This window comes from Silene latifolia, chromosome 10 (genome assembly GCF_048544455.1).
Source record: "Silene latifolia isolate original U9 population chromosome 10, ASM4854445v1, whole genome shotgun sequence".
Classification (NCBI taxonomy): Eukaryota; Viridiplantae; Streptophyta; class Magnoliopsida; order Caryophyllales; family Caryophyllaceae; genus Silene; species Silene latifolia.
In genome coordinates this window covers 21,532,677-21,593,624 of record NC_133535.1, presented here as the reverse complement: position 1 = coordinate 21,593,624, position 60,948 = coordinate 21,532,677, and the positions used below count along the sequence as shown (strand labels likewise).

General features: G+C 40.1%; 4 protein-coding genes and 1 long non-coding RNA gene across 5 annotated transcripts; 2 read left to right on the top strand and 3 right to left on the bottom strand.

Annotated features, from left to right (window-relative positions):
- The first annotated feature begins 16,677 nt into the window (after window positions 1-16,677).
- Window positions 16,678-18,229, top strand: LOC141605341 (major pollen allergen Lol p 11-like). The gene is made up of 2 exons (XM_074424058.1): window positions 16,678-16,976; window positions 17,739-18,229. The coding sequence occupies exons 1-2, from the start codon at window positions 16,805-16,807 to the stop codon at window positions 18,068-18,070; spliced, it is 504 nt and encodes a 167-aa protein (XP_074280159.1). The 5' UTR covers window positions 16,678-16,804; the 3' UTR covers window positions 18,071-18,229.
- Window positions 18,230-18,323: 94 nt separating this feature from the next.
- On the bottom strand, window positions 18,324-24,985 carry LOC141605340 (putative beta-D-xylosidase 7). The gene is made up of 7 exons (XM_074424057.1): window positions 24,378-24,985; window positions 23,086-23,391; window positions 21,033-21,202; window positions 20,836-20,933; window positions 20,033-20,444; window positions 19,599-19,951; window positions 18,324-19,132 (listed from the first exon to the last, which is right to left on the bottom strand). Exons 1-7 carry the CDS (start codon window positions 24,816-24,818, stop codon window positions 18,537-18,539), a joined length of 2,376 nt encoding a protein of 791 aa, XP_074280158.1. The 5' UTR covers window positions 24,819-24,985; the 3' UTR covers window positions 18,324-18,536.
- Window positions 24,986-34,510: 9,525 nt separating this feature from the next.
- On the bottom strand, window positions 34,511-38,810 carry LOC141605339 (uncharacterized). Its single transcript, XM_074424056.1, has 6 exons — window positions 37,235-38,810; window positions 35,781-36,936; window positions 35,406-35,673; window positions 35,190-35,283; window positions 34,837-34,926; window positions 34,511-34,707 (listed from the first exon to the last, which is right to left on the bottom strand). The coding sequence occupies exons 3-6, from the start codon at window positions 35,522-35,524 to the stop codon at window positions 34,615-34,617; spliced, it is 396 nt and encodes a 131-aa protein (XP_074280157.1). The 5' UTR covers window positions 35,525-35,673; window positions 35,781-36,936; window positions 37,235-38,810; the 3' UTR covers window positions 34,511-34,614.
- Window positions 38,811-41,219: 2,409 nt separating this feature from the next.
- On the top strand, window positions 41,220-43,355 carry LOC141608656 (uncharacterized). The gene is made up of 3 exons (XR_012527022.1): window positions 41,220-41,305; window positions 41,406-41,512; window positions 43,135-43,355. It is a non-coding gene; the product is annotated as an uncharacterized LOC141608656 (long non-coding RNA).
- Window positions 43,356-55,432: 12,077 nt separating this feature from the next.
- Window positions 55,433-57,230, bottom strand: LOC141605338 (ethylene-responsive transcription factor RAP2-13-like). The gene has a single exon (XM_074424054.1). It carries the CDS (start codon window positions 56,659-56,661, stop codon window positions 55,771-55,773), a length of 891 nt encoding a protein of 296 aa, XP_074280155.1. The 5' UTR covers window positions 56,662-57,230; the 3' UTR covers window positions 55,433-55,770.
- Between the last annotated feature and the right edge of the window lie 3,718 nt (window positions 57,231-60,948).

Here is a 60,948-nt window from a genome sequence, read left to right as displayed (position 1 = left end):
AGTCTGTTCTGCTTGATTGTCTACGTTTTTATATATATATGGATATTTTTTATTCAATTAAATGACTCACATACTCTTATCTACTTTTATATCTTTTGGTGGGTGAGTGCCAAAATTTGAGGGGCTTACATTAGAGTAGTTGTGTAAGTAAACATATTAAAAGTAGAGATACCCCACTTTCTTAGTATTTGTGCAAAAAGCGAATGTAAACAATTCATTGGAAGAGAGAAAATAATAAATAATACAAAATTTATACTCAAATGAAAGCATTTTTCGTTACGAAAAATAATATTTAACTTTCGAAATGTTTTGCATTATACTTTTTGGTTAAATTGATAACCAAGCAATTCTTTTATGTAAAACCACCAAATTGAAAAGCATAATTTGTTTGAGCTTATAACTATTTATCGTTTTATAGAAAAAAATAAATTAAATTTATATCTCTCCGTCTCATTTTATTAATCGTTTTAGGATGCTGCACATAAATTAAAAAAATGTTAGTCTTATCAGGTATATGCAATTATTGATCTTTGAAAATATAAAATAACTATTTTCACCAATCTAATTGTTTAAATTACATATTTTTATTTTATTTTCCTAACACGACTTTTAATATGAAATAGAGGTAGCAATAAAATGTATAAATAAATGTAACGTATTTTTTTTTCTGGGTGCGATTTTGATTAATGGTTAAAATTACGATTTCGTATATTATTTTTTTATATAACACCTGATTTTATTATAATTTATAAATTTTCTATTTTACTGTAAAGATTCTAATTATCTATGACAGATTAATAACCAATTTAGGTAGCACCATTTTATTTTAAATTGTTATTTTGTTTAATAAAGTTATCATACTATCGATTATCCTGAAGAAAACATATTATAATATTACTAATATGTAATCGCATTTATAAATATTTACGTAATTAATATTTGTATGTTAGTTTTATTGTAACTGAGGTGTGCCGTTAATACAAACTCTTATTATAAGAGTTCTTTAAGACAATGCTTGAGACTCTCAAAAGATTTTGAATTGATACCTAAGTTTCAAGAATGTCTCTTATTTATAATCATAGGATCACCCAACCTTATGGTAATTTTCCGATGCACGACAATTCTACTATTTATACTGAGTACTTAGTATATTCACCACACCTATATTATTTTTCAATGTGGAATAAATAACATACTAAGACATATAACATCTAAATAAGAACACAACCACTATATACCGTATTTATTGGCAATATTGCATTTGTATATACACCCACATTATTTATTTATTGGGAATATTGCATTTGTAAATAAACACCCACGTTAATTATTTGTTTTTGTTCTTTATTAATGTTGCCATTGTACTTGTTAATCTAACTATCTAATTTCTAATTAACTCTCTTTGTTTAAATCTCATCCTAATTTTTCCTTACTATCGATTTTTCATAGTTGGAGTTTCGTCCTATATGCTATATATCTACCTTATCAGGTGTTCCGGGTGTAATTTCAGAGCAGTGTTGTTTACCACGCAAGCTTGGTGAATGGATGTCCTTCCTTGCCTTGACTCTTCCTCTCGGTCTCTCCTGAAACGATGAACAAACTGAGGGCTCGGCTTTGCACCGAGCGTACTCACTCCGACGCTCAAGTCAGTGAACTTAAAGGGATTAAGTTGTATGTTACTTGACAAAGTATATTGTAGAGAGATAAGGGGGTTTATACCAGATGAATAGTGGGTTTTAGGTTAGATTGTGTATCCTTTCCTCAATGAGGGTTGAGGAGTATTTATAGACTTTCACCTTTTGTCACGTAGTGGCCAAGTGGCCAAGTGGCTAGCAGGTGGAAAGACTGATCTACCCTCGGCCGAGGGACCCATGGCAGGCCGGCGGGCCCTGTTGACTCCATGCCGAGGGGTCTTGGATATGAGTACGCGGATATGTGCCCCGGCTGGCTAGTTGTCCCAGCCGAGACCCAAGAGACAGCCGACCGGTCGCTGCGTCGGTTAGGGGCTGTCTAAGTCGTTGACTTGCTGTGGATATCTTTGACCTTGCTCAATATGTTGACTCGGTCAGCGGGTGCAGAATATGCCCCATCAATTTGCCCCCAGCGTAGTCTATGCCGTGGTATTGACCTTCGATGAGTGTTGAGCATATTCTGCGCAAGTTGAAATTTTCTTCCCCGGCTTCTTCTACCCTTGGTTCTGCTTAGGCCGTACCGTATCATATCCCCCCTCCACATGGATGTGTAATGGGCATCAGATGTGGAAAAGAAAGTGGCGCTGGCCGAGACCAAGGTTGTGAGTGCCGTGTGCTTTTGATTGCCCCCAGCCGGTGCTGCCAAGCTTGGTTGAATCAGCGGGCCGTTTGGCAAGTAGATACCAAGGGGCGTGTTGAAGAAGTTTTGTAACTGTTTGTCGATTGACATTTCATGGCTGCATGCTTGACACGTGGCTTGGCGTTGATTGGTTGACGCTTCATGGGCTTTGCCCTGATTGGTCCGTCTTTGTGGGCTTTGCTATATAAATAGAGCAGTATGCCCCTTAATTTTCCGCACAAAGTTCATCTTCTCAAAAAATTTTCTTTCTTAGATTTTCAAGGGTTTCTTTCTCTTCTAATCTTCAGAATCGTTACTTCGGCGTAGCACTTTTTCTTCAAGGTAAACAAACAAATTTACCAACTTTTAATTGTTAAGTTTTTGTTGTGAACATGTCTTCTGATGATGCCGGTCCTAGTAACCCTGCGCCGGGAGGTTCCCCGTCGCGTCTTGATGAAGAGGAGGCACTAGCTGCCATCCCGCTAAGGTCCGGGGGTCCTAGGTCTCCTTCTCCTGAGGTTGATCCAAAAGTTTTGGATGGATGGGAGGATGAGGATGATGATGTTGATGATGACGGTGATGACGTTGAAAGGACTCATCCTAATGAGGAGAGGCCGTACATCCTGGATCACGGCGACGCCTGTAAGGTCGTCCCTGACCGTGCTTGGACCCACAAGTTTGCCAGTTGTTCTGGTCCTGACTTCTTCGAACATCACTTCTCCTTTGGCAGGGAGTATAGGATTGTTATTCCTGGGGAAGGTCAGCGGTGGTCTGTTGCCCTCCCAAGGGTCAGATCGGCGTATACATCGACACGGAGTATGGGCTCCGGTTTCCTCTGAATGAATACGTTATGGCCATAATCAAAGCCATGAACGTCGTCGTGGCCCCAACTGCACCCGTTGGCCATTAGGACTATAGTCGGCTTTGTGTGGCTCTGCCTTTTCAAGGGGGAGGTCCCAACGGTTAACTTATTCCGCCGGCTTCTTCATCTTCTACGTCGGCCCCCTGGTCGCGTTGGGTGGTACGGCGTGCGACGACAGAGCCGGGTTACGTCTCCGTTGATAAGCTTTCTTCCTGCAAGGACCGGAAGGCGAGTGGGTGTACGTTGAGGTTCGAAGGATTATCCATCGCCGGTCCTTCCAAAGACCGCGTCAATTTGCGGTGCGAGAGTAAGGGGGAGCATGACAAATGGGTCTCTCGGAGTAAGCTTAAGATGGACGCCAGCAGGGTCCCTCTCAATGCGGATGAGAAGCGGGCGATGAGGCTGAGAAGAATGGGATGCCGAAGGGATGGATGCCCCCGACGCAGATCATTCTTCAGGATGAGCTGCTCTGCCACGTCGGCCTCATACCGGCCCTCGAACGGGGTGAGTGGGGTCGGTATGAGGCCCATCTCTGCTTTTAATGTTTCTGTTTTTTGAACTTTGATTTATTTCTTCTACTTAACCCTTGCTTCGTTTCCTTTGCAGACCATTTTGGCCCGGATCTGTCTGAAGATATCCTTAGGAGAATGGGACTTGATAAGGACAAGCAAGTTGTTGATTTGCATCCTAAGGCCCAGGCCCGTGATCGCAGGCCGGCGCCAAATGATCTCATGGATCAGCAGCTGAAGGGCTTAGATACGACGGCGGCCCAGGCGAAGGTTGCTGGTAACATACCGCGCCGAACGCGAAAAACAAAGTCTTCGGCGGCGACGGCGTCGACATCAGTTCCACCTCCCATCCCTTCGGTCCAAAAGGAGACGCTGGAGATCGTTGATATTACCACTGAGGAGGAGGTCACCGTAGCAGTGGAATCTCCTCTCTTACGCAAGAGAAAAGAGACTGCTGCTACTGCTGCCGCTGCTGCTGCTACTACTGCTACCGAGGCCGCCAAAGAAATGGGTCCTCCGACCAAGAAGGCCAAGCCTGGTACAGATCTATCCTGTGGCTCAGACTTAGCCGGCTCATTAGGCGTTCCTGATGACAGGCTCTCTGGTATGTCCATGAATGTTGACATGGATGCTTTGATTGAATTTTTTGTAGATCAACCGCCGCCGTCTACCGGACACACTGTTGAACGGCGTGCTGACAAGCGAGCTGCGCAGACGGTTGGTAAAGATGCCACCGTCGTCTCCTCCTTCCCGAAGCCTACCCCCGTCCAGATTAGGTCGGAGGGCCTAAGTTTGGCCAGGATGCTGTCGAAGTGGGCTGAGGTGGCCGGTGCTCATATTGTGGAGCAAGAAAAGGTCATGGCTGAAGTTGCCCCACAGCTTGAGCGGCTCTGGCTTGAGCTCGCTGCTGCGAAGAAGGAAGCTGAGAGGGCCAAGGCTGAGGCTGAAAAGGCGGTCCATGCTGAGCAAAAACTTAGGGAGGACGCTGAAAAGGCAGTCCTTGCTGAGAAAGCCAAGGCCGAGGTGCAGGGCCGGGCCGCCGCTAAGTCGCTTTGGAGGAGAGTGACAAGCTTCAGGCCGTCGCCGACTTCAATGCTAAGAAGAGGGAGGAATGGAGGTCCATGTTTAAGGCCTAGGGGAAGGCGCTTCAGAATAAGGTGGCTATCATCGCCCAGAGGGAGTTGGACATTGAGACGCTCCAAAGCAAGATCCTTCCTAACATGTGCGCCCAATACCGGGACCTGGCCGAAGAAGCCGCCAGGGAAGTGATAGGGGAGCTCTTTCTTGATGGCTCCTTTCCGTGGCAAAAATTTGACGAGCTGCTTGATGACAAGCTCGAAGCTAAGGAGAAGGCCGCGGAGGCGAAGGCCGCTAAGGAGGCAAGGGTGAAGAAGGAGGAAGAGGAGGCCGCGGAGAAGGCGGCCCTTGCTGAGAAGGTGAAGGCGGCCAAGGAGGAGGCTGAGAGAATGAGGGCGGTACCGAGGTCGCCGAGGTCAAGCCGCCAAGACAGTTTCGGGTCGCCTACCAAAGATGATGTTCTTGACGTTGCCGATGGCAAGCAAGAAATGAGCATAGGGAGACGGGCGGTCGTCACCAGGTTCACCCTAAGCATCTCGGATAGCTTCAGCTGTTCGGGGGCCAATTATTAAGCCTTTCCTCCCTGCCATATTTTGGCGCTTCAAATGATATGTCTGTAACCTTTCGTTCTTCTTTTCCTTGTTTTTTGTAAAACTTTGGTAGGTTGTGTTTTGGCTTATCCCTATGGGGACGGCCGTCGTCTGTATTCTCCTTACTTGTAATCATTTTCAATAAAGCTTGTTTATTGACCCTCGGCTTGGCCGGGGCTTTGATCACAATCCTTCACTTGTCTTCTTACGTTATTAATTGAGCGCTTTTTCATTTTTACCTTCGGCCTGGCCGAGGCAGTTAGAATGCGTATCTCAACTGTGTTTAACGTTTTTTTTAAACATGTTGGCATGTTGGTCGCTTCCTCTTTCACTCTCGGTCTGGCCGAGGCGTCCGATTTGCGTTTTCCAACCGCCGCTGTGAACATGTTAGCGTATCGACCGTTGTGTCCCCTGCCAGGCCATTGGTTGGCCGAGGCGGCTAGAGGTTACGGCTCGACAGCGTTCGTATCTATAGACATATTGATCGCTTCCTCTGCCAGGCCTTCGGTTGGCCGAGGCGGCTAGAATTGCGTCTCAACTGTACTTATACGTTCCTAAGGCACGTTGGTCGCTTTCGCGAGTATCAACTGCAATGGTAGTGACTGCCGTGGCGTCTACTTCTTGGGGTGACTGCCCGGCTTGGGCCGTGGCGTCTACCTCGATATGACTACGGAGGGGATAAACACTTTGATGGAAAACTTGGATGATTTTTCAATAGATATAAACACGCGTTGGGGTGCCAACAACAGTTTTTGGACACCTCCGCCGCTATACAAAGTATTTCCTGAGGTTATCAGTGTTCCAATGGCTCATCAAAGGCACACCCTCCATATCCGTCAGCCGGTATGTACCCGGCCTCATTTCTTCAACCACTTTGTAAGGACCCTCCCAGTTGGCCGTCAATTTACCATGAATGTTCCCTTTGTTGGTGGCGGCCGACTTTCTTAGGACTAGATCCCCTACTTTTAAGTCCCTTTTGTGGACTCTCCGGTTGTAGGCTCTTCTCATTCGGTTTTGGTATACCGCCAAGTTGAGGCGTCTTTGTATCTCGGCTTTCTTCGACCAGGTCTAGGGAGGTTCTTAGACCTTCCTCATTTTCAACCGGGTTAAAGGTGGCCGTTCTGAATGTCGGCACCGTTGCTTCAATTGGCAGGACTGCTTCGGACCCGTAGACTAAGTGGAATGGACTGTACCCCGTTGCTTCTTTCTCCGTGGTTCGAAGGGACCACAGGACGCCGGGTAGTTCATCGGCCCATCTTCCCTTTAGGTCTTCAACTGTCTTTTTCAAACCGTTGAGGATTGTTTTATTGGTCGCCTCACTTTGTCCGTTGCTCGTGGGTGGCGAGACGGAGGAGTATGCAAATTTGATACCAAGTTCCTCCAACCAGTTCATTATTGTGTCACTCCAAAACTCTCGGCCGTGGTCAAATACCATGACTTGGGGTAACCCAAAACGAGTTATGACATTTTCCCAGATTACCTTTCTTACGGCCGCCGTGGTCTTGGCACGCACCGCTACTGACTTCAACCCATTTGGTGAAGTAGTCAACGGCGACAATCAAGTACTTTCTTCCTCCGGATGCCGTTGTAAATGGCCCTAATAGATCCATCCCCCACTGTGCAAAAGGAAGGGGACTAAGTACCGGCTGCAGGTCTCGGGAAGGTGCATGTATCACCGGAGCATGCATTTGTGAGTTGTTGCACTTTTTGGTTTTGGCTCTGGAATCCTCAAGCATGGTGGGCCACAAGTAGCCGGCTCGGAGAGCTTTGTGGGCTAGTGTTCTTGCCCCCATGTGATGACCCACGATTGCCTTCGTGAATTTCTCACAAGATTAACTCCGCGTCGGCCGGGCCGACACATTTCAAGAGTGGCCTTATCACGGACCTCCTGTATAATTCTCCTTCAAACACCAAGTACCTTCTTTGCGATCCTCTTTATCTTCTCGTGAGAGATCTGCGGTCTTCGGTAATTCGTTCATTAGTTTGTACTTCATTATCGGAGTCATCCACGTTGTCTCGGCCTCTATGTCGCCCACCATGCCGACGGTCTCGGTAATGCTTTTGGCATTCCCGATGTCCACCAAAGACGGTTCGACCGACATTCTTGATGGTTGAACTGGCAAGCTTTGAGAGAGCGTCGGCTCGGTTGTTCTCGACACTGGGAATGCATTGTATCTGGAAAGATTTCAATTTTGAAGTGTCAGCTTTTACCCTTTCCAGGTATCTTACCATCCCGTCGTCTCGAGTCTCGTACTCTCCTCTGATTTGATTAGCCACTAAAAGTGAATCTGTTTTCAAAATGATGTGTTCCGCCCCGGCAGCTCTAGCTAGCTCGACTCCGGTTATCACCGCCTCGTATTCGGATTCGTTGTTTGAGGCCGAGAAGGTAAATTTCAAGGCGTACTCAAACTCGTCCCGTTTGGGTGATGATAAGTATGCCGACTCGAGTGTTCGCCGTGGAGGACCCGTCGGTGTATACTTCCCATACTCCGGGGTTTTGCTCTTCTTGATATGTGCACTCGGCCAGGAAATCTGCAAGTGCCTGTCCCTTTATCGAGGGCCTCGGCTTGTATTGAATGCCGAAGCCGGATAGCTCTACTGCCCATTTGATGAGCCTGCCGGATTGCTCAAATTTTTCCAATGCTTTCTCCAATGGTTGGTCGGTTAAGACCGTCACGGGATGTGCGTCGAAGTAAGGCTTGATTTCCTTTGCAACGACGACAAAGAAAGGCGCTTTTTCAATCAGTGGGTAATTTCTTTCGGCGGGCAACAATGTATGGCTAACAAAGTAGATTGGGTGTTCTTTGTTTGTCTTCTTCTCTCGACGATCACGGCAGATCGACCGTGGCCGAGGTAATCGCTATGTATAGATATAGCGTCTCCCCAAAGATCGGCTGGACGGGGTTGGGAGAGTTTCAAGATGAGCTTTCGATTGCCTCGAAAGTCGTGCTCTGTTCCTCCCCCCAGCTGAAGTCCTTGTTTCCCTTCAACACTTTGAAGAATGGGGTGCTCTTGTCGGCTGACCGAGAGATAAAACGGGCTAGAGCCGCCATCCTCCCGGTCAACATCATAACCTCTTTTCGATTCCTAGGCTTCGGCAGGTCCAGAATTGCTTGGACTTTCTCTGGATTGACATCAATTCCCCTGGCGCTGACAAGCACGCCGAGGAAATTACCTGACCGGACACCGAAGTTGCATTTCATTGGGTTAAGTTTCATCTTGTATTTTCTCAGTGAACAAAATGTCTTGTGTAAATCGGCTAAGTGTTCGCTGTCAGACTTGCTTTTTACAATAGCATCGTCGACGTAAGCCTCAATGTTTCGCCCTTTTTGATTTTGGAACACTTTGTCCACCAGTGATGAATGCGCATTTAGGCATGTCTTCTTCGGCCATGAATACCTGATGATACCCTGAGAAGGCGTCCAGCAGGCTCAGCATAGTGTAGCCTGCCGTGGCGTCGATTAAACTATCTATTCGAGGCAAGGGATAACAATCTTTGGGGCACGCTTTATTAAGATTGGTAAAATCTACACACATCCTCCACGCCCCCGATGATTTCTTCACCATTACAACATTAGCTAACCACTCAGGATAAGTACAAGGCATGATAAAGCCCGCCGCTAGTAATTTATCTACCTCGGCTTTGATGGCCTCATCTTTTCTACCGAGGAGTTCCTCATCTTCGCTTGACAGGGGCGAGCGGAGGAGAGTACGTTCGGCTTGTGAACAATTACCTCCCGGCTCACGCCTGGCATCTCGTGGCCGAGTAAGCGAAGACGTCTTTGTTCTTTCTCAGCAGGTCTAGGAGATCGGCCCTGAATTTTTGCTCCAGGTTGACACCGACAGTTACGGTGCGCCCTGGGTCAATTTCCACTTCTTCGGTCTCCGCTCCTTCGACCATGCCGACAGTGGCATCCATAAGGTCGCCCTCCTGTTGTAAGGATGGGCTTTTCCCCTTCTCTGACTTCTTCGCCACTTTGAGGGATTGCATGTTGCACCCTTTGGCAGATATCTGGACGTTGACTACTTCATCTTTTTCGTCCTTTGAGACGAGTTTATGCACTTCCCCCCGGTCCGAGACATACATCAGTGTCGGGCCGGATGGACATTCGCATCGGCCTCGCTCGAGTGACTCGGCCTATGAGAACTTTGTAGGCGGACGAGCCGTCAATGACCACGAACTCAGATAGGACATTCTTAGCCGCATTCCCCTCGCCGAACATCACCGTAGTCCCGATTGACCCAGGGGTACCAGGCCTACCCGGAAAAAAATCGTACAACGGATTGGTGCGGGGGCTCAAGTCCTCAATCTTGACCGAGATTGAGAAAGCACTCCCGAACATAATGTTCGTGTAGGCGCCCGTGTCAATCAGGCACCTCTTGACCAGGTGGTTGGATATGTCCAAGTGGACTACAAGTGGGTGTTGTGCGGGGCGATGACTCCCTCGTAGTCCTTCTTCCCAATAGTTATGTCGGGGATGTTGGAAGCGGGGATCGCTGTTTTGGGCACAAAGTTGATGGCCTGATATAGCTCGTTCAGGTGCCGTTTGTGCCCATGAGCGGACCCACCGTTCTCGTTGCCCCCGATGACAACATGGATTACTCATATCCGTTCAAAGACGGATTTTTTATTTGAGCCGCCGGTATTAGTCTTTTGGCCTCCGGCAACATATTTGCTGATGCTCCCCTTCCGGATCAGCTCTTCAATGGCATTCTTGATGCCGTAGATTTGTCGATTAAGTGACCGGTGTGGCCTTGGTACTCACAGTACTGGCTCGTGTCACCGTCCCCCCTCACCTTGGGAGGCCTTTCCCACTTCTGACCCTCGTTCTTGCTCAGGGAGAAGACCTCGGCAGCAGACACGACCAGGGGGGTGTGATCATTGTACCGCTTTTGGTAGTACGGTCCCGAACTCCCCCCGGCGCCCGCCGATTTCTGTTTCCTGGCGGACTTGTCAGACCGTGACCTATTATTGTCACGACGTCCTTCGTCCGGGTTGTCCTCCCGGCGGCTCTTTCTCTCTGAGTGCCCGGCCTCGCTGGGGCCCACCCAGGTTTTGTGATAGTTCTCCACCTTTATGGCTTGGTCGGCCATCTTCCTGGCGGAGTCTAGGTTCAGGCCTCCGCACTTGATGAGCTCGTTCTTTAAGTCCCCTCTTGGGAGGCCTTTCATCAGTGCGAAGGCCGCCAGCTCGCTGTTCAGCTCACGAATCTGCTGAACCTTGGCATCGAACCTCTTTACATAACTTCAGAGAGACTCGCCCCCCTCCTGTCTGATAGTCAGGAGATCCGATGTCTCGACGGCCCTCCTCTTATTGCAAGAATACTGGGCCAAAAATGTGTCCCTTAGGTCGGCATAACAGTATACCGACCCATCGGGTAGCCCCTTGTATTAACTTTGTGCCATCCCATGCAGAGTCGTTGGGAAGACTCGGCACCAAACCTCATCAGGTTGCTCCCATACCGACATGTAAGACTCGAAAGCCTCGGCGTGGTCGGTTGGGTCGCCTTCTCCTTTGTATGATATAGGTGGCAACTTCAGCTTAGTCGGCACCGGGACCTCTAGGACATAGGCGTCGAGGGGCTGTCTGACCACGTGTCGAATGAAAAGCGGCGATCGGCTCCTCGCATCCTTAATCCGGCTCCTCTCCCCGTGGCGGGAAGGGCTTCTTCTCCGACTCTGGTGAGTCGGACTTCTTCTCCGACTCTGGTGAGTCGGACTTTTTTCACTCCTGCGGGGCAGGCCTCGTCGGTCTTTGCGGGCGACACCGTCCTCCCGCGAGTGCGGGAAGGACTCGTGTCTACCGGCGGCACTGGGCTCCCCGGCGTCTTGACATGGTCGCTTCTTCCAATGCTCCGTTCAAGTTTCTCGGAGTCACTTTTTGGGCCTTGGTCTCTTTGTGGGGTGCCGCCGCTCTTGTCGTTGTGACGAGTGTGAGTCGGCGTGTCTTGCCCATTAGTTCCAGGAGTAGCCGGTTTAGCCGCATCAACCACATGTCCCATGATAGTGACTTGGTCGGCGGGCAGCGGTGTGTCTTGTTCCTTTGGCATCCCGTTCGTCGTATCGGTGATACGGCCGGTGGGGGACTGCCCGATTTCAGAGTTGTGGAATGTGTCATCTTGGTAGAATTCAGTTTCCACAAGCACCATCTCTGATTGTTTTGACATCTTCTTAGCTCGTTGGGTGGGTTTTGTGTTTTTTTTTGTAAGGGATTTGACTAGCTTCTAGTATCTTTCCCCACAGACGGCGCCAATTGTTCCGGGTGTAATTCCAGAGCAGTGTTGTTTACCACGCAAGCTTGGTGAATGGATGTCCTTCCTTGCCTTGACTTTTCCTCTCGGTCTCTCCTGAAACGATGAACAAACTGAGGGCTCGGCTTTGCACCGAGCGTACTCACTCCGACGCTCAAGTCAGTGAACTTAAAGGGATTAAGTTGTATGTTACTTGACAAAGTATATTGTAGAGAGATAAGGGAGTTTATATCAGATGAATAGTGGGTTTTAGGTTAGATTGTGTATCCTTTCCTCAATGAGGGTTGAGGAGTATTTATAGACTTTCACCTTTTGTCACGTAGTGGCCAAGTGGCTAGCAGGTGGAAAGACTGATCTACCCTCGGTCGAGGGACCCATGGCAAGCCGGCGGACCCTGTTGACTCCATGCCGAGGGGTCTTGGATATGAGTACGCGGATATGTGCCCCTACATTTAGCTAGTTGTCCCCCCGAGACCCAAGAGACAGCCGACCGGGGCCGCGTTTGCGTCGGTTAATTTGTCTAAGTCGTTGACTTGCTGTGGATATCTTTGATCTTGCTCAATATGTTGACTCGGTCAGTGGGTGCAGAATATGCCCCATCATCAGGCATCATGATTCATGTATATAATAGTCCGGTGTGTGCATGATAGATCACTTATAAAAAATATACGACATTCATAATTTTTGGTGCTAAGTATAGTCTTAAAAGCTGCAAAAATTCTATTCCTATAACTCGCCGTTAAAGTTTGCTTGATGAGTAGATTATGGCATATTATTATTATTATAGTGAGGGACATAGTAATTATTTGATATTAGTACGTTTTCATTTTGTATCATAATTAAAATATGTGCAAATGATATAAAATCTATACTTTGATGATATCATTTATTTTACCACGAATCTAATTATATTATTTTCATAATTTTTGTAACGACATTTTTTGCCAAATGAAATGTAAAAGTTCTTGTATAAAGTTTAGAAACATCACTTGAATATAAAATAGGAAATATTTATTATAGTGATAATTAAAAGATTCTCCACTTTATTTTTTATATGTAAAATATTATCTATGAAACTTTCCTTAACTAATTTTTGATGATGTGGACGCTCTAGAATCGCTCGAAAAAACTCTCTTTTATATAGATATATAGATTCATACAATTCTCCTTATTACCATATCACCAATACAATAACTTACCAAAATACAGTATTCCCTGTCAGGGACCAACCCGGTATCCCAGAAACATTATATGACTACCATACCAACAGGATATTTATTCATATAACACTAATACCGGTATACCATTACTGAAAAGAGAAACATTATGGACATCCGCACTCACCCAGGTCTAAGAGACTAAGACCCACCTCCATCTACACAGGAACAGAATAATTTCACTCAAGCCAACGCCCCTTAGTTTTCATGGGTCAACGCCCCTTTAGTTTATATATATTTGGAGTACTCCCGGAGCCAACGCCCCCTTCTGTGTACACAGGTTACGACATAATGTCACCTCAAACCAATAATCGTATCCCGAATGCTACAATTGGCCAATTATGCAATATAACTACGGTACCAACATGGCAATCACTATGGTATATAAAACATAAATATAACATGAGATGGTATAACAATCATAAGATGAAATTAACAATAAAACTAATATAAACCGATTATTTCTAATCTCTTATTTCAAAGTAAATGATAGATTGAACCATCTCAACCAAAACCTTAAGGTTCTGGTTGAGATGGTTCAATCTATCATGCTATAAGGTTTTGGTTGAGATGGTTCAATCTATCATGGTATCAGAGCCAGTGTGACCGTAGGTCACGGGTTCGAATCCTGGCAACCTCAAAACCCCTGAAAAACTCGAAGTGGAAACCCAGCACACGATACGGGGGAGCCGGTGCACAACTAACCACTCTTCAAGCCCAATGGGCATTTGAGTGAGGGAGCGTAATAAGAATAATTATAATAGTTGGGCCTCAACCATAAGCTTAAACTTTTGGTTGAGATGGTTTCTTGACATGGTATCAGAGCTCATGGCTAAAGACCTGAGTTTCATGGGCCAAAGTTTGCAGTCGGACGAGCAAAATTGCTCAGTTGAATTTGTCCGGTCTGAGTTAATACTGGGCCATGTTTGCAGCTGGACGAGCAAAGTTGCTCAGTTGAATGAATTTGTCCAGTCTGTGTGAAAAGTGGGCCTCACATGTGCGGGGGAGTGTGAAGAAACCCAAAGTTCCCACATGTGAGGGTTGTTCCACATTGATAAAAGAGGAGAAGAATTATCACCTTATAAGGCAAGGGGCTACTCCCTCTATCGCCAGTTGGTTTTAGAGTGGAACCCTCTTGGACCTGCGTTGTGTGGACTCTTTCTCCTCCGTTTGGGTGCGGCCCAGGCCCGTTGTTGAATTTAACAGTAAACAATTACTTATATCGACGAAGGGTCCTGAAATCATACCTCGTGCGGATATAAAAGATCTTGTTTTCTCTCTTGATATTACCCTGTTATACATCATTCACCATATGACAATCTTACGTTTTTTTTCCTATTCTTTCTATTTTTGTGCGTCCTTTGCAAACCCAATTCCCCTTGTAGTCTTAAATCAATGGGTAAGGATGATTAGTTTATGTGAGTCATAAGGTTTGTTTACGTGTTTTTGTGTAAATTTTTCCTTTTTTTTCTTTTTCTTTTTCATAATTATCTAATAAGAAGTAAAACCGAATGTCGTAACGAGTCCCGACAAATATACTCTTAGACAAAAATACTAAAATAGAGCCATCTTCATGTATACAGAAAAATATACGAGCTTAGTTTATAAAATCTCTAATGGTCCTATTATTATACATATCCAATTCGATTGACCTATTTACCACCTCTAAGATGGTCTTGTACAATAATCTTGTGATAGGCGAGAAATGTACTGATGGAATGATGGTACATCCGTGCATACCAGTTACCACATACTGCCGAGTGCCGAGTAGGTGTGGCCGTGTAGTGTGTATTATATTGGGCTGGGTTATGAATATAATAGTGAAGAGAATGAGCAATGGAAATGGCCCCGAGATTAATCTACACGCCTAGAGTCTAGACTGATAAGTAGTGGGCCGGTTTCCAGTGAGATTTAATCGAACTTATTCCCCGTTCTTTTCAACTGAACTGCACTAAAGTAAAAGGAGTTGGGTTGAATTGAATGGAATTGAAGTAAGAGTTTAATTTGTGAAAGATGAACTGAACTCAACTGAATGAAGTTTAACTGAACTGAATCTTAAATAGAGTTGAATAATTGAGAATTGAGTCATTAAAACTTGGAAAATATAGAATTTAATCGAAATTACTTATAAATAAATTAGGAGTTAAATTACATAGTACTCCGTATTATAGTTCTTGGACTAATGAGTGCTATAGTTAGGGGTGTGCGGTGGGCCAGGCTGGTGCGGCTGGGTCGGGCTGGGGAAGTGGAGCTCGGCACGACACTAAATCCAAATCGAGTTGGGTCGGGCCAGTGTTGGGTTGGGTTGGTACGGCAGTAGCCCGACTCACTTAGTAGTGGGGCAGGGTCGGGCCTATGTATTTTTAAAAAAAAATTAGTGTTTGGTCAGGCCGGGCCAAAGAAGTTGCGGCACTTGCCCCGCCCGAGGATCACATAGTGCCCGGACTGGGTTGTGTCACGGGTTGACCGGGCAACTGGAACACAACCCACGAGACCGAGCCTAGTAGGCCCGCTACGATGCACAGCTCTACCTATAATAGGGTTCAACTCCCCAAAGTAATTGTAATATTGATTTTGTGGATCAATCGATTTTATAAAATATTTCATAGTATAGTATGGTGAGAATTACTAATCATGAGAAAACAAATGTTCGCATGATTTCCGCATGACTATAATTCGCAAAATAAAAGTATTGAAAGAGTACAAATGATTGATTTTTGTATTGGTTCTTTCATAAGTTGTAATAGATCACGTCGAAGTAATTTCATAGGACACGACTAAAGAAGAAGCTTATATTGACATTGACGATTATGGTTGAACTTAGATGATGTTCTTAATTTCTGCGTTTTGAGAGTAAGTAAAAGCACATTAAACATCTTAAAGTCATTTATATTATTCAAACAACACAATAGTTATTATCGTGCATATGTATACTAGTTTAATTGATAAAGTCATAAGAAATAATACTCATTATATATGAATTCTAATCGTATTAATGTCGTCAGCATCAAAATCATCCTTTTAAGTGACTTTACACTAAAAATTACTGTAACAAATTATCGTAAAACTATCTTAAACGAGAAACTTTTGTTCCATGAGTCGGAGTAGAATAAAAGTGAAAAGCGGAAAACCGCGTGAAGCAAGATGAAGGGCGGGCCCGTACTAGTGTGGGCCATAAGCGACATCATTCACGGACCAAAGTGGCAAAACTCTTTAAATGGCTGCATCAGTAACGCCGTTAGTTAAATGCAATAATGTTACTGCCCAACTCTCAACGTTCCCGTCTAAAACAGTCCATGTGATCCACCCTTACCGTAGTCACCGACAAAGACAAATTTGCCAGACCACCCTCCCTCATACTTGAAAAATTAACCCTCTTTTTTTTTTTTTTTTCCAAAATTAAAATAAATTGAAAATGCACCTGGTATCCTTAAGATCTGATTTTTGTCTAAAATACTTAATTTATATGAGTTCAGAAATTATATTTTTTTTTTAAATGATCATCTTTTTTAAAACTACAATTTTAAAAAAATATTGTTGTATTTGGATTCCGTGACTAGTAGTTTTTGTATGTCAATTTTTTTTTTTTACCGAACAAACTTTAAGTGATCATATCTTTTGGTCACGAATTCCAATCTTGACAATTTTTCTTTTCAAGTCATTGTTCTCGGAAAGATAATTTAATTTGAAAAAAAAATTGTCACTTTCTGAGCTTGTAAACACGAATTATGGTTTTTTAAAACTTTACGGATTAAAAAATTGAGTATTTTGGACAAAATGTCAAACTTTAAGGATACCGTAAAATTTTGGGTGCGTACGTGACGGAGGGCGTTAATGACAAACTAGATTCCCACGACACTTGACTCGTTTTCCAGCTCTCACACACTCACTCTTCCTATTTAATCATTTCCACCCCTACCTTCCCTGTCTTCTTTATTCTCCCTAAATCTCCGCAAACAAACCTTAAGATTGAAGCAACTAACCAAAAATGGCGAAAATAGCAGCAATTACATTGTTGGTACTATGTCTACTACCAGTAATAACAATGGCAAGCAGGCCAGCTGAGAAGAAAAGGAGACAACCCTACTGTGTTCGCGGTCGTGTTTACTGTGATCCATGCCGAGCCGGGTTCGAAACCTCTGCCTCCACTTTTATCCAAGGTCTTCTTCCTTAAATCTTTTTCTTTTTAGATCAAAATGGATGGCGCCATCTCATTTTCCTATTTTATACGAACTATTATGCTAAATTATTTGAATTCTTGTTTAAGACCGTCTTATTTAAGATGTGTGTCACCCCGATTAAAATAAAGGTGAAAATTAAAGGAGATTGTGAGAAGTCTTAATTAAGACGGTCTCAAGCAAGATTAACTGTATTTTATAATGATGATGTTTTTTGTCTGGGTTTGTGGGAAGACTTAAATCTTTGTGTTTTGACTGATGTTGACTAAACTAGTCATAATCAATTATTAAATAATGAATTTGTTATTTTGAAACTGGATCTTGATACTTGGTTTATTGATTAAGATTATTTTAATGTTCAATCGGCTTGATATTCGATTGCATCGACATTCGACAATAGGATAATTCTCCGAAAATACATCAACTAGATTATTCCTAAATGTCAATGTGGGTATTTCACAAATTTACTCGCTCCGTCTAATCATTTGTTTATCGTTTATTATTCTTTGTGAGGGATGATGATTGGGACGGAGGGAGTAACATTTTTGTGAGAGAGTGGATTTTCTAAGTATCAGATAATAGTGACCAAACCTCTAAAAACGGATTTGGTTATGATGCAGTTATTAGACAGCTAATAATTTGATTTACCGCCGCCAAAAAAAAAAAAAAGTAATTTGATTTACCCAGAAATTTTATTCTTGAATGATGAAAGGAATCTAACACAGTTTCTTGAAACCAAAATAGGTGCTAAGGTGAAGGTGCAATGCCGTCACCGATCAACGCAGGAAGTCCTATACGAGGCCGAGGCTCTAACCGATGACACCGGGTCATACAAGATCTACGTGGAGAAAGACCAGAAGAACAATGTGTGTGACGCCATGCTCGTAAGCAGCCCTCACAGGAAGTGCAAGTTGGCCGACCCTGGACGTGACCGTTCCCGCGTAGTCCTCACCAGCAACAATGGCATTGTCTCCAACGACCGTTATGCCAACAACATGGGTTTCTTGATGGACCAGCCCATGAACTTCTGCGCTCAACTCATGCAACAATATGTGATCAACGAGGACGAGGTTTAAATTTAGTTGTTTATGAGCCGGTGTGGCCTTAGCAGAACCTAAGTGGTTTATATATCGACTAATACTTTGATTATTAAGTGTTACTATTATCGCCTGTAATATGCGTATTTGTTGTCATTAGTAAGTTATCTTACTATCATTAAGAGTATTATTTCCAAACTACTGCTCTTCTCTGTGGTAAACTTGTTAGGAGGCGGAGCGCGGCTTATATACAGCTCACAACAGAAATCAGCATGTACTCGAATCACCATAGTTAAACTTTGAAGCTCAGTTGAAAGTATAGCCAATGTGCAGACACTATAAATTTCTTTTTCCCCTGACAAAATTTCGGAAAATCATTTTTTTCCGTTTTTACATTAAGATCCAAAGTACAAAAGCTAATGTAAAGTAAAACATATCGAATGCCCAATTTCCATAAATTGAACTAAGATTCGATTCAATACATCGCGATGAATGGTGTTATTGGTTAGGCAACATGAACATTGATGGGAAACTGCTGATCACCCACAACTAAGTAATGAGTACCTTCTTCAACAATCATAAGCCCATCTTGGTCTGCCCTGCTAAGGTGCTCACAAGGGCTCAATTCAAACATAATTTCGGCTTTATTTCCCGCTTCCAATCTTACAGTCTCGAACCCAACTAACTTTTTTATCGGGCTTTCAGAACTCGCTTTTTCCTGCTTTATGAATAGCAGGACTGGGTGCTTTCCTGCCAATTCACCGTCATTTTGAACTCCCACTATAGCTGAGAATTTCATGGCTTTGCAAGATTCTGATTCCATATCAGAAACTACAGCATATCGAGTGGAGTAGTTGGGGTCCTCGACCGTCTTGACTGTACCTACTGATGTCATGTTGAGAGATGTCTGCGGAACTGAAACAAACTTGTAAGAGTAGGATGTATAGCTCATTCCATGGCCAAACTCGAAGACTTTCTTCCCTAGGTAGAACTTGTAAGTGCGCCCTGGATATCCTGTCAAACGGTTTGCTCTCATCCTCATGTCTGTCATAGGCACTCTGACAAATTGTTTTGGATACCAAGTCATAGGTAATTTTCCACCTGCATGTTCACAATATGTGCACTTTTCAGAATCAAGTGAAAAAACTTTAACCAACTCAAAATTTCAATATCTTACCAACAAATCCAATCTGAAAAATATAATTTTCAGTCTAGATTAGTCATATGGAGGCTAGATTCAGGCAACCGGTCGCTTGGGCAGATTTAGGTCCAATCCTCACAAGTTCAGGTCATTTTGGGTGTGCAGGCATATAGAGTCATTCTGATACAGGTTAGTTTGGGCACAGTTTACTTTAGGTTACAAAGTTACAAACTTCGGGAGTCGGGACTGGCTGATATGTTCATTTTAGGGCATGGCTATAAAAGCTTTGATTCAAATTACTCATTTTTGGTCAATTGGGATCATTTTGGGTTGGGTCAGGTGACTTAGGTCACTTGAAGTCAGATCTACTTTGGGTCTGTTCAATTTATTTAAACTTAATTGATTGGATTTAGAGAATCCCTATACCTGGATTGTGATCTCCAAAAATGACTTGGGCGAGGGCAACACCACCGGCTTGACCAGGGTAACCAGCCCATATAATGCTGCCTATACGAGGATCAACTTTCGCAAAGGTAACATCAACAGGACCCCCACAAAGAAGCACCAGCACCACCGGCCTTTTTGCAGCTCTAGCCACCTTTCTAATGAGAATTTGTTGCTGCCCTGGAAGAATCAAGTCTGTGCGGTCATAGTCTTCCCTTTCCTGTGTTTGGTCAAGGCCCATTATCAAGACCACGTAGTCTGCTCCCTTAGCAACCCCCACTGCATCTTGGATAGAAGCTGTTGAACATTCCACATTATAACAACCCGGGTGGTATCTGCACAAATGTTGCATGAATTAATTCTTGTATCCTTGACATAGTTTTGTAAAATGTGAACAGTTGGAACACAAGTAGTACCTTGTATCCTTGACATAGTTTTGCAAGGCACGAAGTGGGGAAATGGATGAGCATGGAGGACCATGGTAGTTGCCTAGAAGCGTTGAAGCGTTATTGGCATTAGGGCCTATGACAGCGAGTGATATGGGTTTCCCTTTAGAGAGAGGGAGTAGCTTGGCATTATTCTTCAGGAGAACGATCCCCGATTGAGCAGCTTCAAGAGCTAACGCCTGGTTCTCTCGTGTGCACACTTGGTTAGGCCCAATATTCCCGTATAGTAGCCTTTTTGGGTTACCATTAAACAAACCCAATCTCATTCTTACTGCAAACAAGTTTATGAGGGCCCTGTCTACCTCTGCTTGTGCTACTTTTCTTTCTAAAACTGCTGATTTTGTATAGTTTTTCAGGTAGGAACCGCAGTTAACATCCATTCCTGTAAATTTGGTAGTAAATTAACCCATTTTTGTTAGTCAGTGTCTGACAGTGACGTATTGTTGCATCAGTATACAGTAATTCAGTAAATACACGTTAACACTACTAAATCTGTGGGATCTCTTAATCATTATAGCTCAGCAATTATCATTTTTTCATTGTAAAATACAGAGTTCAAAAACCCGAATAATAGTACTTAATTTAAGAACTATTCATTGAGTTTAAGAGTACGTTACCTTAACCTATTAGGTGACTAATTGGTATAATCTAGTAAAAACTTAATATCAGACAGGTTTCTACAAGAATTTGAGTATTTTCTATCACCTATGAGAATTTAGAACTATTAGAATAGCGAACGGAAATACAGACAGAGACTGTAATTCTGCAAATACCTGCTTTGAGGACATCAGCAATTGCATCTTCCGGTGCTTTTGCATAACCTTGATCATCATGAATGATAGATACTGCATCACAGTCCGAGGTAATGTACCTGAAGCATTGCTATGACTGTCAATTTCAGGTCATTTTCCTGCCATATTTGTTCTACCAACAAAACATTGATGATTAAGATGATGGGTGTGGAATGTACCCATCAAAAGCCCATTCTCCTCGCGCTATTTTGGTTAATAGATTGTAATCGGCACAATTAGGAACCCCATTGACGCGGTTGTAGGCACACATAATACCACTAGCTCTCCCTTTGTGTATGCAGCTCTCAAATGGAGGCTGATATGTATCTGCCAGATCTTGTGCAGTCACCTACAGTTAATAATCCCGTCAAAGTACAAGGTTAAAGACTTAAAGTTATTTTTTTCTGGTGCAAAGAGAGTCATGATAGTTATATTTTTTTTGCTAACAAGTTTCGAGCTGAGTCCAGATTATCATTCATCACAGGCTCACAGCTAAGCTAGAAACAAGCGCGGAAAGGTTAAGTCCTCCTTCTAAAACATACTCAGCTAGAATGGACCAACCCTATTAAGTTAAGATACTGTTTAACCATAGGTTATAGAGTCGCAACTCGTAAATATGATAATTTGCTAATCTTGTGCACTTGCTTTAGTTATATGTAAATGTTATGATTTGTGAAACTCTTAAAACTTTATGTACTAAACAATGTTTTTCCATTTCAGTGCAACATATTGTTTTGCATAGATTCGGGATGGCAACGGGTCAGGTCTGGTCGGGACCAGAACCAGACCCGACCTGAACGGCTGAACCCGTGAGCGCACAAACCCAGACCCGACCAGACCGGGTTGGGTTTGGCTCTACCCGTGCACCTGAATTTCGACAAGCTAATAATTTTTTTTTTTGTGATCCACTGATTCAGCATGAAAAAGCCCACTTCAAAGAGTTGATATAGCCGTTGCTGCCTTTGATTCCATCTTTACTTTTTATGGCAAGGGTGGGTTCATGTGTTTGGCCAGTAAGGTGTTTTCTATAGACGACGAGTTCCCATCTGTTCACTTCCTCAGGATCAGAGTGCAGCGTATGGATCAATTTGAGTTAAAACTCACCGCCTTGGATTACCAGTCATACACTATTCCATCCACCTCCCACATTTACGATTTCCTAATGTTAAATGTCTTATTTCGATCGTTGAAGCTCAAGTTATTAACTAGGTGATGTTCGTGTTTGGTTTCCTATTAAGGACGTTCACTGTTACTGGTAGTCACATGCTGATCAGGTCACTTCTCGCAGTCGCCATCATTGTCCGTCTAGTTTGCTGCTAATCTATGTGGGGTGGGGGTAAGAGGGAGTACTTGGCTGCTAGTCTTTGTGAATACTAAATACCATGTCTTGGTCTATTGTGATTTGTGAATGTCTGTGATGTGCACTAGTGCGCATGTTTTACAAAGTTCCGACAATTTTTTAGCTTTTTTTTATTAAATAACGGTTTGGGTCTCGTAACCTAGACCCAGCCCCATACCAGACTTATTATTGGAGGACCAGATCCGGCCCATACCCATTGGATCCGAGAAAGTGAGACCCAGACTTGCCCCATTTGGGTCTGACCTGATGAGTCTGGATCGAGTCGGGTTGGGTCTTGGACCCACTACCATCCGGTCTAATGTTTAAGCCTCTACTAATAACAATTAATCTATGTTTTCAATACAAAAACAGATACTGAGATACACTGATAATTTGGTGTTATAGAATAGAGTGCCAAATTTCATGGGACAATGTTTTGAGTCAAGAAAGAATCTTTGAACTAAGTCCCAATTTTCATGCTCCCTTTTCCCAAAATCATGACAGTTTAGTCCCACTACTCAACTGGTCACAAAGTAACAAGATATATGGATTAAAGGGTGGGTAGTCTTTATCAGTACAATGGTCCACTCCTACGTTATCAGCACTCTACATTCAAGACTATTGAGACAATAACATGTTATCAGTTATTACCACATTATTACACGGAATTATTAATCCGATCTCAAAGATTTTGAAAAGTCGAACTCATGTTAAGTCCATTCCAATATCGACCCACACCATTATTATCAAAATCTCGGAATCAGTCATTACAGTCTAATGTGTCACTACCCGAATGCAGTCCAAACAATATTCAGCTCTATATGCACAAGGCATGATTCATTCAGAAAGAGGGATGTGGGAACTGTGGATAAATTATAGGATCAAGGACTTACTTGGGCATTAAAGGCATAACGAGTGACATTGTGCCAGCGGTCCAAGTCGTAGGCAGTAAAGTGTTTACAGCACGCGGAAGCTTGAAGGTGACCACCCGGAATCAACTGGCCGCCTTGAAAGCTATCCCCTTGAATTCCTCTAACATAGGAGATTGCATATTTGCCAGTTACCAAAGGGTCTTCTCCTGGAGTTTCTTGTCCTCTGCCCCATCTCGGATCCCTGAAAATGTTTATGTTTGGTGCCCAAAATGTCATTCCTTTTGCTTGTCCTTCATTGTATACTGCTCTTGCTTCCTTTCCTATCACCTTTTCCATTCAAACATAAACGTGTCATCATTTTTAACTTTCAGTAAATAAATTAAATTGTGGGAGGATGACGTTGCATTAGTAAACTAGCGTATATTTTCATATTCCGTATCCCTTATGTTGAACGCATAATTGTAATAAGATGATCTTGCACAGCAATTTAGTAACTGCAAAGATACAATACTACTGACATGACCGAAAACAATGACCCAAAAAATCATTGCTTCTACCGCCCTGTCCTCGTCAATTGTTTACTTTCATTTTTTTAAGAGAACCACAGGAGTATTTTTTAAGAAAAAAAAACAAATGATTAAGATGGAAACCCACATCAATTATTATCAATAAATACAAAGAATTACTGTCACTAAAATACACCATAGGGTATCATATCTCTCCACCCTCTTTGATTTATAATTAATTAATAATAATAATCCAGATTTGTGTTGACTATAAACGTCATCTAATACTCTCTACACTGTACCTTAAAATAAGGCAAGTTGTTTTCTACCAGTCACCTTCGTTCTTCCATTACTTTTACAAGTTTTTAACTCTTAATTGACACTTATAACTTAATCTACATTTGTTACTCCCTCCATCTCAAACAATTCTTTAGGTTTTTTATTCATTTGTGATGAGTATTTTAACCAAATGTATTTTGAATCGGTTGAGGCCGAAGAAATACAAAATAGATCATCCAAACCAGCGATCTAATTGGCAATATTTGGTATTTTTATACTCACAAAATTGAATATATTACATGTTCAGTATCTAATTGGCAGTACTAATTTATCGGATAATGACAGATTCTTAATACTTTCTCGTCTCAATCGTTTGTTTACTTTTGATTAAAATATCACTCATAAAGAATAAAAAAAATAAACAAATGAATGAGACGGAAGGAGTAGTTAATACTATTACTGAACTAGTTACGTCTCAGTTATTTGTTTACCTTGAACTGGACGATGATTAAAAGAGTAAAAAAATACCTGAGCAATGCGATACCAAAGCCTGGCATCAAAAGAAGCAGCAGTAAGAATAACTTGAGGAAAACTAGTAGCAGCGTGTATAGTCCCTTGAAAAGTAACACCAGGACCAGCATTAGCAACACCGTGCAACGCTTCAGACCACCATTCGTAAGCCGGTATACCGAGACGGGGAATAGCAGGTGCAGTATTAACTAATTGCAACACTTTTTCATCCAATGTGAGTCTTGCAACTAAGTCACGTGCCCGTTGCCTCACCGGCAGGTCTGCTCGGCAGAATGTGTATGTTTTTGTGTGTGGGTTCGATGGTTCGCAAGCGTATGGCGGTACCGCTGCGGAGGCTGCTGTTACGAGAGCGAGAAGAAGAAGAGATAGTGTGGTGGTCGGGGTGGCTGGTGTGGCTCCCGGAGATTTGTGGTTACGGTTACGGTTGTAGGAACGCATTTTGGTTTCGAGTGTTTGTTAGTGTTGTGTGAATGTGTTAGGAGTTTTATGTATTTGGTCACGAGTTTTATACCAAGTTGTGATAGTGGTGTGTCGACAAGCCGTTCGGGAGAATTAATTGTTTCTTGATGAGTAGTGATTGGTGAGTGAAGACTGAGTCATATTGTAGTGTGACTAGAGTCATATAGGACTATTTGTACCAGAAAAGTAATGGCCAATCACAACTTTAGTCATACATTTTAAGACGGGTCAAATAGATATCAAATACGAGTATCATGATAAGTTGTGTAGTAAATGTCAAAAGTTTTGTCCTTATTAACATCATATGATAATATTTAAATCAGTTTTATTGATAAATGTTAAGATTCACAAGGAGGTAGAAGAACATAAACGATAGTTGTACTATTGATTTGTGATGACTGATCAGAATACAAGGAGGATATATATAATAACGGATTTTCTAACATGTGCCCCTTAGGGCACATGATAATAAGCTAAGTAGGAAAATATTGTTGAGAATATTTAATGATAAATTAGAGTTGAAACTCATATTTACCATAATTAGTGTATTAATCTTGAAAATCGGCACATGTTACAAAAACCCATATAATAAATCACAATATCCTAAAACCTATACGATAGCCGCCATATCTTGTAACCTAACCCTAATGGGCCTAGCGGAATATCCTAATAATAAAACAAAGGGTTATTTAATGACAATAATCCAACCTAAGTCTCCCCTTCCCCATTTAATCCAACCTATTGATTATCCCATATTAATCCGATCTTTCCCATCATTTAACTTATTTTGATACTTTGAATGGGCAACCTGTTAAAGAGGTTATCCTTTGTATTAAACACCTTTTACTATCTTTTTCCTTAGACCTTCCATTCTCACTAACCAACCATATCACAAAGAGTCAGACACCATCCAACTGCTGTCAACACCACATCCACCTGCCGCCACAACCACCACATCCACCTATTGCCGCCAACATCCACCTCACCAACTGACGCCATCACTGCTTACAGTGCTACCGCCAGTTTTACCCTCTCCCTTTGTCTGCCTTCTCCCATGTCCACTACATCCCAGATCCGCTCTCTTCTTTCATCCCCATACCTACCACTACATTTGTCGTTGACGCAAAGCCGTAAATCGGCCATTAAAATCTACCACGGCTTGCTTGAAGCCAACTTGAAGAATCTAATCAAATGCTCCTTTGATCTGGGTATCACTATTTTCATAAAAATTACTTGTTAATTCATTAATTGTGATGTTAACTCATTAATGGTGATGCGGCTGGTGTCGGATATGGTGGTAATGCTTGATGGTGTTGATTTTTGATGGTTGAATTGTGGGGATTTTCTACATTTTTAATTTTCCTTTTAATTTTTTGGGTTGTTGTAAGTTTGGGGCTCAGGTGTCGAATTTGTGTGGTGATGTCCAATTTGTATTGTTTTGGGTGATTGAAGGATGGGCTTTATGAAGAACGAAGAGGAAGGTTTGAGGAATGACAATGGAGAAATGAAGAAGTAAACAAAAAAAAATAGAAAAGAATTGCGCCTACATCATGACCTGTTGGGCAACCGGTTTTAGCAGGTCAAATATGGGACGAGATCAATACAGGTTAAATGATAGGAAAGATCAGATTAATATGGGATAATCAATAGGTTGGATTAAATGGGGAATGGGGGACTTAGGTTGGATTATTGTCATTAAATAACCCTAAAACAAATATGATTCTGTTTTAAGCAAAACCTATTGATGGCGAATAACTCATTCCGTCTTGTAGGCAATTTAAATTCAGTTGCTTTTTCTTAAGTTATAAATTTTTCGCAAAATTGAAATAAGTCACATGCTACTATATCATTTAGATAGGTGAGATAAATGTTTTTAAATCTTTAGAGATTTTGTTTAGGCTATGCACTTTAGTCTTTCAGTTAATCATGTACGGAGTACAACATCACCCATTTTATCCTTCTCGTTGTAAGCATCCATGCATTCTTTTTTCCATTACTTTTCCTTAACTATTTATAACACCCTTTCTCACCGCTAGCCACCCTTCTGCCTGCCTTCTTATCGCTTACCCTCCCCCATTGCTGACTACATCCACCACCCCTGCCCACCTTATAAACAAACGTCTCCCTTCTCCCACTGCCTGCCTACCTTCCCAACAAACAACCACCTTTGTCCACCACAACTTGCCACCTCCTATAATTTACAACCTTTAGGGTAGAGCATGGATAAGATATTCGATCTAAAATAAATTCCCGAAACCGAATTTCCAATTTTTTAATATTGATATCTAGTCTGAAAATTAATATCCGAAATCTGATATTTGTTATCTGATCCAATATTAGAAGCTACAAGTTCAGGAGCATGTGAAGGCACTCACTTGACCAGGCGGTGACATGTAGTATAAGACATGGCTCGTGGTAACATGGTATGTCGGCTAAGGGGAGGTTATCAAGACGTGTGATGTTTCGGATATCTAGAAGTTGGGTTGTAGGTTGTGGGAGTAGCCTAACTATGACACCCCCATACTCCAAGTGCCTTACCAGGACCACTCATGGTATGAGAACGTCACCATCTCGGTTACCCGAGGCAATGATAATCAAATGACAATGAAGAAACATATTTAAATAACAATATAGTTTAAAGTGATTACATGTCCAAAAGCCAAAACTGATAAAAGTGAAATACAATGTTCCCAAAACCAAATGTACTAAACAACTAGTCCAAAACAGCGGAAGACTCTAACACTGCTTCGTGTGTCTCATCCCAGCTGACCCAAGCGTATCTCCTCATACCTGCTCAACAACTGCTCACCACCCCCGAATGGATCACCACAGTTTTTAAAACAATTAACGGGGTTAGTACTAATTACACGAAAACAACGCCACAATGAAACAAATACACAAACAGCTCAAACAACTCAACACAACCCCAGTCTCCATCTCCAATCTCCACATAACTGACTACACACTAAAGTGTGTAGCCCTGCCAGAGTACCCATCGCAACAGGTACTCCTCGCCGCCAGTGGGGGACCGCAGCCGTTCCCACTTAACCCCCGCTCATCTCCATCGAGCGATAAACCCATGTTCATTAATGTGCACATCCCTTCTGTGGCGGGTTCCACAGAAGGCGAATCAAGGGCGTGAAGCCACTCCCGCAAGTGACTCCACTCAGCCAGGGACGCACCCCGAAGATCACAGACAGTTATACAGTAATCACAATACTTCTACCACCAACCATCAAATCAGAATCCAATACGATAATTACTCAACAACAACAATACTAACAACATCAATATCAACCATGCCGTGTAATTAATACCGAGTAGGGAAACCCTACCTGAAATGCAAACACCGATAAAAGATGATCAAGCAGCTAACTCAGAATCTCTCCTCAACGAATCCTCCTCCTATACATACATACATGCATACAATCACATAAATCGCAAAAACCCCCAAATCACCCAATTGGGGTTTAACCAACTTACACAAAACGATATAAAAATTATATGTAAAGTTTACCCTCGACGCAAGGATCACAAAGATGTAAAGAACGACGATAACCGACACTCCTAGCTCCGGGATTTGCTAATAATGCGATGAGGATGAAGCAACGTAACTTGAATCTTCTCTTTTATGATTTTAGGTTATAAAAAGTGTTTAAGGAAAAAGGTGACGGAATATTATATATCAATCCGCATTATTAACAAACCCGTCGCAAACCACCCGTTAACCGACTTACTCGATCGAGTAAGTCACTTACTCGATCGAGTGACCCTGACTCGATCGAGTGTCAAGCTTACTCGATCGAGTGCCCATCAGACAGACTACTGTTTTGCGTAAAACCATACTTACTCGACAGAGTAAGCCCTACTCGGTAGAGTACCCTAAGACCCATAAAACCGTAGTATTACACTAACACGAGATATTCACGCTTCCGCACAACAAGTGGTATCAGAGCCCATGGCTACAGACCTGGGTTTAATAGGCCAAGTTTGCAGTCGGACGAGCAAAGTTGCTCAGTTGAATATTGTCCGGTCTGAGTTCATATTGGGCCATGTTTACAGATGGGCGTGCAAAGTTGCTCAGTTGAAGTTGAATTTGTCCAGTCTGCTTGTGAAAAGTGGGGAGTGTGAAGAAACTTAAAGTTTAACATGTGAGGGTTGTCCCACATTGATAAAAGAGAGGGAAGAATTACCACTTGCAAGGGGCTACTCCCTTTTTTGTCAATTGATTTTAGAGTGAAGCTCTCTTGGGCTTGTATTGTTGACTCTTTCTCCTCCGTTTGAGTACGACCTATACCATTGTCGAATTTAACAGAACAATATTCATTTCTTACGTATTAATTTAGATATTTGGTTTAACATTTTATAGTTACATAGACTGCAAACCAACTGAACACAAGCGATTTGGATCAATTCAAGTATAATATTGTTCAACTTAAATTTCGTTTTCCATCAGAAACCACCTGCTTATGCACAACCATCTGATAATGGCTAATAAGATGGCGAAAATAGATTAAATTTATGCTAGTGATCAGCAAAAATAAAATGCTAGCGATTAGCAAAAAGGATGTCTCAATTAAACAATCATAAATTAAAATTAGAGTAAATTATAAATAACTCTCTTTTACAATCGACTTTTTTGAAGTAACTCTATTTTATAAATTTTTATTTAAAAAACTCCTTTTTAAAACATATTTTTATACAAATCAATACGTCTTCATTGAAACTAAATTTATTTATAGAATAAATTATAAATATCTCCCTTATATAATCGACTTTTTTGAAATAACTCCCTTATATAATTTTTTATTCAAATAACTCCCTTTTAAAACAGGTTTTTATACAAATCAATGCCTCTTCACCGCAATGAAACTTATTTTTTAATTTTTCGGCTAAAAAATAGGTTTTCCTTCATTTTTCACTTATATAAGATGTTAAATTACTATTCTGCCCGTTTACTCACTATGTTGTTCTTTAAAATAAGACAAAACGACGAATTTATGCTTGATTCTTCTTCGTTCAGAGTAGCGATGTAGGGATTACGCTATAAGAAGGGTAAATCGACCAAATTATAAAAAATAAATCTAGTTTCGTTGAAGAGGCATTGATTTGTTGAAAAAGAAGTTTTATAAGGGAGTTATTTGGATAAAGAATTATAAAAGGGAGTTATTTAAAAAAAGATGATTATATAAGGGAGTTATAATTTACTCTTATTTTATAATTTGAACGATTCACCCTTACTTATAACATAATCCCTATATTGCTACTTATTTTTCATAACTCTTGATCAATTCCAAACCTCTTTCAAAACTGATAAACAAAGTTTATTGTTAATTCACTCAAATCATGCATTATATACGAAGAACCGGGTATAAATTCGTCATTTTAATGGACAACCTAGTGAGTAAATGGGTAGAATAGTAATTTAAGATCTTATAAAAATAGAAAATGAAGGGGAAAATGTCTTTTAGGCCGGAAAATTAAAAAATAAGGCCTAGTTTTAGTGTATATGTTTTAAAAAGGAGTTATTGTGATAAAAATTTTATAAAGAGAGTTATTTCAAAAAAGTCAATTATATAAGGGAGTTATTTGTAATCAATCAATACTATATATTAAATCCAGAAACCAAGGGATTTCAATGTAATTAAAGAAATTTATACAAATTAATTATACTATATAGTTTTAAATTAATAGCACCGTGTGATGGCCCGATTAAGGGATCTCATGCAAATATTATATAGTTTGGATTAAAATTAAATTATGTAGAAGCTTGGTAATTTTCCTAAACATTTGTAATAGACTAAAACATGGTCAATTTCCTTAAAATAAAATAATTAATTAAGATGGACAATTTCAAGGAGACTAAAAGAAAGAAGATGCTTAGTAATTTTCCTAAATATTTATAAAAGACTAAAATATGGTCAATTTTTTTAAAATATAATAATTATTTAGTATAAACATGCACACTTATGGTATTAATTATATCATCATAAAATTATATATTAAATTTAAAATTTATGCAATTTTATTAAACTTTATAGTTTATTAGATGTATAGAGATGTTAATTATTTAATATACAAAAATATAATTAAGTAGGTTATAAATAATTCAAGTTAGATTCCATAATATATAATATTGCATAATTCTTTCGATTTGATTTAATGCATATATGTAACATATTTATATAAATATATAATTCTCTTAAAATTGCATGCCTAAGTAGTAAAAATAATTTTGTCAGTAAAGAAAAGAATTGTAGTAATCACTTATTTGAATAGCAAAAGTAACAATATTATCAGCGAGATTAGTGAAAGTGGTAGAAACAATAACGGGAGTGGTGAAATAATCAATATTAATGCGGCAATAGTGAAAGTAATAATAATTACGGTGGGAGTAGTGAAATTATCAATATTAATGCGGCAGTAGTTACAGTAACAATAATTACGACGGGAGTAGTGAAAGTAACAATGATTACGGGCAATTAGTGAAATATTATTACTATTGTTTCATTAATAAGAGTAAAATATTAATAGCGGGAGTAGTGAATATGTCTCAGAATTATTTCATCGTAATTTTAGGATATGCATAGAAAATATATTAATGATAAATTTATGGGTTATGCAACTTTTAAGTAATTTTATTTCATGAAAAAAAATTAATGGTAAGTAGAGGTAGCCCGGACAAAGCCGGGCACCAATACTAGTTTACACTTAAAAGTTATAACCTATCAATCCAGGCCATTGAACAAGTTGGGCCTAACAAGAAGCATAAATGGGCCATCGTCACACTACACACAACCCATACACTAAAACTAGGCCTTTTCGAAAGTCCCTAAGCAACTGCGAAAGTGCGAATTCGTCCAGGAATCAAAAGAGAGCCCAGATTTCTCCCATCTAATTACGAGGCGGATTCTCTACTCTGTTTTCTGTCTCATTTTGTGTTTTGTTATACTTTCTTTGTGACACATCATTAACTTAAGCTTGCTATCAATTTTATTATGTGAATGATGATGCGTGGCAAGATATAAATAATGGGACGAGAGATAAGACAAAAATAGGACAGATGATCTCAACTCCTAAATACGGCCCCTCCACCTGCTATTGGCTGCGGTGTATCATGATTCATGTCATGTGTTCGCGTCAACGGAATATTGATAATCTTTTAACGCTAATTCAACTCATTAAATTTAACTCTTTTACTTAGATTTGGTTATACACTCCGCATGATAAGATAAAAATAATGGGACAGATGATATCAACTCCTAAATTACAGCTCCTCCACTTACTCGAAACAAGTTTTAATGGATTGGTTATACACTTATACACTCCGTATTTGCACCACAATGGTCTCCAATTAGTAATATACTAGTGACTAGTGCAGCAAATCTCTACATTGAATTGATTTGTAACTTCTTCATCGTCTTTTTCAACAATTTAATTGCCTACTCAACTCCAATTTCCATCTCATCTCTTTCTCCTTATACATATTATTATAGAGTACTGACTAGATTCATTTAGCAACTAAAGCCATTGAAAATCCAAATTATTTCATGCGTTCCTTCTTAGCCGTCGACCTCCATGAAAATGACTTCGAATACGACCTCAAACGCATTTACGGATTACTTATTTATCTTATTAATTGATTAAGCTTTTTATTGAATTTTGAACGGCCATCAATATGGTAAATGTTACAAATTCTAATAGTCATATAACCTCTGTTGTTATGACTGAGATTATGACTGAAACTTTTGAGAAAATTGAATATGTTTCAATACTCATAAATCTCCATAAATCTCCTGGTTGTAAGTTGTAACTCACATATTGTGTGAGTATAAATAGTGTATTGATCTAAGCATAATCCATCCAACAAGAACACAATAATCTAACACATAATCACAACAAAGCCACCATCATTCGAGCTTTTGGAACTTGGGGTGTGGACTACCTCCGGTGACTCTAGTAGCCATCGATATCGGGTTTTCGTGCAGAAATCGGCACGTCGATCATCGTATCATTCCGCTATTAAGGTACGCATATTCTAACAGTGGTATCAGAGCCAATCGTGTTACGGCTTCTGTCCCGACTCTAAATAACATGATTAAAATCAAAATTCGTTTTTTATTTATCATGTTATCCGCAGCCCCTGATAAATTTTTGTAAACTGATGATTTCATTGATAATGTTTACATATCAATTGTTCATATGTTGAATTTACACAATAATATACAACTCGTCTGTTTGTTGTCTAAAATTGGATTCTTAAACTTGGGTTTGATGTACTGTAAATATGGAGATGGAGTTCTTTTCCTTTTGTTTCTGATAAATCAATAGAATGATGTGATGGTCTTTTTTTTTTTTTTATTTTTTTTTATTTTAAAGGAAAAATTGACAAGAATAATCTGACCTTTTAGCTCTCTTCCGAAAACAGTCTCACCTTTCATTAATCCCATAATAATCCCACCTTTATATAATATCTTCTTTAAATAAGCCTTGTGACTGGTTACTTGGTTAACCCGTTAATTTTTATATTTTTTACATTTTTCTCTAATTCAATCATGCTCCATCACCTTCAGTTCTTCACCCTCATCATTTTTCTTCTTCTTCTTCTTCTTCTGATTTCAACTCCCCCATCACCATTACCACTATCCCATTGTAGTCCCTCCAGCATCCCCAATTCACCACTGTCATTTATCCGTCTTTTAACTCTTATTCTCGATCTCTCTCCCTCTCATCTTTCTTCCATGCAAAATATTAAAAAAGTAATTATTTTTCACAATTTTTAATTAAAAGAGGATATTTACAATTAGAAGAAAAGATGACTAAATTGAAGAGCGAGTAATAAAGAAGGGCTATTATCAATTCATTTTCGAAATAGAGATTATTGGTGGCTTTGAAGGAAAAATTATTCAACAAGCGATTATTTACATAGGGATTGAATCGATATTATAGTCAAGAATAACTTAGAATGTTTCTTGCTTCTAGTTAAGGTTTGTGGTATTAGAAAAACTAAAATAGAGATTATGCACTTATATTATGTTATTGCTGGTGATTGTATTGGTGCTACTACAAACGATTTCTATGTTGTTGGTGATAGTAGTATTAGTATAATACATTAATACTAGAGAAACTAAGTTGGAGATTATTTTTTTTGTCTTCCGGAGTTCGATTCTACGACGGCCTTGACCGGATCTGGGCATAGAGATTTGATGGTGATGATGGAGGTGTGAAAATGGTGGATTAGTTGAAGTGGAGGGTGATTACACAGGGTAAAGGGAGTGACTAATGTGTACTTGACTTGGTATTGTAAGTAACATTTTCATATGGCTCGTTTTAAGAAGATAAGATATAAAGGTTGGACTATTTTGAGATTAATGATAGGTGGGATTATTCCCGTCAATTCTTCCAATTTTAAATGAATTATTAAAATAACACACCAGTACTTCCTCTGATGTTGTGCACATTGGATTTGATATTTTTTTTTGAGGCCAAATTAGTACTTGTATATACTTCGTATATAATAACCTTATATACATGAACTAGCTTCAAAGACTATGTTTTTTATTGGTACAAACATGTTTCGTATAATATTCATGAAATTACAAATATGTTTTGTACAGTTCTATTATTATAATTTTGAAAATTAAGTTTTTACTAAATTTTCTAATAGAACGTGTAAATTCGTTTTATACAAAGATCTGTTGATACAATTCAACAAAAGCCAGATTCACAATCAAGAGGGTATATGTGAAATAATTACCTACTACATATTAATTCATCAACTGACCACATCAATATTTTTTAGACGAGCTCCATTCATGTGCTTTGTGTACGATTCAAGATTCACGTTTTCATCATTTAAAGCTCTAATCTGCAGCAAAACCAAAACATTGCTTAATATTGGTTAGCTTCAAAACCAATTTTTGTCTTATGCAACTTTTTTTGAAGCTAAAGGAAAACAAGGACATACTAGATAAATCATGTAGTTTTAAAAACTTACTGCAATGATTGGATCCAACATAAAGCTCTTTCCCTCGCCATAGAAATTTTTCCACACTCTAGAGTAGAGGTAGGCCGCTACACGGACATACTAGATAAAGCAAATAAGATATTATCAGTGAAGGATAAAGTGTAAAAGACTGAAATTAGCCATAGCAATAGTAGAGGTGTCCAAAAACGGTTTGATGCACGGAACCGAAATTTCAACGGTGACCCTTTTCATCGGTTTGGGTGAAGGGCGGAGCGAAACCGTACCGTTTACAAAACGGTTGTTTTTGGTTCGTTGACCCATCCATTTAGTTCGGGTTTGCGGTTAACCACGAACCGTTTCACTTAGTCTAAGAGAATACTTACGTTCTGGGAAACATGACCGTCTATAATTATTAGCTCGCAATCCAAAATTGAAGTGTAATTCTCTTCACATTTGAGAAATTCTGCATCTTTTCCCCTGTTCCATTAGTAATAAGGCTAAAGTTTTCAGGCAAATAGAGTGCATTTTCAGGCAAACAATGTATTTAGAATAAGAACTTGTACGAAAGAGAAGAGGAAGAGGGAAATAGGCATTCTTACTCGGCAATATAAGATCTCACTAACTTCAAGAGTAGGTTTCTTAGCTTCTTAGTCTTTCTGTTATTTTTCCAAAGCTGAAAACCAATATAACTGCCCTTTACATAGCTGTAAGTGTTCATATACTTGGGTGGAAGAGCAAGGGCCCTCTTAGCCCTAACGACTTTTACTGGTGAGCTGCTAGTTTTAGCAGAATTTTGATGCCCGCAGCTAGTCCCAGCTCCAGATTCGACATTGTCAGTGTTGTCCTCAAAGTCATTGTTGCTCGGAGCTGTAGAACAAAAAAATCGCTTATTCAAATGCATAAGAGGTGAAGTAACTTACTCAGGAGAGTTTACTTGCTGCTTGAAAAAATCCAACTCAAAACCAAAACCTCACCTTTTTTGCTTGTGCTTCTGGGTGGCTCAAATACATCATTTTCATACGGGTCATCCCTTGAATCCTTACCCCTTCTTGCTCAAAATTGAAATCAAAATCAAAACAGAAACTGCATTCAACGAAAAAAAAAAAAAAAAAAACTTCAAACAGAAAAACGAAGAGATCGTAATGTTTTGCTAGTACCAATGTCAGCCCTTAAATCAGAAGCGATGTTCCTTGAACTACTTGAACCAGGTACTGAATCACTTGAATCCTGACCATGTGATGACTCTTGAAAGGCTAACATTTGGAAAAACAATTTAAAAAGTGTATCAGAGGTCACGTCTAATCTAAAAAAACTTCAAACTAAAAAATCAAAAAAGACATCTTAAGATTTTTTGAACGAATCCTTACCCCTTCCTGCTCAAAATTGAAATCAAAATCAAAACAGAAACTGCATTCAACGGAGAAAAAAAAAACTTCAAACAAAAAAACGAAGAGATCGTAATGTTTTGCTAGTACCAATGGCATCCCTTAAATCAGAAGCGTTGTCCCTTGAACTACTTGAACCAGGTAATGAATCACTTGAATCCTGAACATGTGATGACTCTTGAAATGCTAACATTTGGAAAAACAATTTAAAAAGTGTATCAGAGGTCGACGTCTAATCTAAAAAAAACTTCAAACTAAAAAATCAAAAATAAAAAAAGACATCTTAAGCTTTTTTGAACGAATCCATGCAAAATTGTGCTGAATTGTTTTTGCATGTAAATTTATTAAACATGTTTAATAAGATCTTAGATATAAGTGAAGTATACCTATTAATCTATGATGCAGACTTAGAGAGCACAAGTGAAATTATACGAATTAGGATGTAAACCGATTGAACAATAATGTACTTATTTAGATAGGGAAACATCACCTCTTCTCGCTCTTCTCGCTTTGGCTGCTTTCAGGTGATCATTTGGACAACTACTGCTTGTTCTTTTGCGTCTTTTACGGCCCAACAAACCCTAGGAACGAAATGTATGCGTTAGAGAGAGTCGTACTCATGTAGATGAAAAAAAAATTAAGATACCTGTAGGTCAGCAAAATCTGATATATTTGAAACTTGCACCGATGGCAAAACATCATCCGCCTCTAAAGAATGTTTCAATCCATATGAAACTTTTAGCATCTGCATGGAAAAATCACTATGGGTGATTAACACTACAACACTATGTTACTTCGACACTTCACTAAGCCATCATGTTGCATGTCCGACACGCAGGGCCGTCTTAGACATTTATGGGCCCTCTGCAAAATTTGGAAATAGGCCCCTAATAATATATTTAACACAACAAGTTAGATATGTCGAGTAACTTTGCATCGTAATTTCGAAAAATCGAAAAAAGAGATCAAAGATGAGAACTTTTGCAGCGAGAAGAGTTGTTTGTCAAAACTTTAGGAACGAAATTATACAACAAAATTCCTACCCATGTCTTGCCAAAATCACCCGTCTCACATTTGTCCTCTTGTTTCGCTTTGAGAACATCTTCATTCGTTCAGGCTTTAATTCTTGGAAAACAATCCCAATTGAGAGGTTGTCTATACAGCCGATCTAAATAAAATATCTGCATGCACCACCATCATCTACCTTTTAATATTCAATATTTAATAATCTAAACAAAAAATGGTGTAAAATATAAAATACGAGAGAGTCCACCACAAGAATATATAAGCAGCCTCCAGCTTCATTCACAACTCCATCTTTCTTAAATTTGGAGGATTTTTGCACATTGGTTTTTAGTACTTCATAGACTAATGTGGACCAATCATAGCTTGCGGCCGTCTCTGCAAGAGACACCAGTGGCAATAAATTGCTCCGCACCCTGTCACAAGTCGTTGGGAATAGTACCATACTCAACGAATACATCAGAAAAGCCTTCTTAAAATCGGATTCAGATAAATCAGCATCTAACACTACTTCCTCTAATGTACCGGAATAGACTTCGTTGGTCTTTTCACCCCTGACAGTGCTGTAATTTTCATAAAACTTTGTCACCTCCTCACTGTCGACTTTATTTAATTCGAGTAGGTCAATTTTCGACCCACCTATCGGAATTCCCAACACCCAGTGGACATGGCGGTTGGTAATTGGGAGTTCTAAATCATTAGTGCCATGAAGGATCATCCTAATGCCATCCATCTTACACAATAGCCAATATAAGAGTTCTCTTGGCAAGGTTTTGTTTGCCAAATAGAATAGGGATTCAAATCCCATGCCTTTCACCCATTTGATCTTTAACTCCGACTCCAATAAGGAGCAAATGACAGACCCATATGTTTGGACCTTGCAATTTAAGTTGGGTGATTTTGCCTTTTTAACATCGTGAGTCTCGCGGGCTCTTAAGTAGTTCTCTTTATACGCTTTTACTACTCCTACACGATTCTTTCCTTTCTTATCTATATTCCCACCTTGCATAATACCATACCTGAAAAACAAGCACTCATATAAATACAACTACGTTAATTGTGTGGTACGTAGGGGACTGGAAGTACGCAAGCACTCATATAAATACAACTACGTCAATTGTGTGCACTTTGTTAAGATTAAGAGATTGTTTTTCGAATTTACATAAATACGGGTATACAAGTATATAAAGCATACAGAAATGAGTCAAATTATAGTGAAGATGGTAGAACCATAGAAGCGCCTACAGGGTTTTTTAAACTCAGGCAACCCAATCATTCACCGCAATCATTCAGTTGAACCACCAAAAATAAACTTTAATAAGAGAATTAGAACACGATTATAATCTATAATCATTGCCTTCATACAACAAGATTAAATCGTTCCTAGAGTAGACAATACCTAAATTCTATGTAAGGAATCGTTCCCAGAATATGGTGACATTATTCACCTTTTCATTTCAATTTTATGTGATCAAATGCAAACTTAATCGGATAATCTATTAACTTACACTTAATTGAGAAGAGGAAATTAGGATTTGACGGTGGCAGGGGGCAGGTGGCGGTGTCCGGTGATACAGGATGCAAGTGGCGATGATGGTGAGGAGACATGCAGCGTGGCTCACCATCATCGCCACCTGCCTCACCATAATCGCCACTTGCATCCTGTCTCACCAGACACCGCCACCTGCCTCACCATAATCGCTTAACTTTGGAGTTCTTTCGCATGGATGACCATAAAAGAAGGTGCACTTTGTTGATATGAGTAGTACTTCTAATCCCTTTAAGCACTAGTCAGTTAAGCCTATCACTGGATCTCTTCAATTACCGTGGGGTGTTACATCACTGATAATATCTTATTTGCTTTATCTAGTATGTCCGTGTAGCGGTCTACCTCTACTCTAGAGTGTGGAAGAATTTCTATGGCGAGGGAAAGAGCTTTATGTTGGATCCAATCATTGCAGTAAGTTTTTAAAACTACATGATTTATCTAGTATGTCCTTGTTTTCCTTTAGCTTCAAAAAAAGTTGCATAAGACAAAAACTTGGTTTCGAAGCTAACCAATATTAAGCAATGTTTTGGTTTTGCTGCAGATTAGAGCTTTAAATGATGAAAACGCGAATCTTGAATCGTACACAAAGCACATGAATTGAGCTCGTCTAAAAAATATTGATGTGGTCAGTTGATGAATTAATATGTAGTAGGTAATTATTTCACATATACCCTCTTGATTGTGAATCTGGCTTTTGTTGAATTGTATCAACAGATCTTTGTCCCTGTTCTTTTTGAAGAGCATTGGTGGTGTGCTGCCTTCCGTCCGAGTACCGAGAAGATCCTTCTCATTGATTCCCTCGCAACGACAAATGCCGCTTCTATGCACTCTGCCAATTTGACAAAGCTGGTACATATTTTTAATTTTGATGCAATTTGTTTTTTACTATAAGGAATGAGCTGTAACATAGTAGTCAACTATGTTTTTTTATTTTATCAGTGTTGCATCATGGACCTTGTTCTCCAGCAAATTGACAACAAGTGTGACATAAGGACCGAAGACTGGGAACGCAGGTCTCTAGAAATTGAGCGACAAATAGATGGGTAAGTTAAATACCGAGTGTCTGTTTTGCTCCTTGCTGCAACCCCTGCTTTCACCATATCACCTCATGTGTCTTACCAAGTTAAATACTCTCTAGAAGCATCTCTCCTATAAGCATCTTGATTACATACGCTGTCAATTTTCTGCTATCTACTGTTTGATAAATGTGTTTCGCTTATTACAGGTGTAGCTGTGGCGTGTACATGCTAGCAGCAATCAAGCTTTGTCCCTATCAAATTCAGAACCCTCTGATTGTGGTATGACAATGTTTAGGATTCAAATAAATTGTTCGCTATTTCAATTAATCAACTAATTTGATATACGGTGGCATGGTCCAAGTGGAGAAGCACGGGAGTTCTTGTTTGTTGAAGACGTCATGTCCGAATGCAATGATGCAAAAGCTGGAGTGATGAAGATATTAGGAAACCGCAAAACAAAAGGTGTGAAATGACAAGACTCAAGTTGCGTGAATGACTTACAAACATTGGTTCTACTTATCTTCGCTCAATATGTTACTAAGAACAAACATTGGTTCTACTTATCTTCGCTCAATATGTTACTAAGAACAAATATTGTGAATGACGAGACTCGAGTTGCGTCTGATGTGGGCTTCTTCGTTTTCGAATTCGTTTGCAAATAGGGGTGAGTAAATTTAGGTCTGGAACGAAAAATGTACCGGACCGCACCATTTGGTTCGGAGTAAACCCGGACCGAATTATTTTGGTTCGGTCCACGCTCCTTACTTTTTCAACTTTCGATCTTCGGTCGGGTCTGGCCCAACACCGGTTAATTTAGGTCCGGACCGAATGGACCAAGTTTCATTTTTTTAAAGCCTAATCGCTCAAATATTAAGAACTCTCCATAAAGGATTGATGGGGAAAAACTTCCCATGTAACACCCCGTAATTTCGGACCGTTATTATTTTGCGAAAGTAATTTATTAATCAAGTTGAATTTAATATTAATGTATTTGAAGTAAAAATAATTCAAAGAAATATAATTCTATTATATTTTGAAGTAAAGTATTTATTTTGATAGTTTCGAAATGTTTAAAAATAGTTTAAACCGTGTAAAAAGTTTTTATTTCGAAATAAGGGCATATCGGGAAAAAAATGACAACTCTTTTGAAAATTGGGCAAACGATTTTGGAAATGGGTCATATGAGTACTCAATCTTCTTGTAATCTCGTGTTTAAGAACTTTGGTCTTGTCGGAATTTGCATTTGACAAACGGTTCTAATTCTTGTCGAAGCGAGTCAAAACCGACTCATGAAATTCCGCCACATCCCGCTCCTTTCCTCTCCTTTCCACGACACCCTCCTCTTCCACCTTCCCATTTCTTCCTAAAACTTCTTTTGTTCTTCTTTTGGTGCTCTTGACCGAATTCCTCAAAAAAAAAAATAATAATCTTACAATCGTAATTTCATCATAATTTCTTCGTTTCTAATCCGATTTTCGCAAAATTTATATTTTCGGAATCCTCTCTTCAAGATCTACAACCTAGTATGTTTTAATTTTAGTTTTCATTATGTTGATTTAAGATGATTTTGGGGCATAATTTCGGTTTTAGTGATTATTGTTGTGTTTTTGTTGTTTTTAATAGGTGAAGATTATGAGGATGATATAGGGGACTCCTATATAGTAGAGGATGATGGGTAGCTACCGTTTTTAGGGTTTTCTCAAGGGTTAATTGCCTTTTTCTAGCTTAAGGTAACATATTTCGAGTTACTCGACGAATTAATGTCACATTCTTTGCTTTTTGTGTGATTTTGTGCATGTTATTTGAGTGGTTTACTTCATATGATAAAATGGGTTAAATTCATGTCTAATTCATGTCTTTTGTATGTTTAAGTTCACATATTAGTATGGGAATGAATTGGGAATGACTAATTGATGCTTCAGACGATGTTAAACTGAACAAAAATGGAGAAATGGAGGGTTTGGGGTGGCGGCCCACTAGGCCCAGCAGGCCCGGCAGGCCCAGGCAGGCCCACGGCTGCCTTGGGGTTGGCCCGTTGCTTGTTTCGCGGTTTTTCATGCATTATTTGTCGTTTCGGGTGTATTAATGTTATATTTAGTATAAGTAACAAATGGGTAATCTTTTGAAATGAATCATATTAGTAGTAAATATAATGTTGATGGTAAAATTTTGTTTATATTGGTAATTGCACATGTTAGGATAGGTTATGATATGAAATTGTAAAGAATAGGATTAAAATGAATTTTATAGCGATAATTGCAATGTTTTGGATGATTATGCCGAAAACTGAGCCTTGGTCCCTTTGACTGAATCGATGTCAGTCAGTTGTGTGATTGGTCAGTCGCGATTGAACCCGCACTGCCGCAGTAGGTGGGGTTGCGGGTAAAAATTCGGTTGGATGAAATTATTGTGTTAATTGGATAATTGGCCTTATTCTTGTTTAGGCCATTTATTATGTTTTTATTTCACATATGTTGTTGGTTGATTTGAATGGTTTCTTATGTTGTAGAAACGGCCCTAGATTCCCTGGAAACTTTAATATTGTCAAGTTTGGACTCTTTGCCTCTCTTTTGGTTAATTGGGTGTCCTACTTGTTTTGTGTGGTGCGGGCTAAAGTATTCAAGCTGGGACCTAGATTGGTTTTATTTAGGTCTTAGGTGAGTGTTTCGGCCTTCATCACAGATAGGCCATTATAGTCTTTGACGAGTATATGTTCACTGCTTGATAGCCTCTGTGTTCCTGACTTGGTGGGATTATATCCAAGTTGGGGCATGACCTAGTTACTTATTTTGATAGTAAGTGGTCAGCTTAAGTACTAGCCAACCCTTTGGTGGACTCCTTAGGGTACTCACTTTGTTTTAGAAAAATTGTGGGTCTTGGGTGCGGTGGTGTGTATCCGCATGTCTAGGTCTCCTGATTTTAGGCTAGGGTTGTGTTGTGTCTTGGCCATGTTTTGATAGAACCTCTGAGCCAAGATACCGGTTCGATTACCTTCTCTACCTCGTGGTATAGACTCGAGTTACAGAGTGACTATTGACCGTACTAAGAACTTATGCCTGTCTTTGATATATTGTCCTTTCTTGTATGGTGATTTTATGAATTGTAATAGGTGAGATGCAAGCCGGTTACAATTGATAAAGTTTGATTATGCTTGTTATATGTTTCACATGATAGTTTAATTTGGTCAGTTTAGAGTTCACTTGTTAGAATATTTGATATCTAGATTATTTGTGATGTGGTTTACATGTTATGTTACATGTTACATTAAATATGACATTTCGTGGCTGGGAGGACTCGAAGTTACTCCCCACTGAATTGTGGCTTTCGTGTTTGTATAAAATGCGATTGACAGGTTGATGATGATTAGATGGGGTCACAGACGAGCTAGTGAGCAAAAGAACCTTGGACTTAGTTTGGTTATTTTGTAGTAAACCTTTAAACATTTGGTTGTGTTTATATTTTGAAGGGACATATGTCTCCCTCTCTTACTTTGGTTTGTATCACTTTATTCTCGCGACTTTAGCATGTTATGTAAATTAGGGTGTTAGTATTTGCAGGTTTTGACACTCTTCATTTGGAAGTGTTTGTGGTTGGTTTAGAAAAGTTTTTAAAATTACAGGTTTTATCTGGTTGAACCAATTACAAACATATCCTGTCAGTTTTTCTGTAGAATTTTACGTGTTTATTTTACGCTAAAAATGAGGGTGTCACATCCCATCTTAGAAATTAAAAAATAAACAAAAAAACAATGATGATTATATTTTTTTTTAAGGACCGTTTTTGGTTGACATAAGAGCTCTTCTTCTACATATCATAAGAAAAATAGGTGATACTATCTACCAAGTTGAGGATACTTTGATGCTATGATACTATGCTAACTATACAGATAGTATCCTCAGCTCGACAGTAGTCTCCCAGTAGATAGATATGATATATCAATGCTCTAATGATAAACTTTAGTACCTTGATGCTATTAATTCTACTACAACAATACCAATCCAATAGGATAGTATCAACAGAGCTATGATAGGATTGAATTCTACCATTAAAACAAACAATGTAACTAAAACCCATTAACTAGGAAAGAAAGTGCACTTTGTTGAGATGAATGGTGCTCTCAATCCCTTTAAGCACTAGTAAGATTTTAAGCCTATCAATGGACCTTCGGAGTAATTAGTTGTCACACTAAAATAACCATGATCGGTAATAGAGTTTAGACATCAAATGATATAAAACTAATTGGGCAATCATTTCTATGTATCATAAATTCATAATACATAGGCCTCATAGCCTAAGAAATATCCTCACAAGCTATATGTTAGCCAATGGGGATATCTCTTAGGCTATGGACTAGGGATATTTATATAGTCCATAGCCCAAGAGATATCCCCATAGGCTAACATATAGTCTATGTGGATATTTCTTGGGATATTTATCCCCATATATATCATTTGTTTACCTTTTTTAGATAGATCCGTTTTAAAAAAGAATAATGACTAAAAATAACCGCGATAACAAATAACTGATCTTCTCTAACTGGCCTGACCCGCACCTAATCTGGATCGATTCACGGGAAAAAATGACAAAAGTAACTTGTCAAAATAGAGAAAGAAGGGTCTTTCTCAATCTTCTGGCTACACGGCTACACCGCACACCACTAGTCGGGTTGTTCACTGAGATATCCACATAGGCTAACATATAGCCTATGAGAATATTTCTAGGCTATACACTCCAGATGAGGTCTCATAGCCTAAGAGGAGACGCGTAGAATAAACGAAAGCGAAACTAACCAACCTATAGATTCTAACAAGATGCATGTAGAAAAGCATGTGGACGAAATTGTATTTGTTGGAGTTTAACTATAATCCCAAAGATTCAACAGTTACTATAAAATTTCTTTAATGAAAAAAAGCTTTACTAGGCTATATGTTAGCTTAATTAGAACAGTCACTGGTCGGCCAGACTCCCTAAACACTGTTGTTTCTCTCCTACCATAACAAAATAAACACTAGCTGCTACTACACATCTTTGCCAGCTTTTTCGCCAATGCCTTGATGAAATGTGCGACATTTGCAAATGAGAGTAAACAAAATGAATAGTTTGTTACCATGCACAATATGTCACAAATGGACCATATCTAGAACTGAAGTCCATAAACAAAAGTCGCAAATGGTCCGGATCTAAAAATAGGTCGAAGATGTGATGCACATAGCATTGTCTTAACAAATCTGCTTAGTTACTCTGCCATCACCAAATCTCCAACACCGACCCACCGACGAAACCGTTACAAATTACGCGTGTTGAAAGGCACGTAAGAAAATCTGCTTCAATCCCCATCTCACAGTAAGATCAATTGATAAAATGGAAATCAATTAGCACAACAGTAGGAAACAGCCTCGAAATCTAAGCTCGTTTGGGTGAGCTTATCGCTTACGATCGTAGACTACCAAATTTAAACTAAGGTTTAGGAATCAACCTCAACATCAGAGATCGTAGGTATGTTCTTGTGCTGACGATTGTAGATGCACTGACTTTACATTGGGTTATCATTAGAAGCCTAAATTAACACAACCAAAACACAAATTCCCCATCACATCTCAGCAACAATTGTGCAACACAAGGCAAAAATTTTCTTATTTCAGTGACATTCAACACACGCCAATTGAGTTTCCCCTATCAAATCAAACCAAAATAAAACAATTCTCGATCCCATAACCCTAGTTTTGACATTCTAGGGTTTCCGACCATCAATTGCGAAAAGTTGGTGAATATTTTATTAGAAAGTTGGTGAGATGGGAACACGTGGTTCCATAGGGAGCAAGGGGAAGAGCAATTCAACACTATTCCTAAGAAAAAGTTGTTAGCTTTCATTCTTTTTAAAGGGTATAACAGAAATAACAGAAATTGGACAAGAACAGAAAGATCAGACAAACCTTGCTTAATTAGTCAGCCCGCAATTTCAGAATCTCATAGGCTGTCCTGTTCCGAAAATATGGCATGTCTTTCTGCAAGGACAAGAACTTAAGAAGACAGATGATTCATAAGGAAGTTGTAGACTAAGAATATTATCTTGAAGTTACCTGGCAGAACAAGAGAAGCAAGCCCCTGCTTATAAAGTCGGCACACTTTATCATAAACAATCCACAATCATAGCTGGTAAATCACGAGAAATATTTCATTGTTAGACTTTTCCTTGATAATTAAGTTCACAAATTCTTTTTTTGTGGCAGTAACTTTCAACAGGACATAGTATTAAAAAAAAATGCTTACTAGTTCTCCTGCTTAGGATTGTCCTTAACTTCTACAAATTCCCACTTATAATCTATGTCTTTCCCAGTCTCGTGCTTCACTTGATTCTTGTAGTATTCAACCTGTTAAGCATAAAAAATCAACATCAATGACTTTTTACGACGACACACAGACAAAAGGGCCACAAACATATCAAAAGCCGTTTTAAACAAGGTTGCATACCAATAGTGTCATTATGTCTAAACCACCATTACTTCCCTCGAGCGAGTCGATATACATGAGCTTCTGCTCCACTTTATCAATCACAGCCATGGACCAGTGAATTACCAACTGGATGGGGACAAATATCTGCAAGTACCTCTTAAGAGATGAGTTAACCTTCATTGAAATTGAGTGTACGAGCGAGGAAAAGTAAGGGTCTAGAATAAAAGTACTTACTTTATCATAGTTACTGATGTTGCAATCTTTAGTCCATGATTTCACAGATTCATGACCACGGTCAACTAACTGCATCACAATTGAATAGGTGGATGAATTAAACAAAATATACTTTTAAAAACTAAATAATAAAGAGTTTCAGACATAGCGCAAATAACCAACCTTCGGGGAGAAAAAAGTATTCAAAAATAAACATTTCAGGAAATTATCCGGATCTCTGTTTTCCCTCTCCATTAAGAGCTTAAAGTAGGTATTTATGATCTACAAAACAAGATTAGTAAGACACCAAAGTCCTTGTAAATTTTGTTAAATTCATAATCATGTAAGTGCTAAAATTGTAACTTAAATAATAACCTCATCATTCAACTTCGCAGATGGTTTTAGGCACCTATCGTCTTCCATAGTAATTTGTATATTTGTGCCCGTATGGGTTACAACCAAGATCAGCTTTACAATATATGATGCCACGTAGACCAATTAATACAGGACAATGGAAGGGGAGATGGTGTGTTTTCTCATACAGGAAAAATTACTGTGGAAGACTATACGTTGGAAATCAATCGAATTCACAACGAAAATATGTCAAAGTTGACGAATTGCGAAAAATTATAAATGTATTTGTCAAAGAAGTTTAAAAAACTTTATTGCATTTAAAAAAATAAACCTGTAATTTTAGCCTAATTAGTAAGATAAAATAAGTTATATTTTAACATAGCGCTTTCTACCTATTATTCATATCGTCTCTAATTAACTAAAGACAATATGTAAAATTCATAGATAAATTAATTACATGTTTACATTAATTTTTTTTTTTTTTTGAAAGTAACCCCAGAGGGGAAACTATATTGATTCTAAATCCCGATCCGCCAAACAGACAACATCCAACGGAATCGTTTCTGACCACGCACGTCGGCCCTCAGTCCACGGTCCGAAGTGAGCAAGTTTATGAGCTACCCTATTGTTTTTCCTACGCGTAAAAGAAAAGCACACACTATGAAAAGAATTACATAATAAGTAAATGTCATCATAAACCAGCTGCAAGTCACTTCTATCCCTTGTTTTCCGCTGCAAAGCTTCAACCACCACCTTACAGTCGCTTTCAACTTCGATGTTCAGCTGCTCGTTCCGTAGTGCCTCTCGCATTCCATGCCATATGCCCATTGCTTCCGCCATAGCCACACTCAGCTCATCTCGTTGTTGCTTGACTGCACACCACCTTACTTTCCCATTGTCATCTCTACCAACACATCCCCATCCCACTCCAACACCGTCCAGCACCGCCGCATCCACATTTACTTTCACACTCCCCTGCTTCGGTTTAGACCAGACGCCCTCTTCCCCCCTCTCCTTCTTCTGTCCTCCCCTGTCTACACCCTCAGCAGCAGACATTTGCATTTCCCAGAGCAGCTCCCTCACTCTTCGTACCACCCGGGCAGTGCCTCCCCCTTCCCCTTCGAACACCAGTTTGTTTCTATCCTCCCAGATTGCCCAGCAGCTCGTCATAAACTCCGTACACTCCCTCATTCCCATCCCCCTTAACATCTCCTCTGCCCAATCCCGTATTGTCCCAAACCCGACACCCTCCATTCTCTCCACACCCAAGTCATCCCATATATCCCCCACCCCACCACAATCTCGCATAGCATGGAGACAAGTCTCCACACCAAAACGACATCGTGGGCAAGTCTCATCCGTCAATTCCATTCGGGCCGAAATATTTCCTCTCGTGGCAATAGCATCATTACATAATTGCCAAAAGAAGACCTTTATTCGGGGCAAAACCGGAGTGCTCCAGATTTTGTTCCAAACCCACCGTGCTCTGCTTGCCTCAGACTGTCCTTCCTCGACATTGCCATCTCCAATAAGCCGTCTATAAGCCGACCTAACAGTGTAATGGCCATCTTTCTCTAGCTCCCAACACCATTCATCACTAGGTTTCGATTCACTGATTCGAATTTGTCGAATTCGATCACATTCAAACGGTATGAAAATGGATAGCAGCTTCTCCTCGTCCCACCTCAGCCCATCCTCGTGTAACAGCTCCTCGACCTTCATATCCATGTCATGGTTTCCTCGGGGAGTTAGGACCCGTCTGGTTTGGGTGTTGGGTATCCATGGGTCAGACCAGACTCGGGTTGACCTACCATCTCCTATCCTTTTCCTCGCCCCTAGCAGTACCACCCTTCTAGCTGCCCACACCCCTCTCCATGAGTAGCTAGGTGTATTACCCAGATCCGCATTCATGAAGTCCGTATTCGGGAAGTATTTGCCTTTGAGTACCCTAGCCATTAGACATTCGGGTTGTGTGATTATCCTCCACGCTTGTTTCCCCAGAAGGGCATCATTGAACTTCTCGAAATCACGGAAACCGAGCCCTCCTTCTCCTTTAGGGCGGCACATCTTCCTCCAAGCAACCCAAGGTATCTTTCGTTTCCCTCTTTCTGAACCCCACCAGAAACCCGAGACAAGGGACCTAAGCTCGTTGCAGAAGTTTGACGGTAGTTTGAAAACACTCATGGTATAGGAAGGAATTGCTTGGCCAACCGCCTTTATCAATGTCTCCTTCCCCGCCTTGCTGAGCATTAGACCCCGCCACCCTTGAAGCTTCTTACTTATTCTGTCTCTAATGATACTTGTGAGATTTTTCTTTGACCTCCCCACCACAGTTGGAAGTCCGAGATAACGATCTTGTTCCTCCACAATTCGGACCCGTAGCACCTCATTAACCCGCTGCTTCCTAGCCCAATTCGTACCCTTGCTAAACGAGAGCGTGGTTTTGTCGAGATTAATAAGCTGTCCCGACCCCTGTTCATATTGACGGAGAATGTCCCGCACTTTGGCCGCTTCACGTTCATTTGCTTTTGCATAAATAAGACTATCATCGGCAAAGAACAGATGCGAGATCATTGGTGCCGTGGGAGCTATTCTAACCCCGTGAATAGCTCCTTGTTCCACTGCTCTTCGAAGAAGGCTAGAGAGTACCTCCGCACAAAGGATAAAAAGATAGGGCGATAGGGGGTCGCCTTGCCTTAGACCCCTCTCAGGCTTGATAAATCTCGACTGCTCCCCATTTACTCCTATCGTATACGAGACCGTCGTCACACAAAGCATCACCCTATTTACCCATCCGTGGTCGAAACCCATTCGCACAAGCACTTCCTCAAGGAACACCCATTCTACTCTGTCGTACGCTTTCGTCATGTCGAGTTTAAGGGCCATGTGTCCCCCTCCGCTCCTATTGTTCTTCATGTGATGAAAGACCTCAAAGGCAACGAGCACATTATCGGTTATCAGACGGCCTGGTGTGAATGCACTCTGGTTCTCCGATACTATTCTGTCCAAGAAAATTTTCAATCTATTTGCTAGGACTTTCGATATAATTTTATACAATACGTTGCACAAGCTAATTGGCCGAAATTCCGACAATTTATCCGGCGCCTTTTTCTTGGGAATAAGGACGATCTTTGTATGATTTAAACCATCCGGAAAATCAGCCCCATTAAGTATATTAAGTGCCATTCTCACCACTGAAGGGCCGACAATGTGCCAATACGTTTGATAAAACAGAGCATTCATCCCATCTAACCCCGGTGCTTTTAACGGGTGCATCTGTTGCAAGGCTTCCAGCACTTCCTCACTTCGGTATTCCTCGGTCAATATCAAATTCATATCAGCTGTAACACGGCCTTCAATTCCTTCCAATAACCCCTCAAAGTTCCTCGGCCTGGATGACTTGAACAAATTCGAGAAAAAAACCGCAGCATGTTCAGCAATGTCATGCGTTTTTTCGTACGACCTCCCCTGATCATCCACAATTTTTGATATAAAATTCCTTTCTTTCCTTTGGGTTGCTTTTCGATGGAAAAAAGAGGTATTTTTATCTCCGTCTCGTAACCAAAGCGCTCTCGAACGTTGCCGCCAAAAGACTTCCTCCTGTCGAATTAAATCTGCAATTTCCTTGAGAATTTTCTTGCGTTCATTTACATCCCTAACCCTTCGACTGCCCTCGTTAAGCGTTTTCAGCCTACCCCTCTTCTTCTTTAGGTCACGTACTATTTTCCCAATACTCACTCCTTTCCACTCCTGCAGCTCCATAGCACAACGACGAATCGTTGCCATCATATCCTCACTCCCCTCCATCCACGCTCGCTGAACCGCATCCTCACACCCCTCCTCTCCTACCCAAACTTGTTCAAACCGGAATTGCTTCTTCTGCTTCACATTTTCCTCCCTCGTTCTTGCTAAGTGCACACAAATGGGGCTATGGTCTGACCACTCCCTATCCAAATGTATCAATTTCGAATAGGGGAATAAGTCCAGCCAGAGACCCGTAACCAACGCTCTGTCCAGCCTGCATTGTCTATTATCGTCCCCTACCTGTCCGTTATCAAAGGTATACTCGTATCCCTCGAAAGGAATATCTCTCAGCCCACATTCATCGACTGCATCTCGGAAGTTATTCATTTGCCTTTGCTGTCTTTCACCTCCTAGCATCTCATTTGCATACAAAATTTCGTTAAAATCGCCAATACATATCCACGGGTCCGGTCCCTCCTCTCCCAACAATCTAAGCTGCTGCCACGACAACCATCGATCTTGTATGGCCGGCCATCCATAGAAACCCGTCAACCTCCACTGCAAATTCTCGTGGCTCACCGAAACATCAATGTAGTGATTTGTGGCTGACCTAAGAACACAACTAACACCCACCTTCCATAACAAAGCAAGACCTCCTGATCGACCAACACTATCTACCTCAACGCCTTCGTAACCATCCAGACGACTTCTCATTTTCCTCATTTCCTCTCCACTCAGTTTTGTCTCACATAGGAAAATAAAAGTCGGGGCCTCCCTCCGGACAAGGTGTTTAAGACCGCCTACCGCAGCGGGGTTGCCCAGCCCCCTGCAGTTAAGGCTCAAGAGTTTCATTGGGCCCGGCGGGGTTGAGCTGTCTCAACCGCCGCCTCAGGTGAACATACACCCATGTAACAAAGTCTTTTAGCATTTCCACCCTCACTTTCCCCCTCCCCGTCATCCTCAAAACCACGTTTTGCGTGAACCAGCACCAAACTATCTCTAGTCTCATTTGCCCCCTCCCCTCTTGCCAGTCGTGTCCATCGTCCACTACTTCCTTTATAGACCGTCCCATCTTCCCACTCCCCATCTTCTCTCAGCCTATCATCCCCCATTTGAACTTCAACATCCACCATCTGACTCTCCTCCCCCTGGTCATGAACCACTAATCCCTTGTCAGTCCCTTCATCCCCATAACTTTTTCAACATTCATCTCCTTGCTCTGTCCATTGTTCTCCCTAGCACTCATTTCTGTGTTCAAAACCTCCACCTCTCCTGTACCCACTTTCTCCTTTGGTCGGATAACCACCTTCTGCAAGCGTGCAATCATCTGCTCCACCTCTTCATCCGCTTTTTTCCTGCTTTCCTCGTCAAACACTTTACTCAGAGCTTTTGCCGCCATCGATGGTGTAGCTGGTTCAGTTTTCGTAACTTTCCAAGGCGAAGCACGCATCCATTCCCCATATTGTAATTCCCCCTCATCATAAGGCCCCTCCTCACAGTCCTTTTCGCCATGCCCCACTATTCCACACCCATAACAAAAGGTCGGCATCCTCTCGTACTTGACACTAAACTGTGTAGCTACTCCATTGGGCATACGTATAGTAATGGCCCTTTTCAGCGGAACCCTAACATCATGAATGAAACGGATCCTCACAGCCCTCTCAATCTCCGGAACTGAAACCTCATCTACACATATGTAGCTACCCAACTGCGCACCCATTCTCCTAAGATTTTGCACATTCGTTCTCCCCTTAATAGGGAGATCATAGATTCTGGCCCAGATAGGTACTAGATGAAGTGGCGTATCAGTTAATTTACCACTGTCATTCGGTTCGTTCAAGCTCCATATGAATTTATCAAAGTGCCATGGTTGCCCCGTCAACACCCTCTCCTTATCCTTCATATTTGAGAATTTAAAGATGAAAATCTTCTCTTTTGCATCAATCACATTCCCTACTATGGACCCTTTAGGGTTCCAAAACTTTGTCATAGAATCAATGGCCGCCTTCGTGTTTATAGCTTTGGACGCCCACAATTTACCAACCAGAATAAACTCAGCAACATTTGAACCCGACGGTTCACCCCCCACATCCCATACAAACCCCTCCCCATCATCATCATCTGTGCAAACCACTTTTTTCCCCTTATCTTTGTTCATGTCAAGTTTATCGAAGAGAGAGAAAAAACCTAAGAACTAAGAAAGATAAGGAAGCAAACGAACCTCGTGATAAAAAGAAGCGAAAACTAGCAGAAAAAACCGAACTCCTCGAGGTGGGAGGATGAGAACAGGGAAGCCCTAGGAGATCTCTACCAGGAAACCCTAGAGAGCACTTCATGTTTACATTAATTTATTACTCTTATCACTGGAATATGTTAAGTAATAAGGAATAGAATTCGATGTCCATCTTTTCGTTCTTTACCGGATAAAAATAGGGCCAAGGTTTTTAGAACACACCAAAATGACAATAAAAGTAATAAATCTTATTCTAAAAAATCAAAATTATCCACTGTCCCGTGCATTATTGCACGGGCACAAAAACTAGTTTGTACTTTATATGTCAAAAATAAACCAATTATTAACATTTTTAAATCACAAGCATCGTGTAGTTTGTAGTTTGTACATACGAATTCTCATGAGAAGTGAAGGACGTAAATTATTACTCGATAATAGAAAGATATCCCGTCATTTGCTCCGACCCGTCTTCAACAAGACTAACTACCCACTATAATATGTTTTGCCTCTTGAGTGTAAATGAATGTGATAATTTTATCAAACTTCTCTAAAATAGTTTTTTTGTTAGGTGAGACAGACGTGTGATTGTAGATAACATGTGATTGTACGAAAACTTGGAATTATGCATCAGAAAGCATCATTTATGGATCTTCGTCAATAGTTGTGGTTTGTTTGTACATTCTACATTCACTTAGGTGTGTAGCCAAATTACATACAAACCGCATCACTCAAATTCAATAAATCAATAATTTTTACCTTACAAGTTACATACGAACCGCATCACTCAAATTCAATAGGTCTTGTACTCTTGTGTAGTTGTGTAGCACAATTATACCTACGGCTTAGGTGTGTAGCCAAACCGAGCTCTAACTCACCTATGATTGCGCTCGGCTCATATTTTAAAAATCGAGTTTGAGCTGAAACCCGAGCTCATGAAATCAAGGCTCGGGATCGACATGTATGATATTTGTTGAGTTAGAACTTGAACTTAAGCTTTATTTGAGTAACGTTTTTTCGAGCATTTTTTTCAATTTTAACGTATTTTTAAGTTAAAGTTCGGATTCAAACTTGTATTATTATTATCGTTTATCAACTTTCACACACCGGAATTGTTTGGTTGCAGCTTTTGGAATTGATTGTCATTCCAATGTTTGGTTGGACAGTTTCGGAATGTTGTTAGATACCTGATGGATTCCAACCCCTTGGAATCTCATATCGATCTTTCCCCAAGTTTCTAATATCATTCCACCCAATACATTATTTTTTTTCTCCATTCCTTCATTGAACCAAACAACTATAAATATGTATGAGGTCTAACCCCATACTTCCATGGAATTAGATTCCATCCATTCTATTCCTAATGTTTAAACGAAACGACTCCAAAAAAATGTTACTGGTATTTCCTTTTCTAAAATAATAATATTTTAATTAATTTATCAAAAAAATGATATACTCCCTCCAATCCTCTATTTTCTTCCTCTTTACTTTGGGCACAAGAATTAAGAAATGGAGTATTATATTGATAAAAAGTTGGGTAGGGTTTGGTGATAGGAGAGAGGGATGAATAATTAAGAGTTAAATAATGAATTGTGGGCCACAAATATTAAAGTAAGGAATAAAATAGGATTAAAAGAGTTGGGTGGGTGGGGTAATAGGAGAGATGTATGAATAAAATAAGAGTAAAAAGTTACCAAAAATAGAAAGGGGAAGAAAACCTGAATAACCGTTTTAGGAAATAGGGAAGAATATGGTGAATTGGAGGGAGTAATTTAGAAGTAAATATTATTGATAAAATTTAATTAATTTAGAAAATAGCGAGCTTCTGAGCTGAGCCTTAGTGTGCAGTGCGTAGGGGTGCTAACGAGTCGAGTCGAGCTCGAGCTTGACCTTGCTTGGCTTGTGCTCAAGAACTAAAACTCGATCTCGAGCTTACCCGAACTTGTAAAAAATGTGCTCGCTATCAAGCTTGCGAGCTTTAACGCTAGCTCGAGCCAAATTGAGCTTAAATCGAGCCTATATATAATGGTTAATTTTTTGATTTTTTTTTCTTCCGATATTTTCAATAGCAATGCTGGAAGGTTAAATGTAGAATATTAGACAAATGAGTGAGCCCGGAAGGTTTAATATACGTGATACAAAGATATAATTATGATAAAATATTTTTATAAAATATGAGAAATATCTTATATAATCACACAAGTTCGAGCCAAGTTTGCTCGGCTTGACTCGTTAAGCTCTCGAATCGAGCCCGAGCTTGAGCCGATCTCGCACGAGCCGAGCTTTGGCGGAGCCGATCTCGAGTTTCTCACGAGCTGTCTCGTCTCATCGTCTCATTGACACTCCTAGACTAGTGCGCACGAGTTCAACTCGGTTTGGGGTTCATTTTGGCTGGAGCCTGAACTCGAGTTCCGTTTGACCGATTTCTAACCAAGCTTTAACAGAGGCCATCCAGGGACGAGGGCTTGTTGAGCGCAGCTCATTCACATTTTACAACCCTAATATACCTTTAGACTTACTTGTATTTGTGCATCAATCGACTGATAGATCGTTCAGAGAAAATGAACCTAGACGGAGTTGAGGATTTGGATAGGATCCAAATTGGTTCTATATAAATGAGTTGCCTAGGATTTGTATCAGTGAAAAGGCGAAAGGATACATAAATAGAAATAAGGATCAAACATTTAAATGAAATAAACCTTGATCACTAACAAGTTACAACCCTACATTCATCTACTATGAACAAAATAAAAAGGTAAACTAACCCTCCAATAATCCAAGGCAAGACCAAAAATCACTTGCCTTGTTCACGAGGCCTACATCAAATTGAGTATCTGCAAATGCAAAAAACTTCATTGCAGATCACTCTATCCTAATTATAACCAAATACTCCAATAATTTTACAAAAAAATTGACAAATAAAGACTCTTCTACGCCTAATAAACTAAACTATTGACGGAGACAGACGGATAGATTAACCCGTAATCTTGAGTCTTAACTAGTCGACGAAAGAAGAGCATCCCAATCAATCTCACGAGACGGACAACTCTCCAACAAGTAATTCTCCGGACCCATTTCTTCACCGTCACCAAAAAACGTAAGCCCCGACAACGGCGAAGACCCACTTGAACCAGAACCAGAATCACTCTCGGAACAACTCTCTGCCGCTGTCACCTGCTGCGGAGGCGGTTGCACCGCTTCTGCAGCCGCAGCTGCGGCCTTCTTTGACTTCCGAGTCTTACTGACAGTCCCCTGTTTAGCCAAGTTCTCGCAAATAGCGTCAAGCTTAGCATCCACATTGGAGTGAAGCGGTTTATACTCCCCGAACTCACCGCCAATGTGGGACCCCTCATGACGAAGGTTCGGGAAGTTAAGCCTGGCGAAATCACCCCGCAGCTTATAGGCTGCCTTGTCATACGCCAAGGCGGCCTCTTCAGCTGTCTCGAACGTACCCAACCACAACCGGGTACGGTTCTTGGGTAGCCGGATCTCAGCTACCCATTTTCCCCAGTGCCGTTGTCGAACTCCCCGGTACAACTTCATGGGCTTTGAAGCTGACCCGGATTGTTTCATGGGTACGGGCTGTGGGCTTAGATAACAAGGTAGAGGTGGTGGGTAGGTGTACATTTGCTGCTGTTGATATTGCACTTCCGGGATCGGGTTCGGGTTTGGGTAGTACATCTGGTTTAACTCAAATGGATTTGAGATCGGGTTCGGGTTCGGATTCGGGTTTGAGTAGAAGAATGTAGTGGCAGGAGGAGGGAGTGAAAATGAAGAGGAAGGGGAAGTTTTCATGAAAGGTGAAAGAGCTTCCATTAGTTCATTATTACCAAAAGGTTCTGAACTATTATCACAGAACATAGAATCAATATCAATTGTTGACATTTTTTATAATAATAATAAAATTAATTAATTAAATAATTAAGGACTAATTGAACCAACCTGAATCTTAATAAAAGTCAAGAACAGGTTAATCTAATTACCTTAACACTAATTATATTTACTAAAAAAATTCTAATAAAGCAAGAGAAGGAGAAACAAATAGAGATCTCTTCTCTTTAGAAAAAAAAAAAAAAATTTAAATCAACTTTGAGGGAGCAAAAAATTACCCTCAAAAGTTACTGAAAACACTGCAGTAAAAAAAATTACAGTGGATCCAAGTTTTCTGAAAACACCTATCCTTCAAAGTTCAATAAAAGACTTGAAAATCATTTACTTTTTTACCAAGAGAGACAGATGATTAACAGAAAGGGATACCAAGAAGCGGGGTAAAAACAGAGATTAAGGGGGGGTAAATAAGAAAAAGAGAGAAGAGATTAAGAAAAAACTTACACAGATCAGAAGGCTCACTTAATTTTTGAGAGATTAGGGTGAAGGTAAATGTGAACACTCAAGCCTCACTTTTTGTGTGAATGTGTTTTGGGTTGGGTGGTTCGATTGTTGAGAGGGATATTATATAGGCCGTGTGACTACCCTTCATTTATTATTTGTTAAGTTGATTTGTACTGCGGTGTAAGGGTAATTTGGTCTTTTTTGTATGGGAGTTTGAGATGAGGTAAACGGTTGGGTGATGACGTAAGATGAGGGAAATAATTGAGGTTGGCTAATGAAGTGATGACACGTGGATTGTGGACTATGAAGTAGTTTTGAAAGTAGGGTGTGTGGTTTATTCTCCGTGTTGACTAGATACTTGTGTTCACACGCCCACAGTTGCATTGTACCGTGCTAAAAGTGTGTGTTTTTTTTTTTCCGAGTTTTTTCACGCCTGCTAATAAAATTCCTCCCGCAAATTTGTCCGTCCAAACTCCAAACTAACTAGCAAGTTTGATTTGACCCGACTCCGAGTAAGTCCGATTTAACAACATCCGCGAATGTAGCAAACCGAAATCAATCTGATTTGATCAGATGACAAATGTAACCCGATACAACCCGATATTCAGTGGCTCTAACCTGATCCCGACCCGGTATTGCTCGATTAAACTGACGACCCACAATTATTAAGCTTAATAATGATCAAAATGAAAGCGATTCAATATTTAGTTTGATACGTTTGACTTAATTTCTTGAATTCTAAGACCTTTTTTTTAAAATTGCATTAAACGAATAATAATGTGCTTAGTATAAAAGTAAAAAAAAAAAAAAAAAACCTGGAAAATGAGATAGATGATCCATTATTCCATCCAAAGAGATCGGGGAATATAATATTACTATTATAGTATAATTTACAATATGGCAATATTGTGATTGTCTAAGATTATAGTAGTCCTAGTTTTCTATATTGTGTCTTTATGATATATTCTAGTTAGATTGAGTTTCCAATTATTATCGTCTTGTAATTGCTATATAAGCAACCCTTTGTCATCAATAATATTCAAGTCAATCATTCATACAATTACAATTCTCTACATGGTATCAGGACGGTAAAATCCTAGGGACCTCTGCTTACACAAACCCTACTACAAAAACAACCACACCACCGTCTTTCCGCTGCCGGCCGGAGATGGCTGTCATCTCTTCCATCTCCGGCAGGCTTAATAATTATCACCTATCTCTAATCTCTAATATTCATGCATATGTGTCTTTTCTTTTCCGAGATTCTCTTTCACCACTTTTCTTCAAACACCAAATTGCTCCTCGGTCCTCCTCACAAGCGTGCATCTACTTATTCCTACCATCGTTCCTCTCGTCTCTTTCACTAAAACCATTGAAGTTGTCCTTCTTCATCCTGCATCTCTATTCTCTACCTGCAAATTTCTCTACAATAAATTCACGTCTTTCTAAAACTTTCTTCTACAAATTAACCAGCCTATCAAAATTGCGTCATTGAACCATAATATTCGAGCACCACCTTGCTCACTCTTTCTTGTAATTCCGAGCCGCCATCTCTTTCTTCATCCCGGTTGAAAGTTTCGACCCCAGATTTCCGGTTAATATTAAACCGAATTTTCAGTCCTACTCTTCTCACCTTTCTTAATCAAATCTCACAATTAAACTTCTCTCACTTCTCGTTGTTCTCTTATTAACAGCAAGCTCCCTTAAACCTTGTCCAAGCCTCTGTCTTTGGTCTTTAGCCGTCTTCCCAAATATTCTAAAATCTTTGCGTATAGCAAGACATTATCTATAATCTACCTTTGCTTTGCCTTACGTTTTAGGAACAAATTTGCAATTCCCTGCAATTTGCTTATTTACTTGTTCTCACCGCAATTTTGCTAGTTGCTTGGCTTTTACCTTAATGTCCAAGAAACTTAATTCTCCTAGTCTCTTGATCCCTAATTCGCTATTGGGGTTTTATCCCTATTTTGTATCACATCTATTGAGTTTATCGTAACTCGTTTACAAAATTACTCCGTCTTCCTATCTCATCTATTGGCATGTCCTTTTTTAGCCCTTATCTACATACCTCTGACTTTGCTCTTCCATATGCAAGTCTGCATTACCGCCTTATTATTACGTTGCTCTTTCTTTGTCTCAAGGTAAATTGCTAGTCACTTGAAAACCTTGCTCTCTTGATTCTTATTGAGGTTTCTCCCTACTGTTTATCTTTTAATCTTTTCTTATGAGTCATCCTGCATGCACCGACCTTGCTCACAAATTACTCTGTCTTCCTATCTCAAATTTACTCATCTACCTCAAATATGAAGTTCCTTTCAAAAAGACGTCTCCTTTACCTCAACTCAAATTTTCTTTTCCAATTTCCTACATGTCTCCATACTAATCCTCTTTCTCTTGGTCACCGTTATTATCTCTGTAAAATTATACGGAGTATATCTCTCCCGGCCTTTACAAAATACAGTCAAAATAGTTTTTTCTTCACCTCTCACAAAAATAAATTACATGTCATCTTTCTCAAAGTATGCCATAACCTTTGACAATCTTTCACAAATTACTCATCTTCTTTAAATTTCGGCCATCGTTTCCTCTGGCCACCTTTAATTTCTCTCCAATTATGCCATAGTTTTTGGCCTTTTTTTTTCAAATTCGTCCCTCTCAACAAATATTCTTCTCATGATCCAACGATCAAATTTGAATCCCTATAAGACCGTACAAATTTTACTGTGCAAGTTTATTTCCCAAAATCATCAAGCTCACAGCGTATCCACTAATCACATTTACTTGCTTTCCCAACTTTCTCCCCTTTATTTACTATTGCAGAATTAAGCCTCTACATCTCGTCTACTGCTACTTCTCCTGGCTCAAGATTGTAGTCCTGTCTTCTTCTTCTCAAGATTGTCCTTCCCCTTCGGTCGTCCATCTTGCGGGGGCGTATAAGGAATATAATATTACTATTATAGTATAATTCACAATATGGCAATATTGTGATTGTCTAAGATTATAGTAGTCCTAGTTTTCTATATTGTGTCTTTATGATATATTCTATTGAAGATATTTAATTATCTTAGTATATTTGTTAATATATTTGTATTATCTCTTGATTTATTCTTTCCTTATACTTAGGTAGTACATAATCTTTTTAGTTATTTTGTTACCACATTAATAGGACCTAACCTTTGTATTTAAACTCTAACTCTCATTAATAAAATTATCTTTGCCAATATCAAAGTTTATATGGTATAAGAGCATCAAACGTTCCTGGTTTCTCCTCTCATAACTCAATCACAAATTCTTTATTTTTTTTCAACTACTCGCTATGGCCGCTCATGCCTCGATCCTTCCCAACGCTGGCGAGCCGGTTGTACCGTTTGTAGCTATTAGCCTCTCCAACGTAACACAACTCACTCCATCCACCTATCGGGCTTGGTCACGGCAAATTGAGGATCTTCTCTTCGGTTATGATCTCGCCAAATTTATGGATGATACCCACCCCTGTCCTCCTGCCACTATTGAGGATGCCACAAAAGTCTCTAAGCCTAATCCATCCTATGCAACGTGGTGTCGCCAAGACCGGTTGCTTAGTGGTGCGTTACGTGGTACGATTCATTCAAGTATCACGCCTCTTCTCCTCAATGCGAAGACTTCTCATGAAATATGGACCCGTCTCTAATCAACTTATGCTAGTTCGTCTCGGGGACATATTCTTCAGTTGAAGGATCGTCTTGACTCTATTTCTAAAGGTGGATCCTCTGCCACCGAATATATGCAGGCTATTCGTACTTGCGTCGATGAATTGGCTCACATGGGAAAGCCAATGGATGACGAAGATATTATTGCCAA

What these genes read in the sequence shown, in the direction of transcription:
- LOC141605341 (XM_074424058.1), top strand. Translation starts at nt 16,805, where the DNA reads ATGGCGAAAATAGCAGCAATTACATTGTTGGTACTATGTCTACTACCA. An exon ending in TGCCTCCACTTTTATCCAAG is followed by an intron (nt 16,977 to 17,738) that starts GTCTTCTTCCTT and finishes AAACCAAAATAG; the next exon opens with GTGCTAAGGTGAAGGTGCAA.
- LOC141605340 (XM_074424057.1), bottom strand. Translation starts at nt 24,818, where the DNA reads ATGCGTTCCTACAACCGTAACCGTAACCACAAATCTCCGGGAGCCACA. An exon ending in GTTATGCCTTTAATGCCCAA is followed by an intron (nt 21,203 to 23,085) that starts GTAAGTCCTTGA and finishes TATTAACTGTAG; the next exon opens with GTGACTGCACAAGATCTGGC. An exon ending in GGAGAATGGGCTTTTGATGG is followed by an intron (nt 20,934 to 21,032) that starts GTACATTCCACA and finishes GCAATGCTTCAG; the next exon opens with GTACATTACCTCGGACTGTG.
- LOC141605339 (XM_074424056.1), bottom strand. Translation starts at nt 35,524, where the DNA reads ATGAACACTTACAGCTATGTAAAGGGCAGTTATATTGGTTTTCAGCTT. An exon ending in GTGAGATCTTATATTGCCGA is followed by an intron (nt 35,284 to 35,405) that starts GTAAGAATGCCT and finishes CTAATGGAACAG; the next exon opens with GGGAAAAGATGCAGAATTTC. An exon ending in TGTTGGATCCAATCATTGCA is followed by an intron (nt 34,708 to 34,836) that starts GTAAGTTTTTAA and finishes GTTTTGCTGCAG; the next exon opens with ATTAGAGCTTTAAATGATGA.
- LOC141605338 (XM_074424054.1), bottom strand. Translation starts at nt 56,661, where the DNA reads ATGTCAACAATTGATATTGATTCTATGTTCTGTGATAATAGTTCAGAA.